Here is a 72,089-nt window from a genome sequence, read left to right as displayed (position 1 = left end):
TGGCAAGAGATTTACCAGCAGTTCCAGAGTCACATCCTTTAAACTCCAAGTCCAGCAGGAGGAGGAAAAACCACCACTTCCCAATAATGCCTTCAAACGTGCTTGTTCTGGAGGTCGGTCGCTAGGCCAACGTGGAGCCCATTGCTGTGTGTGGTGGTGACGGTGACGTTACCGGAACAAGGGGATGTGAATGCTGACGGGCAACACCAGCAGCCTCCACTGCAGACATTTAAAATTGTTTCCAACTATTTGCTTTCATCAACTGCACCCCAGGGACTATCCTTGAATACAAATCTTTGGAAACATGATTGATTATTTCCTTGGGATACACACTTAATAGAGAATTATTGGATCTAAGAGCATGGCACGTTTTAAATGAATTTGGTGCCTTTTGCCAAATTGCTCCGTCAATTAACCTGTGCTTTGGAAAACAGAAAGCTGTGGAAAGTTTTTTCTCACTTTTTTTTTAAGCTTAAGGCATATATTGAAGGCTTAAAAAGGAAAGATTGCTAAATTCAATTATATAAAATGAAAATCTGTACATTTAAAAACAACTCAAACAAATAAAATTTCCTCCTGTTCTTACCATTACCAATGAGCAAGAATTCGTTCTGTTTTGCTTTGTATTCATGTAATATGAATTACTCTTGAAACAAAACATTTTTATATGCCTATAACTATTGGTATTTTTATTTTGTGAATTTTCTACTAATGTGCTTTAGCTATTATCTGTTAGAATATTGTCTTATTTCTTTATAAAAGTTGCCATGTATTAACCCAAATGCTTTACCAGTTTGTCACTTGCCTCTTAACTTGGTTGGGAATTAATGAAGTATAGGATATATCATATACAGACTGGTTTATTTCCCACATTTCAAGCCTGATTCTGCCACTTTGTTCTGTATCTTTAGGCAAGTTCTTTACCCCCCCACACCATGCCTGATTTTCCTTTTCGGTAAATGAGGATTATAATATATTTCATAGAGTTGTCAGGATTAAATGAAATAATACTTCTGAATAACTGAGGAGTGTCTAACATAGTAATCAATTCTAGATGTGATTATTTTTATTTGTCTATGTTTTTCAATGTACAAAAGATTTTTACTTTAAATAGGTGAATCTAGCAATCTTTCTCTTGAGCCTTCAATATGATTCTAAGCTTCTTAAAAAAAGGAAAAAGAGAACTTCCCACAGCTTTCTATTTTCCAAAGCACAGATTAACTGGTGAGAATTTACAGCTACGTTGTTTAATTGCTAATTCATACAGATTTAAAAGAATAAAAGACAATCTATCTGATAATTAATGCCACTAAATTGTACACTGAAAAATGGTTAAAATGACAAATTTTACACTATATGTTATACCAGAGTTTTTAAAAAATTTATAGTGTAATATACTAAAAACCATTGCATTGTGCACATTAAGTGGGTGATTCGTATATGAATTTATATCTCAATAAAGCTTTTTTCTTTAAAAAAAAAAACCTTTCTGAAAAAAGTAATGTCTGCTTAGAATAAGTAATTTTGCTATTTCCAAATGAAAGAGCTATTAAAATAAGAATTGCTCTGCATTGTGATTCATTCATTTAACAGGTATTTACTGAGCACCCACTGAGAGCTAAGCACTGTTCTGGGCGCTGGAGATTCCCTGGTCTCCGAAACAGTGGTGGAGCATATGGTAAAGGTGTGAGGGACAGATGTTAAACAAACTAATCCCAAATGAACGTTTAGTTACAAATCTGAGACGTGCTCTTATGGAAAACTGAAGATGACTATATAATGGGAAAATAATTTCGACAAGGGGTCAGGAAAGGCCTCTTTGAGGAAGTGAAGCTGTGACTTACAGGAAGAGTGAGATTTGTCCAGGAAAATGTTTCAGTGCATTCCGTGAACATTTTATAATAAATAATGAACAGCTTAAAGTGGCAGTGAATTTTATGGAAATAGCAATAACAAAAACAAATATGCTACTAATTTTCTTAAGAAGACATTTATATGAACTACTCTGATAAACATTATTCCTATTAATTCATTTATATGAATCTCACTCTGATAAATGATGCTGTGTGTGGTAAATGTTCTATGTCAGTACTTCATAGACTTTAATGTGCCTATAAGTTTGCCCGGGCATCTTACAAGGTGCACACTCTGATTCAGGGTCTGCACTGGGGCTGAGATTCAGAGATACTCATGCCGATTGTCGGAGGACTGCACTTAACTAAGGAACCACAGGCACCTGAATTAAGCAGATACGTCAGGATTTCTTGAATTATTTTGCAAACTCTCTTTGTTTATTTTCAGTTCAAGCAAGTTTGCTGCTGTTGGATTTCATAAAGCGTTGACTGATGAACTGGCTGCCTTAAAAAGAACTGGAGTCAAAACAACATGTCTCTGTCCTAATTTCATAAACACTGGCTTCATCAAAAATCCCAGCACCAGGTAAATTGAGATAGAAATTGAGACAGAAGGGCTGGAGGTGGCTATGAATATCAGCTATTTTGTGGCTTTTCCTAAGTATTTTAATCCCTGAAACACCTGATATCCGATGCCCATCTCAATTTCAGCTTCCGCAGGTTGTGGGAAAACAGGTGGAGAGACAGAGAGAGAAAGAGGGGGAGAGAATGACTATAAATATAAATATGAATGACACAGGTGCACTTGCTAACCCATCCTTTCTTTCTTCCCCTAAGCAGTGTTTCTCAGACTTAAATATACATACATGTCACCAGGAGTGCTTGGGAACCATGTAGGGGCCCCAGCCCCAGATATGTTGGTTTCCTGCGTTTGATTGGGGAAGGGTGGTGGGGAAGGGGCCTGGAACTCTGTGCTTAAAAAGCATCACAGGTGATTCTGGTGGAGATAACCCAGGACTACGAGTGAAAAACATTTCCCTTTGGTAATCCAGAGATTATTCTCCAAAATGAATACCAGACCATACTCTTTCCTTGGTTAAAAAAATAAAATTCTAAACGATTGGTTTGCAGATAATATTGAATGTTTCCTCTCTTTGGGAATAGCTTTCACGTCTTTGTAAACATGATGCATACTTTTCTTTTAAATTCCAACATTATAGAAAAATACAAATCGGAAAGTTTCTTTTTAAATTTCCTTAAATCCCTCTATCCAATGGAAACCACTCTTAACATTTTAGTGAATATCCTTCTAGACATCGCTCTACATGTAGGTACAATGTCTAAATCTTGTATAACTGGTGTATATTACACATAAAGTTGTGGGGCAGGAAGTATACTGCTTACTTCCCTTAGCATTATGTTGTAGACATCTTTTCACGTCGATCAAGTACAGACCTTCTCATAAATTGTATTGATCTTTGGGAACAATAGTGTCTCCTAGTAATGCTTGGAGGGTTGTTTTCAATTTTCTAGATGTATAACATAGCAAAGCTGTAATAAACATCCTTGTGCACACACAGTTTCACATTTGGGTAATGATCTCCTTCAGTGAGATCCATGAATGGGGACTGCTGGGTCAAAGGATATGCAAATTGTGAATATTCCTACATATTGCCAAATCCCCCTCCAGAAATGTTGTCCCAACTTGCCCTCCTGCCCACAGTGAAGGGAGAGCACCTCACTGTACTTCACCAGTCTGCCTTCTGCTAATCTTTTAATCACTGCCAATTCAATACATGAAGAATAATTTTTATTTTTATCCCTATGACTAGCTACATGAAAGTGTCTGCATGTGGTTTTTGGTCTTTTATGAATTGCCTATTTTGTGGCCTTTGTTCACTTTTTTCTATTGAGGTATGGTGGTTAAATTGATACAGAAGAAAGAGCTCCTTGTACATTCCAAATATCCCTTTATATGTCACTTCTGTTGCTATTTGCCTTTAAGCCTATTTTCATTTAGTTTTTCATTAAAATGTCTCAGAGATTTTTTTTCCTTCATGGCCTAATACCTTCTGTGAGGTATTTAGAAAGGTCATTCTTGTCCCAAGTTTATGGAAATATCTATCTATATTTTATTCTAGTACATATTTTATGATTGCATTTTTCACATTTAAATCTTTGCTCCACCCGAATTTACTTTGATTTAAGCAGTGAGGCTGGGAGCGGTGGCTCACGCCTATAATCCTAGCATTCTGGGAGGCTGAGACGGGAAGATTGCTTGAGCTCAGGAGTTCAAGAACAGCCTGAACAAGAGCGAGACCTCATCTCTACAAAAAATAGAAAAATTAGCCAGGCGTGGTGGCGCACGCTGTAGTCCCAGCTACTCGGGAGGCTGAGGCAGGAGGATTGCGTGAGCCAGGAGTTGAAGGTTGCACTGAGCTATGATTGCACTGCACTCTAGCCAGGGTGACCAAGCGAGACTCTGTCTCCAAAAAATAAAAAACAAAAATAAATGAGATCGCAGTACAGTTTCATTGTTTTTCCCAAATAGTTAGGGTCGTTCTGCACTATTTATTAAATTAATGCATCATTTCCCTCATTAATTTGAAATTTATATTAAGTTCACATATTTACTTGGATCTAGTTTTGGATTCTGTATTCTGTTGCATTGATGAGATTCAGTCTTTAAGTTCTATTTTGCCCCCTTAACCTTTCTTCTTCCTTCTCCTAATTCAGCTGCCTTTGGTGAAAATGTATTTGAAATTAATGAGGAGTATTCAGTGTGGCCACTCGAGAGGACAGCAGCTTCTATTTTAAATACACTTTGTCCACAGGTAGGCAGAACGGAAAACCAACATTAGGCAGTAATTTTGGAGCTGTCCAAAGACCTCAAGCCCCAATATTCTATCAAATAGTCCTAAAAATCTATTTTAAATAATAATTTTGTTAGAAAATAAAAGTCAGGATATTTACTTCAAGAAGGTCAATGCTTAAATTCATCTATTAATATATCAATCAAGAAAACCCATTAGTGGAGCATGGTGGTGCGCACCTGTATTCCCAACTACTCGGGAGGCTGAGGTGGGAGGATCCTTGAGCCCAGGAGTTCAAGGCTGCACTCTCCCCAGCCTGGGTGACAGAACGAGACCCAGTTTTTAAAAAAAAAAGAAAGAAAGAAAAAGGAAAAGAGAAAGGAAGGAAGGAAGAGAAGGAAAAAGAAGGAAGGGAAAGAGAGAAAGAAAGAAAGAAAACCCTGATTGGACCCTGAAAAGAGAAGATGAGGGACAAGTATTTTGGGTTGGGAAGGGGAGCTGTGGAGAAGAAAGGGTAAGAGTTCACTAAGACTGAAAGCAGGTGTGGAAGATAAAGCTTGCCAATTTATATATTTGAGTCAAGTTTTTAACACAGACTGTCTTTCAGTAGTTACAAACACACATCATATTTTTAGAAGTTATAATTGAATTTTTTAACCTCGCCCCAGGACAAGGCTACACAGAGCTAGCCCTAATGTGGGCAAGAGTGCCCTCTCATGGTGAAACGCTGCTAGTACAGTTACAAAAGGATGGTGACGCTTGCTGTGGGGGGAACTGTGAATAAAAGGGCACGCTTGTAGCTCTGACGCGGGCAGTGCAAAGGCCATGTATGTAACCTCAATGTTTGTGCCCCTGCAATATTCCGAAATTTAAAAAAAAGCTAATGTGATTCTAGCCTAACCACAGAATATAAACTGGCAAAGTGCAGCCACGTGAACCCCTTTGAGGCTAAGCTGGTACTAGAGTGGGCCACAAAGGTGAAGTTTGTTTTGAAATGGAAACTTAGTGCTTCCATTTAGGAGAAAGAAAGAGCGTACCCTAATTGACCACCTGTTTATATTTTAGACTAAATACAATGTCATTTTCTTAAACCTTGCAACAGTTCTTTGAGGCAGATGTTATTAGTTCTCTTCAGTAGATGAGAGTTACCTGAGGCTTGGAGAGATTAAGTTACTTGCCCGTAAGTGAAACTGAGGTCAGATCAAGCTACACAAGCCTTTTTGAATGAAGAAAATTGAACCGACCTGTAAATGGCTGAATTCAAAATAATGTTTAATATTAATGTTGGAACTTAAGTTCTCTGTTATAGCACATCTAAAATGTACTTTATTGGTTCTTGTGTTTACACATCTAACACACTGCAAGGAAACTGGTTTACTGTAAAGGCATAATACAGCCCAATCTGAGTTTATTGGGATTAAATGTAATCAGGTATTCTGATTAAATTTTTGAAAGCTGAATTATTTTTGCTAAATAAACTTGGATATCAATAAATAGTTTTATTAAAAACATTTATCGAAGGCAGCTGTAAATTTCCCTCTAAGAACTACTTTCACTGCACCCCCGTAACTCTTTCTTTTTTTTCTTTCCTTGTGCTGTTAAAGGGGATACCCCCATAACTCTTGATATGTTGCGTTCTCATTTCCATTCATCTCAAGGTATTTTCTAATTTCCTGTGACTTCTTCTTTGTCCCATTGGTTATTTAGGGGTACACTGTTTAATTGCCATAGAGTTGTGAATTTTCCAGTTTTCCTTCTCTTATTGATTTCTAATTTCATTCCATTGTGATCAGAGAACATACTTGATATAATTGCAGTCTTTTTAAATTTGATGTTTAATTTTGGATCTAACATATGGTCTCTCCTGGAGAAAATTTCCCAGGTGTTCCTGAGAAAAATATGTATTCTGTGTCATTGGATGGAGTGTTTTACAGGTATCTGTTAGTACTAATTCACTTATAGTATTGTTCTTGCTGAACAATAGTATTGTTCTTGCTATTTCTTGCTGATCTTCTGTCTAGTTGTTCTTTTTTCCCCCCCAATACTTGCAGTATCAGAATGTATAGTTGTTCAGTACATTGTTGAAAATGGGAATTAACGTCTCCAGCTATTATTGTTGAAACTGTGTATGTCTCACTTCAATTCTGACAGTTTTTGCTTACTATATTTTGGGGCTCTGTTGTTAGGTACATAAGCAATTTTTAATTAAATGTTCTTTCCTGAAATAAGTTATCTCTTTTTTCCAATTAATGATATAAACAATACAGCCTAATCTGAATTTATTAGATTTAAGTATGATTGGATATTCTCATTTTTTTTTTTCTTTGAGATATGGTCTCACTCTGCTGCCTTGGCTAGAGTGCAGAGGCACAATCATAGCTCACTGCAACCTCAAACTCCTGGGCTCAAGCAATCCTCCTGCCTCAGCCTCCCCAGTAGCTGGAACTACAGACATGCACCACCATGCCCGGCTAATTTTTTCTGTATATATTTTTAGTTGTCCAGTTAATTTCTTTCTATTTTTAGTAGAGATGGGGTCTTGCTCTTGCTCAGGCTGGTCTCGAACTCCTGAGCTCAAACGATCCACCCGCCTCGGCCTCCCAGAGTGCTAGGATTACAGGCGTGAGCCACCGCGCCCGGCCCTATCATTCTCACTTTTAAGTACAATACTATATTCAGTTGTCCCAATTTCACTTTACAATATATTTTTTTCTTTCCAAATGAACTATTCTGTATTTATTTCTAAAAAACTTCAGTACTTTTTGTCTTACTTGTTTTAACTAGTTATACCCATTAAAAATCTGCCTCCCCAAAATGTTAGCCACCCCAATAGTTTGGTGGCATTGGCAAAATTCATGAGTGTGTTTAATTATGTACTGTTTTTTTCCTAAGTCATTAACAAAATGTTAAAAAACTGAGGACCAACGCTTGTGCAACTCCTCCCTAAGTGCACTTCTCTAACACACAGATTTTTAAAAAGACACTTTTTATAGACCACCTGTTAGTCTGTGGTGCGTATACCTGGGTGATTACCCAGTGAAGATGTAACAAAGCAAAAAGTAAATCAAGACCTAATAAATATAAGTGTTCCTTGATCCGTAAGATCAAGGACCTAGAGCTGGGCACATACCTATCATATTTTAATGTCCCTGACACTCTAGAAATTGTTCACTAAAGAGACTTAGTGTATAATAAAACTTTTATAATGGTATCTGATTTCTTTCCCAAGACTGCTGAAAGTTTAAAAGTGAGCTTGTCAGTCCTAATCTTGCTAAATTATTTCTGAGTCCTAGTTGCTTCTATAATTCTCATTTGTAAAATAGAGAATATAATATTGCCTTTATAAAGTTGTTGTAAAACTTCAATGGGATAACCTACGTAGAATATCTAGTACAGTGTGCAGTACCTGGTAAGCACTGAATATAGGGTTCTTCTTATTATTATTAAAGGTAAAGTAGTTGCCGTTTCTCTGCACCTCTGAAAAGCACTGTAAGTCGCTTATGTTATGGTTCCTGTGTTAATTTAACTTATTTGTTTAGCACCACGCTAAAGCCAAAGCCGCAGTGAAATGTTTTGTTTCTGAAGATTGCCTCTGATTTCAGTTTGGGACCCACTCTGGAACCCGAGCAAGTGGTGAACAGCCTGATGGATGGGATCTTGACTGAGCAGAAAATGATTTTTGTTCCATCTTTTGCAAGCTTTTTAATGGTATTGGAAAGGTAAGCAACAGTTACGTTTGTCAACAGTAAAAATGAAATATGAAATAGAAATTATCTATTACATAATTTTTACTCAGATTTAAAGTCAGACAGTTGATTAAGTGCAATTACATGGAAGTAAATTAATAAAAATAATAGGCTTAAAGACTACGTCAATTTTAAAACCACATTATGTTCATCATTGAAGAAAGATTGATATAGCTGTTGGGTAAATGAACTGAATAATGTCCACATGTTTTTAAGTTGTTATTTTTTTTTAAGAAAGAAATTTGTATATTTCTGGAAGTCTTATCTAATAAATGAATGACTACAAAGAAGCATAGTTTTTAAGCATTTTACATAATAGAACTATAGGATAATGATGTTAAGCACAGTTAGGGTTTAGGTATCATTTATATACAACAGATAATCATTGAGCTTGTATTTTGCGCAAAATCATACTGAAGCATAGGAATTGCTAAATGATCTTTTTCATTTTTAGAGATTTTTGAGCCTTGCTACATCTAGTATGTTCCACAGACTAGCAGCATCAGTACCACCTGGGAATTTATTAGAAATACAGAATCTCCTGATCTCCTGAATCAGAATCTATAATAAGATCCCCAGATGATTCATATGCATATTAAAATTTGAGAAGCACTTCTTTGGAGCAGTAGCTCTCGACTTTGGTACACATTGGAATTCACCTGGGATGTTTAAAAAATGCTGGTGCCTGAGACCTCCTCTCCAAGATTCTGACCCACTTGGTTTGGAGTGTGGCCTGGGCTTAGAGAGACATAACAACTTTCCCGGTAACTAATGTATAACCAAGATGGGAAACCACTGGTTTAAAGAACGTCTCATCATAACACACTCCCTTTTACACAGCTGGGAAAGCTGGGTGGCAATGAGACTGATCACGTGGGACAAAAAGAGAAAAGGGTCCTTGGTCAACTGGGAGAAAAAGCCTCTCACTACCTGTCCCGAGACTCAGGCTTCTCCAAGTTGGTGAGATGTCAGGATCTCTTGGGAAGTATATTTAAAAAATAGATTCCTGGGCCAGTCACGGTGGCTCATGCCTGTAATCCTAGCACTCTGGGAGGCCAAGTAGGGAGGATCACTTGAGCTCAGGAGTTCAAGACCAGCCTGAGCAAGAGTGGACATGTCTCTACAAAAAACAGAAAAATTAGCTAAGCATGGTGGTGCACACCTGTAGTCCCAGCTACTCGGGAGGCTGAGGCAGGAGGACCGCTGGAGCCCAGGCATTTGAGGTTGCGGTGAGCTATGATCGCGCCACTGCACTCTAGCTGGGGGGACAGAGCAAGACTTCTGTCTCAAAAAAAAAAGAAGATTCCTGGATCTCACTTCTAGAGACTTTAATATAGGATGTTTGAGTTGGAACCCAGAAATCAGTATTTTAACAGTTGCCATAGGCAGTTGGTCCAGAGATCATATTTTGAGACTTACTGACTTGAAGACGATAAAACTTAAAGAAATCAAAAGCGTGACATGTGTTAGGCTTTCTAACCCCTTCTGCTAGAAACTGTGGCTGAACATGCCTTGGAGGTTTGTGTAGTAAAGCTCAAGGATCTGACTGGAGAGTAAATGAGTGAAAACCTGTGACGTGTTTAACATTGTGCTTGTCACATTCCCCAAGTAAAGGGCTCAGTGATTACAGCCCTTTAGAATGTAACCCTCTGAGAGAAGGCGTTTTGCCTGGTTTTCATCACTGTCTACCCTGCCCTTTGAAGAGTGACTGACACATAGAAGGCACCAAAATGTTTGCTGATTGAATAAATTAATTCTAGTTTCTAGATCTTGAACATACAGACCCAAAAGCTTGTGCTTTGGAGTTGAATGCTATGTTTATGTGACTTGCTTGAAACATGAATATAGATGAGTTATTTAACTTCTTTAAGTTCTGTTCCTTCATCCATAACATGGAGACAGCAATAAGACTTTGTAGGGCTGAGAGACATAAATGAAATAATGCATTTAAAGGACTCAGTACGTTGTAAGTACTCAGTAAGTGTTATATACCACTATCACTACCATCATTATTAACTACTACTATGATTATCATTGCCCTAATTTCCTCTGACTGTGAGTGTTTGGTGTTCAATTTCCAAACTCTATTTTAATGCCATCTAGGCAGATCTCTGTATCATCACACTGACTTACACATTTCTGTTGGAATGTGACAAGTTTCTAAATATTCTTAAGTGGAGAGTTAGGAGAAAAAAGATGAGACCTACTAGTGTCCCTCACTGTTCAAGGCATTTTACATTAACACATTGATTCCCCGTAAGAACACTACTGGATAGGTGTTAATTTTTCCATTTAGATATGAGGAATTTAAACTCAAAGGTGAAATAACTTGTTCAGCATTGTGCCCAAAACCAAATGTGATGTCTGCATTTTCATTTAGCAATTCTACTTCCTTGCTCTCTTTGTGGAATGTTTTAAGAATATTATATTCTGGATTATAAAGTGTAAAATTAGCTCCTATTCTCACTGCCTTTTCAACATCAGGTTTCTTTTTTTAAAAAAAACCCTTTAGTATCTCAACTGTTCAGTTCTGTACACCCTCCTCTCTTAGATCTTTTGAAAAAATGTAAGAATATATTTATTTTAAAAACTAAGTATTTCAGGTCACTCCTACCCTAAACAAAGTGACACCTCCTTTCTTTTCCTTTTGAAAAGGAAATGGAATTCATCGTAAAGAATGCATAGTAGCAACTTAGTGTTAAAGTTCTTAATCTTGTTTAAGATGAGCATGACATGATACGTGAAAAATTAAATACAAATATTTTTAAAGAAGGTATTTTACAAATGCACTTAATATTAATTTCCTAATTATTTTCATGTATCTTTCTTTTAGGGTTCTTCCTGAACGTTTCCTGGCAGTTTTAAAACAAAAGATCAATGTTAGGTTTGATGCAGTCATTGGATATAAAAGTAAAGGGCAGTAAGTCTTCTGAAAACCGACTTACCAGGTTTAAGTTGATTTTATCTAGCATTAATCAGAATTTGAATGTTTGGACTTTTGTTTTTACTAATTATCCTTTTTCTTTCAATATCACTTTTTGAGGCTCTGTCGATCCTTATTTATTATTACTTGTTTGTTCTTTAGCTAAAAGCTGATGACATATAATACAAACAGAAATATCTTGATGTTGACTTGAAGGAAAATGAGGAAAAAGAACAAAAACAATTTTATTAAGATCATTTCCAGGACTTTGTGGTTCATATGAAGGCTTTGCAAAATTTGTACTATGAATGTTTCTTTAAGATATATTTTTATTTTTAATTGTACTTAAATTTTATATAATTCACATTTTCTTTTCTATTCTACATAAAATAAGAAACTTCAAGCTCTCTAAATATAATGAAGGACTGTGTCTAGGGGCATTTCACAATGAATTTCATGATCTCTCGAACATTTCATCCTATACGTTACCACTCTGTTTCCTGGGAGATACCTCACGTTCCAATGCCAAACACTGCAGCACAAGGAAACTAGACATGGACACGTGTTACAAGAATAAAAGCATCACTGGGATTTAAGGCGGAGAATTGGGAGAATGTACCCATAAATGGCAATAATAATAAATGGATCAAACTTTAACACTTGGTGTTTCCATCTTTGTATCTTAAACAGAACATGGCTTAACCTTCCAATTAAAGGAAAGTGGATTATGTAATCAAAGGTGTTTTTATTTTTAAGTGTCTGGAAATTTCTTGGATGTGAAGCTCAGTAAGACGAGACTATAAAATCAGATCTATAAATTGAAAATATAAGTAGGTTTCTTGGATTTCTATTAAAGAAAAATATTTTCAAGACTATTTCGGACATAAATATAAAGTGAAACTTTAATCTTTATCTTAGAAAGTTCATACTCAGAAAACACACAAGGCAGAGTCGCTGGTCCCTATGAAATGTAGCAAATGAGATGCATTTAGATTCAGAAGCTTTCATGGGGAAAGATTTTGATCCAGATTCTAAGCAAAAACTAATATTTATTCAACATGTGTCACCTGTCGTCCTAAACACTTGACTTACATTAATTCGCTCATTCAGCAAGTAGTCTCATCAGTGCCACTGCAGATTATAAGGATTATATGATAATCTCTTTAAGGAAGGTCACGCTATCGATTCTGTAACAGATCAGACAATTTCTCAGAAGGCATGGTTCCTACGATAAATTCTCCCTCTTTCCCATCCATTACCTTCTTCTAATACAGAGAATCAAAATACAATTGCTGTTGGACTATATTCTGCAACTAGTTGATGCAAATACATATCTGAGTCCAAAATTCTTGCTTTCCAAAACATTATATTTGAATAATGTAACAGATTCTTCTCCATACATCAGCCATACTATAGTAGCACTCTAAGGTTAAATAGCCACAGAATTTATAGATTTCCTTAAACACTCACCCTGATAGCAGAGAATGGCGCTAGAAAGTGGAGAGCCTGTTCTCATCAGCTTCTCACTCACTTTAAAATATATTTAATTGTTTATTCTTCTGATTAAGTTATACCTGTTCCAGCTTGCCGGCCACCTGCCAGTGAAGTAGACTTGGAGAAAGCCTTTAAGGAATTTCAGTAAGTGAATTGAAACCCACCAAAGTATACTGATAACTTTTCCCTTTTCCCAAAGACCATATTTTGGCTCCTAAAATGCTTGTCAGAAATTAAAACTTGAATGAACTTTGGCATTAACCATTATGAGAAATAAGCATCCCTTCTTTGGAGATGATGCTGGCAGAATGGTGGTCCGTCCCATGTATTGAATGTCAATCATGTGCCGGGAACAGTTGACCATTTAATCCCACAGGGATCCTATGCAGCAGGCATCGTTCGCAGGCCTTGAAGCAGCTGTGAGCACAGCAGCAGTAGCAGGAACCCAGAAGAAGAACCTTTGAGCCTGGAGCCCTCACTCTGCAGGAAAGGTGAATGAATATAGTACCGTGGGGATTTTGAATTTTGTTCTCTGCATTTTTTTTTTTTAAAAACTCACTCTAATTCACCGACATCAGGCAATTACTCCTGAGACTCAAAGTCTGAAAACTTGTAAATGTCATTTGAATGAAGTTAATCCTGACTCTGAACTCACTTCTCAACAGATTGGTGGGAAAATCCATCTCAGTCGTGAATAGGGCTACTTCTGAAGGACCCGCCAGAATCAAAGAGCCTTAGGTTGTCTTCAGGTAAATGGGGAAAGAATCCTGTCGACGATCAGGATACTCTGTGGTCCTAAACCAGGGGATCCCTTGATGACAAATGGATCTCTGCAATGTACAGAAATCCTGACTGCGGCAGGGAACCAGCCTCCCTGGACAAACCCCAGAGCCTTCCTCTGAGACCTCACTGTCACCCTGGGGCCCTGCCATGGGACTGCTCAGACTCAGCTGGGACTCCCTGGCCTCTCTTCTATTCCCTTGAGAACATTCCCATGCCTGCCTTCAAAAATACTCTTCCTCACCTCCGTCTATGCCACCATTGTCATTTGCCAGAAATCTGGTCTTTTTATTGGGAATGAGGATTAAAAAGAGTGGGGAATTAGGCGGGTAAAAGGGTTGAAATTGACCCCCAGTACATCTTCAACACTGACTTGGCTAAAGGCTAAAGGGATTTTATTGTGGAGAGGGAACAATTAAGAGCATTACTCCTGTGGACAATTCTGTGCGGTAGACATCATTATTCCCATTTTATCGATGAGATAATGATAGCCCAGAAAGGCTAAACAACTTACCTAAAATCCCACAGCTAAAGATCAAACTGAAAACTTGACCTCCGGCTTACTGACCTTACCATCATACAGCCTCATGGAATTCTAAGAGAGTTGAATTATTGCCCTAAACACCCTCTAATTTTTTTTGCCCAAGTTTTCCTTGGAATTCAAACAATATTCCAAAATCAGCCAATAGAAACCTCTGATGGCAATTGAAACTATTCAACCTAGGAATTATTTTAAAGTAGAATACAATGCTACAATGTAGATGCCCAGTTATTCCTCCTGAAAAAGGTCCAGCCTGGCCTGGCCCTATGTCACCACAGTCTAAAGTTTCCTGAAATTAAAATGCTGAAGTGTGAAAATATAGGTCAGCGTCGGGAGAGTTTTAATCCACAGTGGACACCAAATTCTTCCCCAAGGAAGAATAGATAGGAATAGATAGGAATTCCCCCTTGAGCTTAGAGCCAAAATGATCACTCAAAACTTTTTGTGTCTGGGGAGGACAGGGCCAAGCCCGGAATTAGGGAACTGTGTCTGTTAGTTTCATGCCTTCCCCGTAATTACAGGTGCCTTAGTACTGTGGAAAGAGCACTGGGCAATCCAGGAGAGCTAGCTGTTCTGGAACTTCAGTTTCCTCACCTATAAAAGGATTAAATTAGACTGTATAATCTCCTAGATTATCTCCAGTTCCAGTTGCATAAATGTCTTAAGGACACCATATGCAAAATATAGCTTCTTCTCTAGGCCATCTGTGTTCCCCAACAGAAAATGGCACTTCCAACAAGTGCCAAGTGCCCAAGTGCCCAGACCAAAAACTTGGAGTTACTCCGGCCTGTTTCCTTTCCCTCACCTCACCAAAATCCTCTAATCCCCACCATGCACATTCAGTATCAATCGCCATTCCCACATTTATATTTCCAGCCTGGATCTCTCCTCTGACCTCCAGACATATGTAAATGCCTTCTTGATATCTCCACCTGTATGGCCAACAGGCATTTCAAGGTTAATATCACCAAAACTGAGCCTCTGACGTTATCCCAAACCTATCCCAAACCCTATTATTCCAGTTGCTCTGGCCAAAAAATCCAGTGTTATCCTTGATTCCTCTCTCCCCTTCCCCACATTCATTACAAAAATAATTCTGTTTGCTCTACCTTGAAAATATATCCAGAATTCTATCAACTACCCCCGCTGCTATGACTGTGATCCAAGCCACCAACACCTCTGTTCCCCTTTGTGTTATTCTCAACACAGTAGCCAGAATGATTCTTTAAAATACGACATCCTGTCATGCTTCCACTCAAAATCCTCTGTTAGCTTCTTATCTAAAACTTAAAGCTAAAGTCCTTACCATGACTTACAAGGCCATATGTAATCCAGCCTTTTGTTCCCACAATTACCCACAATACCCGGCCACCCCCATCCTCAGGACTTGACGACTTGCCCTCCCCGTGAGCTCCTGCTGTCCATCATTCTTAGCTCTGTCCAAGCCTCTGCACAAGCTAGACAGTGCAGGGACAAGAGAATTCTGCCCTCCCTGGGAGACAGGTTGCCAGAAAATAGAGATAATCACCATAGGTTAATTTGACAGTAAAATATGGAAGACAGGATGGTTTCTTTTCATCTTTTTTTACAATGGGAAAGATCTAAAAATATGTGAAGGTGAAAGAGACAGCTTCTCCAGGCAGGAAGAGATTGGAATTAATAGAGAAAGAAGAAGAATTAGGGTAACAAGGAAAGAAAGGTTGAGAACCATACTGCAGAGATCATGACTCTGTTACTACAGGGAAAGAAGTGGGGTTGGTATGTAGTGATGAATCAAGGGGTTATAAACCAATACATGCTGAAGCTCTCCATGAAATGTGAGTTTGGGTTTTGTATGTTTGGATAGGGGTTTTGGAGCCTCAAGGAGAGGTTTATATGTCCTTTAAGAATACCTAATACTACTTTATCAGTTTGGCAGTACATAGAACCCTTGACAGTGAACTAATGAGCATCCCCCATAGAAAGGAAAAGAAAAAGAGTATTTATTTGAAGAGATTATATTCCTAATCCTCTACTCGTCAGATTACTATTATATAATTAGCCTAAACACACAGTGTATTAAAGTAATGTGCACAGATGCCATAACTTCCTCATTTTATGGTCTCCAAAGAAATGATGGCTTAGTGTTGACCTTTTTTTCACCACAAATATCTCCCACCCTCCATAAATTACAATATTGTAACAGAGGTAAAGATCTGAAAAAGGGCAACAAAATGTTTTACAAGTTGTCTCTTTAAAAAAAAAACCCACTCTTTTGGGGAATTAAAACCTGCAGGCCAGTAAGCAAAGGGGCAGGAAAATGTTCTTTGCTGTTTGTTTTATTAAACAACAGATAGGAGATAGCGCAACAGAATTGTCCAAGGGTCACAAGATCATGTCACAGGAGATAAGATCGATGGAAACCAACTGTAGTTAAACAACAATAGCCCAAAACCAAGACATTTGACACCCTCAGTCACATAGAGCCCAACTGCTGAAAAACCACCCTGTTTTTCTGCTTACAGGCAGGACGGAGGTCTTTTTTTTTTTTTTTATAGTTTAATGTATTTTAATAGCAAACTTACAGGAACAGCACAGAAGACAGACAACATTAAAAACATGTACTTGCATGTAGGACAACTCAGTTAGAAAAGTATAGTGAATGGATGGAATCTACTGTATGGTAAAAATGCTACAAACACCATTTAGTTGCCGTCAATAAGAAATTTACTTGTTTTAAAAAAATCCAAATGCTGGCATTGTCCAGAAAAATTTAGCAGGTTTATTTATAATTGTTATAAAGTTGAACTGCTGAAACTTGTTCACTGAAACATTTGACTTGCATTAATGCTTCACATCCCCGCATTTATATTAAAAATTCACACACAAATGAAAATGGAAAAACTGCCAATACCTGATTTCTGACCCCTATTTTTCCACTTGAAATCATATACTTAGGTACCTTTTGACCCCATGGGAAAAAAAAAAATATCTAACGTTCAGAACTACCAATAACAGGAAGAAGAGAATTTTTTTTTTTTTGAGAATGAAATATTTTCCCATCGTAGTGGATTCTTAAGCACGTTCTCCACGTATGCGGCGTGCTAGCTGGATGTCTTTTGGCATAACTGTTACACGTTTGGCATGGATAGCACACACATTGGTGTCTTCAAAAAGGCCAACCAGATAGGCCTCACTTGCCTCCTGCAAAGCACCAATAGCTGCGCTCTGGAAGCACAGATCTGTTTTGAAGTCCTGAGCAATTTCTCGCACCAGACGCTGGAAAGGAAGTTTGCGAATCAGAAGTTCAGTGGACTTCTGATAACGTCTAATTTCACGGAGTGCCACTGTACCAGGCCTGTAGCGATGAGGTTTCTTCACCCCTCCAGTAGAGGGCGCACTCTTGCGAGCGGCTTTTGTAGCCAGTTGCTTCCTGGGTGCTTTACCACCGGTCGATTTGCGGGCAGTCTGCTTTGTACGAGCCATGGTATAAAGACCTCCTTACTTACTCCCTTCTCCTTCGGCTGGAGCTCGGCGAGCGAGAGGCGGCGCTGGCGTTTGAGAGCGACCAGGATGGAGGTCTCTTGAGACGCTATTCTACCACCCTCCTCATTTGTTGGCAAATTAATAAACTTCTCTTTCCTTTTCTTCAAAGCACTTGTCTTCATTCTTCGTTCTCACCGACTCGGCCTTGGGGACAAGTACCAAACTTTCGGTAACAATATCATACCATATCAACTCCTCTGAACTCTATAGTGTGCAAGTGACCCAGGAATGGCTCTATTCTGAAGGTAAAATCCACTTGAATGATACTCCTGCCGGTGTTCTCTCACGCGTTCCCTTTTTCCTTCACTTTTCTTTGCTATATACATGCTATTATTAATGTTAATATCATTATCACCTACGCTCCAAATTACAAATCTTCTAGTTACCCTGTTCCACCTTTTTCCTGGTTATTACCTATACAAAGATAATTATTCTTACCTTTGTAAAGATAATTACATTTCTAAAACTGATAGGCAGATGGCTCTCAAGAGGGAAATTAATGAAAGCTAAAAGAAAAACAAAGTTAAGAAAGTATTTCAGTTTAACAAGAGTCTAAATGCTATGAATTGTTTTAGCTTAGTTGAGAAAATTTTACTGGAAGAATCTCATCCTAAACTGTGAGATGAAGACAAATTAATGATTAATTCAGAGTGCTTCATTCATATCAGTAGGAAACAACAGATCTAAAATGTGATCAGAGTAAACTAAATGTTTTTGTTACGAAAATATGTTGAAATGAAGCCAGTGAAGTCATAAAGACATACGAACAAAAAATCTCTAAAGTTTAGAGGGAAAAAATCAAGCGGCAGATTGTATGTTTCTAGCATTGTTGAGGCAAATAGAATCCTGTATTTGAGGAACATGAACATTCTGGCCCCTAGAAAACAAGCAAAAAAACAAAAAGAGAATTCACCAGGTTATCCCATAGGCTGAATAAAATTTCTCAGCACCCAAACTATTTGAGAACAATGTTAAATAAGCATTTTTCACTTTCTCAAAGTTTGTTAATTCTTGGATAATACAAATAGCCCTGTAAGTAAAATAATCTAGATCCCACTGTAAATTTGAAAACTGCCTTTCAGAAGTATATCAGTAACGTATGGATTTAACTGGTGTGAGTCCTCTTATCTGGCCCACTCTAAGCAAGCTGAATATTGAAGTTATAGACGTTCAACCTGAAAACAGATTCCTGCATTGCAGCCCAACATGAGATCTGATCTAAACCACCTATGTTAATATCTAACGGTTCCATGTAAACGTCGCCGACAGTTTGCATGCAGAATGATATAGTCAAGTGCTCTTTCATAAATACACTCAAGGTTCAAACTTAAAGAACCAGTTATGCTCTCTCCAATGCAATATAGTATAGCCCAGGTCAAAGTGTCTCAACCTCAGCACTACTAACATTTTTGGCTGGAAAATTCTTTGTTTTAATGCACAGGGCTGTTCTACGTATTTTAAGATGTTTAGCAGCATCCCTGGCCTCTACCCACTAGATGCCAGTAACATGCACGAATTTTGACAACCAAAAATGTCTCCAGACATGCCCAAATGTAGCCGGTGGGACAAAAGTTATTCTAGTTGAGAGCCACTGGCCTAAGTTAAAAGTCGGGGCTCCAGAATCAGACTTCTTGGGTTTATTTTTGGCTTTTGTTTTTTGTTGTTTTGTTTTGTTAGAGATGGGGTCTCACTATGTCGCTCAGGCTGGTCTTGAACTTCTGGCCTCAAGCGACCTTCCCATTTCAGCCTCCCAAAGTGCTGGGATTATATATGTGAAACTTCCTGGGTTTAAATCCTCAGTCCACCTCTTATCAGCTATGTGACTTTACTCTTACAGCTAAGTTACTTAAGTTGCCTATATGTCAGTTTCCTCATCTGCACAATGAAGATTTTAATAGTACCTACTTCACATGTTCTTGTGAGGATTAAATAAGTGTATATGCAAAGTCCTTAAATCAGTCCATGACATATAGTAAAAGACTAATAAATTCAAACTACTATTATTTGATTTATATAACCATTTACTACTTGCAAAGCCATTTCATAAACATGCTGTCTCATTTGATGTTCATAACCACTTTGTGTTTGAATGGGTGAGGGAAGGTTGAGGTCGTTATGTGTTATGTGTTGGATGATGCAAGCTTTATTTTTATTTCTGTTTTTCAGATAAGGAAACTTTAGCACAGAGAAAATAAATAGGATTGCCTGAAGTCATACATATGTAACATAAAATTTACCATTTTAACTATTTTTAAATGTGCAGTTCAGCAGTATTAAGTATATTCACATTGTTGTGCAACTATCACCACCATCCATCTCCAGAACCTTCATCATCCCAAACTGAAATTCTGTACCCATTAAACAATAACTCCCCATTCTCCTTCCCCCCACTCATTAGCAACCACAATACTGCATTCTGTCGCTATGCATTTGACTACTCTAGGCACTTCATATAAATGGAAGCAATACAATATTTGTATTTTTGTGTCTGGTTTATTTCACTTAGCATAATGTCTTTGAGGTTCATCCACGCTGTAGCGTGTGTGAGAATTTCCTTCCTTTCTAAGGCTGGATAATATTTCATTGTGTGTGTATATATCATATTTGCTTATTCAGTCATCTGTTGATGAACGCTTGGGTCGTTTCCACTTTTTGACTACTGGAATTTGCTATAGACTGAATGTGTTCCTCCAAAATTCATATTATAAAATCCTAACCCCCCCATGTGATAGATAGTTCAGGGAGTGATGTCTTCGAAGGGTGATTGGGCATGAGGGCTCTGGCGTGCCTTCCTCCTTCAGCTGCGTGAGGTTATAGTGAAAAGCCAGTCATCTATAAACCAGGAAGCCAATTTTTACCAGGCAAGAAATCTGCCAGCGCCTTGATCTTGGACTTCATAGCCTCCATAACTGTAAGAAATAAATTCCTGTAGTCTATAAACCACTTGGTCTGTGGTAATTTGTTATAGCAGCCTGAATTGACTAAGACGGAAGATGTATCACTTTTAAGTTGAGACTTCCGACTTCTGGTCTAATGCTTTTCCAATCTTATCAGAAAGGGAACTGATTGTTTTATAACTGAAAATCTCCCTCAAATTCAAGAGATTTTCAGGGAAATTGGCATCATCTGTAAAATGATTAGCCAGCTGAATATTGATGTTGAGCTTTCGTGAATAAATGAATCCAAGATCTAAGCTCGGTTGACCTATATTTTATTCAAGTTTCTCTGAGATAATACCTCTACTTTCTCCTTTTCCCTATTTTAAAAAAACACCAAAAAGAAACAGTTTATAGAAGATACCAACATATCATTAGCTAATTCAACATCTCCAGAATTATTTCTCGAGGTGAAACTTCAAGGTGAAATATAACACACAATAGCTTTTCAGATAAGCAAGTTCAGAGGGCACCTTCTCTTGGGCTCTTTTGACCTGAGCTAAGCTACTGCTGGCAGCTGGCATCACTTCAAAACCAAGGTGTTTCAACTCATTAGGGCACGTGGACAAGGTCTGCCTCCGCAACCAGCTTCTGTTTGAGAATCCCACTAACTCCTGAGCACAGCTCTCCCCTGGCGCTCTGTGCAGAGGGTGTCTCTGGCCCAGGACTATACGAGGATTGAGCCAGAAGGAAGGGACAGCACAGAGCCATGAACGTTGTCTTGGATCTCCTCCTGCTTCTGATCACCATCATCTACTCCTACTTGGAGTCACTGGTGAAGTTTTTCATTCCCCAGAGGAGAAAATCTGTGGCTGGGGAGATCGTCCTCGTTACCGGAGCTGGGCACGGAATAGGCAGGCTGACTGCCTACGAATTTGCAAAACGGCGGAGCAGACTGGTTCTGTGGGATATTAATAAGGTAATATATACATCTGACAACCTTTTAAAGTCACAATGTAAGAAATGTCTTTTAAAAATTATTTGATTTAGAATCTGCTTATCTTTGTATTTTCCTTTTTTCAAAGTTTGATCAGTTCCATGGAGCTGCCTTCCAGATATGCATCAAGTTGGTAAATGAAGGGAACTTAACTGAGACCTAAGCAGTGATTTTTATGCCATGGTGTGCAGGTTGATAACAAAGACTCGGGGGGCCGAGCATGGTGGCTCACGCCTGTAATCCTAGCACTCTGGGGGAGGCCGAGGCAGGAGAATCACTTGAGGTCAGGGGTTCGAGACAGCCTGAGCAAGAGCGAGACCCCGTCTCTACTAAAACTAGAAAAAAAATTAGCCAGGCATGGTGGCGCATGCCTGTAGTCCCAGCTACTCGGGAGGCAGAGGCAGGAGGATCGCTTGAGCCCAGGAGTTTGAGGTTGCTGTGAGCTAGGCTGACGCCACGGCACTCTAGCCTGGGCAACAGAGTGAGACTCTGTCTCAAAAAAAAAAAAAGATTCTACCTGAGAGATGGGCAACCCAACCTTCCAAGTTCTCTTTGAATCCTTGAATTTTACGGTTAAACATTAGCAGTTTGGCCCTCATTCAATCTAAACCGTTGCTTTAGGAACACAGAGATAAATGGAGTAAACAACGCACACTGCAGCTGAAGCTAAAGCAAGCATCTCACTTATGAAAAGACAAGGCGTTACATTTTCCGCTCCGTTACAAGACAGAAGCTTTTGTAATTCTTCAGTGAAAGTATCTGATGAAAGCTCTGGTTACTAATACTCTCCACAGACCTTGAATCTAGAGACTAAAGAGATAGTATGCAGTGGTTTGTGTAATCTGGGAGAGAGCAAGCTACCAGCAGAAGCCTAAATCCGTAAAAGACTCTTCCATCTTTTTGTTTCTCAGCAATCCCCTAAAAGGGTAATTGAAGGGACACTGGCTTTGCGACTGGGTCCTGATGTCTGTCAAAGTCTGTTGTTTGGGATTTCAGGCTGCTGCTCCAGGGTTTAGCCCACAGTAGTGAACTACAAAGGGCCCAGGGAAGGCACCACCTGACCACTCACTCAGGGATTGCCCCAAGGAACAGCAACACCACCATCATCCCAATATGCAAAGAAAATCGCTCTTCAGATATCCTTGTCTCTTAATCACAGAGAAGAGTTTACAGATCATGGGAGGAAAAAGCATAATTTTTAAAACTTTATAATCTTCTCTAAAAGTCAACAGATGTCAAAACTTGAAAATAATTCTAATTTTCCAGAAATGCAGGTCAAGAAATATCAGGGCAATTTTATCTTAGGAAAGAGGTCTTTGAATTCAGGCTGAAAGTAACTTGCTCTGTAGAGTTCTGTGCAAAGTTGTCACATAAATGCAAATCCATCCAGTGGCCCTTGCCCATTTTCACTCCCAAACACCTGCAGAATATAATATTGTATCCCCTGGAGTAGTAGCCTGGTCTCCCTGTGAAAGTCTTTCTCAAATAAGAATCCTTCTTTCTCCTTCTCTCCTAGAGAGATAAAGCAGAATCATCAAGAAAGGTTGATGGGCAGCGACATGTAGTTTAAAAATATCACTGGTAGGCTGGGTGCGGTGGCTCATGCCTATAATCCTGGCACTCTGGGAGGCCAAGGCCAGAGGATCACTTAAGGTCAGGAGTTTGAGACCACCCTGAGCAAGAGTGAGACTCTGTCTTTTTTTAAAAAATAAAATAAAATAAAATTGCCACTAATTTAGAGTTGCTACTTAACCCTTTCCTGCCTATCACATAGTTGGTGCTCAATAAATGTGTGTGAAATTATAATAATTGTTGAGTTTGCCTTTCTTCTCCATACTCAAATATCTTCCATGACACCACAAAGAGCAACACCTTTCAAGAATGTTCTTTAAGCTACAAAAGTAGCCTGCTTTAGAGAAAATGCCTACTGGAGAACCTCCAAAACCAAGATGAAAAGCTGGAAAAACATGAAGGGATTTTTTTTTTGTTATTTCTGTTTTGTTACTTTGGTACTCATATGAGCATTGCCTGGCAGAAAAGCCAGGTATAATCTCACTGCAAATTAGGCAAGCGGTCTCTCTCATGCAATTTTCTTACAAATAAGGAGGGATATAGGACATGAATGTTAACCTTTTAAAAATTTTCTTCTCCAATGCTTTCTCCGCCACTCTTTTCTGAATTTGTTTTCTCCAATTACAGCATGGTGTTGAGGAAACTGCAGCTGAATGCCGAAAACTAGGGGCCACGGCGCATGTGTTTGTCGTAGACTGCAGTAACAGAGAAGAGATTTACAGCTCTGTAAATCAGGTGAGACTTCAGGTCACAAATTTCTTCAGATGATTTTGTATCCACTAGCACTGACATGGAAAATGAAAAGGTTCTTCATGACTGCCTGATTTAAATTAGATTTTAGCCGCTGCTAACCAAAGTCATTTTGTGACCGAGACAGGATATGTACTTTTTTTCTTATATACAGTCCACTCAGCTCTGCTCATTATTATTGTTTCATGTTATTAATCAGTTTGATTCTGATCAGAATTTTGAGCAGTGGCAGAGTGACTGACAGAACATTTATCACCAGGGAAAACAGATCACTTTCTAGTTTTGTTTCAGTCCTATTAGTTTTGCAGTAATTCCTTTTTTTATTTCCTTTGTGAGATTTTATTTATTTTGGTGCTAATCTAGTCTTCTGTAGAAAATATAACATTAATAATTATTATAACAATTTTTTAAAAGAGTAAAAACAAATGCTCACAATCAATCAAGCACTCCAACAAACTATTGCATTTTTAAATTTAATCCCTACAATAACCCTATAAACCTCATTTTACAGATAAACAAATTAAGGCTTAGAGAGATTAAGCCATACCAAGGTCATGTACCTGATAGGTGGTTGAACCAGGATTACTCAATCAGCACTTTAAAAATATCTGGTCAGAATTTACGTATCAATTTATCAAAACAAATATTAATTTCACTTTACTGATAAACTTTAAAAATCTATGATGTACTGGGGACTGAAATTTAGACATTAACAAAAAACCAGCTGAGCCCACCTTTTGACAGTGTTCCCTTGGCATTCGCTATTGGAGCTAGAAGTTCTTCGTGCCTGAACTCTGAGAGACCTTCCCAGGAGAAAAAAGACTATAATCCCTGGATGATATCGGCCCTAAAACTTTGAGTTTGTATAATACACCCAATGAATGTGTTCTTTCAATTTCAAAAGGTGAAGAAAGAAGTGGGTGATGTAACCATCGTGGTTAATAATGCTGGGGCAATATATCCAGCCGATCTTCTGAGTACCAAGGATGAAGAGATTGCCAAAACGTTTGAGGTCAACATCCTAGGACATTTTTGGGTGAGTGTATATTCGGGTGAGAGAAATATTTCTAGATTTGTGCACGTTTGACACCTTCTCTTAAGGTACATGAGATTTATAATTGAGTTCACATACTTCTGGGCGGGAAACTGGCCAGATCTTTGCCTTAAATCAAGAATCATCTGCCAGGCGCAGTGGCTCATGCCTATAATCCTAACACTCTGGGAGGCCGAGGCGGGAGGATCCCTCGAGGTCAGGAGTTTGAGACCAGCCTGAACAAGAGTGAGACCCCGTCTCTATTAAAAATAGAAAGAAATTAGCTGGACAACTAAAAATATATATAGAAAAAATTAAGCAGCATGCCTGTAGTCCCAGCTACTCGGGAGGCTGAGGCAGAAGGATTGCTTAAGCCCAGGAGTTTGAGGTTGCTGTGAGCTAGGCTGATGCCACAGCACTCTAGCCAGGGCCACAGAGCGAGACTCTGTCTCAAAAAAAAAAAAAAAAATAATCATCATCAAATTTGTAGAAAAGCCACAGAGTCTACGAGAGAAGGGTGCAGAGTTCAAGTGGACACAACACTCCAGAACGGAAGCCACTTGATCTGTCTTATCAACCAGTATCTAACACAAAGCCTGGCCTGTACCAGGCACTCAACAAATTGTGGAGGTTCATTGGGGGTTGTAAGTATATATTTTTTCAATGCTTTGGAGGAAATATATATGACACGCATTCACTTGTGACCTCATTTCATGGAATTTTAGAACTGAAAGGACATCAGAACTAATTGGATACATGCAGGGTTGGGGACATTTCTGGATCGGACTCTGAGACAAGTTCTAGATCCATGGGGTACTAGAACTGAGCAGTGTGGCTCTACAGACTTCATATAATTGGTTAGTTTTGTGAGAGACTGAAATATTAATAATAATTTCAACTGCCTCTGTAAAGAGAATTTTATGAATTAAACTTCCAGTGCTCCGATATTAATGTGGAACCAGAGGCAAATCTAGATTCTGGAAGAAATGTGCCCCCCTACCTTCACCAGCCCCTCACACACGCTAATGTGAATTCATTATCATGCCCACCAAACTATGTGAAGACCTCTTGTATTAGTATACTAATATATGCCTTATCTATAGCTGCGTAACAAATTAGACCAAAACTTAGTGGTTTAAAGCAATGATAAATGTTCATTATCCTTGCACAATTTTTGTGGATTAGGACTTTGAAGGTGTCTTGAATTGGCAATTCTGGCCCTATGAATTTGCATAGGGTCTATAAGGATGAGTTTATAAAATTCTCATAAAATTTTATTGAGCTTTTTGGAGGAAAAGAAAGACTTTTGTTTCCTGTAACATCATATAATACACAATATTACAAATAGAGAGATACTGAATCTAATGGTGCTTAAGGATTGTGGATCAGTAAAGAACTCTTAGTTTACACTATTCAACTACTCAACTGTTTTGACACAGGTACACAAGATTTCACTCTTCTAATTAGAATGATAAAGCCCCAAACCAAAAAAATTACATGACACTAGATTATCATAGGGAATTATTTTCAGCAATGAAAATTCTGAATTTTTTCCTTAATATTGTTTAGATGACATATATTTGATTCCTTCTGAAGAGAGAATACTAAGATGGGTGTTGGCATATGAAATACAGTGCACAGCACTCAATGCCAGCTCAAATCAACAACATTTTGTCTTTTTTCTTTCTATCATTTGTATCACATAATCAGAGAATTTTGGCAAGTGTTTAATTTCAGTGTACAAGTTCTCTCGAATGCCATTCTATCTTAACAAGAATAAAACAACCTGATTTGGAGAACTAACGCCTATGTCCTTGTTTCTCTTCCTTCTGCAATGATCCTTAAGATCACAAAAGCACTTCTTCCATCAATGATGAGGAGAAATCATGGCCACATTGTCACAGTGGCTTCCGTGTGCGGCCACGGAGTAATCCCTTATCTCATCCCATATTGGTAAGTATCACTTGCTTGCAATGTTACGTATTTGTCTTTATATTTGTATATATTTAAGGGAATTAGATTTTTAGATCCCTATGCTTATAGCAGGATAATTTGGATTTGCAGAAGTTATATATATAGTTCGGAATAAAAATTATAAATGACTTTTTCTGAAACAATGATACTAGTTGTAATTACATTTAAAATATTTTTAGATTTCCGAAAACTCCCCTGTAGAGCAATGAAAGAAAACAGTAATGTCAAGCATATTTCCACTGTATCCTGGAATGAGTAGATGCTGGTAAAAGAAACAGAAAATCCACAGACTAAGGAGCAAAACATACAGAAGCTAGAATGAACACAAATCTATGTCATGGCCTGGGCGCCTAAGCCAACCAGAGTGACCCCTGGATCAAAACATTTCCCAGTGTGCTCGTGCTATGAAGGTTCACGTGTGTGTATCTGCATGCCTGTGTGTGTGTGTGTGTGTGTGTGTGTGTGTAAGAGAGAGAGAGAAATAGAAAGAAAGAGAGAACCTCTCTCCGATTAAAAGATGCAGATACCACACTCCATGCCCCCATCAAAGACATTAAGGGAAGAATGTGGGAGGCCTCAAAGATATACCACTGTATTTGCAAAATAGCCTTTCCTTGTAAATGCTTCTCCAATCCTCATAATGAAATTTAGAAGCCAAAGTGGCAACCATTGTCAAGAGAGAAACTATCCACTCAGTTATCAAGAGAGGAGAAATGTGCAGAATCCCACAGAAGTTTGTCAATACAGATACTAGTTTTATAGTTTTTATAAATATGATTTTCCTGATTCATATTTTTCAAAATAAAAGCAGCAATAAAAACTGATTAGAGGGCTGGGTGCGGTGGCTCACACCTGTAATCCTAGCACTCTGGGAGGCTGAGGCGGGTGGATCGCTCAAGGTCAGGAGTTCGAGACCAGCCTGAAAAAATAGAAAGAAATGATCTGGACAGCTAAAAATATATACATACAGAAAAAATTAGGCAGGCATGGTGGCACGTGCCTGTAGTCCCAGCTACTCGGGAGGCTGAGGCAGGAGGAGGATTGCTGGAGCCCAGGAGTTTGAGGTTGCTGTGAGCTAGGCTGACGCCACGGCACTCACTCTAGCCCGGGCAACAGAGTGAGACCCTGTCTCAAAAAAAAAAAAAAAAAAAAACTGATTAGAAAATAGTTTGAAGATTGAATGGAAAACCTTACATGTAGGGTGGAAAAGTAAACATTGAGCCAGTCATTAGACTGTTCTTTTCATATCATTGCTAGTTAAAAAATTGGGTACATTCACAATTCTGTTAATCATATAAGAAAATGAAAATGAATGACCATTTTGTCTCTCAGAAAAATTGCAAGTGGTTGATTTGAGGGATTTGGCTTCTACTGGTTTTCAAGCCAAATGCTACTGCCTTGTCACAGAAAGCTGAGCTCTGTGTTTCACTGTCCCAGAGGTAACGATGGTTGATAATTCTCTTACAGTTCCAGCAAATTTGCTGCTGTTGGCTTTCACAGAGCTCTGACATCGGAACTTCAAGCCTTGGGAAAAACTGGTATCAAAACCTCATGTCTCTGCCCAGTTTTTGTCAATACTGGGTTCACCAAAAACCCAAGCACAAGGTGAGTTCAAAATCAAGGTAGGATGGGAATCTGGCATGAGAAATTGATATGGAAACTATATAAGAAATTTTTAGGCAGGCCAACTAAGAAAACAGAATGAAAGGAAAAAGGAAAAAAAAATTCTTATTAATGTTATTGTATTGGGTTTTAGTTTTCACTTTGAAATTAAATGAATAAAGAGAAGAAAACACACTAAGGACTGGCAGGAACAATCAGCTACCAATGAGTTAGGCAACTGGTTATTTGTGTCCGAAAAAGGCTCAACACACACACTCAAGTGCCAAGAGTGAGTGGGAACGGGGTGGGTGGGCTGGAGAGATGTGCTTAAGGGAATAGTGAGAGTTTCCTCTCCTGAAAACCGCACCCCTAGAATGAATGAAACTTAACATCTCCGTCTCCCATTAGTGGTTCACCCTCTTCATATTGAGTGTGCAAAGGTACGGGAGATGCCCCTTTCATATCTTCCACAGCACTGGCCACAATGCAGACATAAAGTACTCCAACATTTTTCAAAGTTGCCTGATCCTAAGAATTACCACTTGTGCTTACATGAAAAATACATGTTCATAGACCCTTCATTAAAGATTCTAATTCATAGGCTGGGATGAGCTGCAAGAATGAGATGTTTTTTTAGTTTTGTTTTGTTCTGCAAGCATACCAGCTGAGGCTGGAGGCAAGTTTGGAAAACATTGATATGTTAAATATAACCAGAACGAGGTGTGGTGGCCCATGCCTGTAGTCCCAGCTACTGGGGAGGCTGAGGCAGAGGCATCTCTTGAGCCCAGGAGTTTGAGGTTGCTGTGAGCTAGGCTGACGCCACGGCACTCTAGCCTGGGCAACAGAGCAAGTCTCTGTCTCAAAACAAAAAAAAGAAAAAAAAAAAAAGAATACATGTACACAGTCTTCAGTATAAGGAAGGCAATGCCTCCAGCTATAATGTAATGCTCTTTGTGCACATCTTTTCTCATTAAACTGAGGAGTAGGCAAATCAGAGGTGAATCTCAAGTACTACATGGCCTCAAAACGACCCAGCTTTACAGAATACCTTCGCAAGAAAGAAAATATACTTAGCTATAGAATTTTCTCCTTGCATCCAACAGGGCTTGAGATGGCAGGTGTTTCCCTCCTGTCCCCTGACTAATCCTACCCGCTCCTCTTTCTTGACTGGCTCCTCTACTCTTTCCCATCTAGTGACTCTCCGCGGTTTTGATATTTTGACTGAGTGAGCTATGAAACCCATGAAACACACCTACTGGACATGAAAGTATACGACTGTGATAACAAAACATCAACATGGGATGTGAAGAAAGTGGGGGAGGGTGGCATTCATGCAGTGAGCCCTGGACCATTTTAAATCTTAATTCTAAATTTAGTGAAAAGATATGTTAGTTGTCCTGTCTTCGTTAAAAAAATTGAAATTTCAAAAAATAAAAATAAACTTTTTTTTAAATTTTTAATCACAGATTATGGCCTGTATTGGAGACCGAGGAAGTTGCAAGAAGCCTGATAGATGGAATACTTACCAATAAGAAAATGATTTTTGTTCCATCATATATCAATATCTCTCTAATACTAGAGAAGTAAGTACAGCACAGAATGCCTCAAATACTAAGACACCAATAGAGCTATAATTATGGAGAGTCTTTCAGTTGTGAAAGTTGCCATGGAAACTCTCCATCCCTGGGGAGAACAGTTCAGTTTCATCTGTGATTGCCTTACCCAATCTATAAAAAGAGAATGATTCATTTTCTCTACCATATCTAACATCTCTGCCCAATCTTTGCTGGACTATTCTAACTGAAGGCAAGACAGTTTAAAAAGAATGCGATATATTGGAGTAGTTAATCGTAAAGGGTCTATTTTTTAAAAGCCTGCTGGGAATTTAATTGGGATTGCATTGAATCTATAGATCAATTGGGGGAGAATTGACATATTAAAAATATTGAGTCTTTCAATCCAGGAATCATTATATCTTTCCTTTCTTTTATCTTCTTCAAAATCTTTAAGCAATATTTTGGAATTTGTGGTGTTCAAGTCTTGCACATCTTTTATCAGATTATCCCAAAGTAGTTCATGGTTTGCTGCTATTGCAAATGGCATTTTTAAAACATTTCTATTTTCCATTGTTCGTTGCTAGTTTATGTTTGATTTTTGCATTTTGATCTTGTATTCTGTAGTCTTTCTAAACTTGCTAAACTTTTAATCTGCTAAACTTGCTAAGCTTTTTTGTCGATTCCATCAGATTTTTTACATAGACAATTATACTATCTGCGGATAATGACAGTTTTACTTTTCCTTTACAATCTGCATGGTTTTATTTATTTATCTTTTCTTGCTTTATTGCCCTGGCTAGAACCTCCAATTCAATGTTGAATAGGGTTGGTGTGAGTGTACATCCAAGTGTTCTACCTGCTCTTAAGAGGAAAGTATTCAGACTGGGTGCGGTGGCTCACGCCTGTAATCCTAGCTCTCTGGGAGGCCGAGGCGGGCGGATTGTTTGAGCTCAGCAGTTCGAAACCAGCCTGAGCAAGAGCGAGACCCTGTCTCTACTAAAAATAGAAAGAAATTAATTGGACAACTAAAAATATATAGAAAAAACTAGCCGGGCATGGTGGCGCATGCCTGTAGTCCCAGCTACTCAGGAGGCTGAGGCAGGAGGATCACTTGAGCCCAGGAGTTTGAGGTTGCTGTGAGCTAGGATGACGCCACGGCACTCTAGCCCGGGCAACACAGTGAGACTCTGTCTCAAAAAAAAAAAAAAAAAGAGGAAAGTATTCAGTCTTTCATAATTAAGTATGATGTTAGCTGCAGACTTTTTTTCAAAGATGCCCTTTATCAGGTTGAGAAATTTCTCTTCTACTACTGCTTTGATTAGAGTTTTTACTGAGAGTGGATATGGATTTTGTCAAATGCTTTTTCTTAATATATTGAGATCTTATGGTCTTTTTGTTTTAGTTTGTTAATATCATGAATTACAGGTTGAATATCCCTTATCTGAAATGTTTGGGACCAGAAGTGTTTTAGATTTCAGGTTTTTTGGTATTTTTGAATATTTGCATTATATTTACCAATTGAGCATCCCAAATCCAAAAATGTGAAATTCAAAATACTGCAATGAGCATTCTTTTTGAGCAGTATGTGAGTGCTCAGAAAGTTTCAGGTTTTGGAGCATTTCAGATTTGGGATGCTCAACCTGAGCATTGATTCATTTTAAAGGAAAAACCAATCCTGTCTTTGTCTGATTTTGTATCAGAGTAATACTGATTTCATAGAATGAATTGGAAAATACTCCTTCCTCTTCTGTTTTCTGGAATAACTTATGTGGGATTGGTATTATTTCTTCCTTAAACATTTGATAGAATTCACCAGTGAGGCCACTGGGCCTCTAATTTTCTTTATGGGAAAGTTTTTAATTACAAATTTAATTTCTTAAATAGGTATAGGGCTAGTCAGGCTACTTATTTATTCTTGGTAATATGTATCTTTCAAGGAATTTGTCCATTTTGTCTAAGTTATCAAATTTCTTGGCATAAATTTATACATAACATTCCCTTGTCCTTTTAATATCTTTAGAATTTTCCATTCCTGATATTGGTAATTTATGTTTTCTGTCTTTTTTTTTCTCATCATTCTAACTAGAGGTTTATCCATTTTATTGATCTTTTCAAAAAACCAGTGTTTGATTTTTTCTCTTTTTTGTATTATATTTAATTAATATCTTCTCTGATCTATATTATTTTCTTCTGCTTATTTTGTATTTACTTTAATCTTCTTTTTCTAGTTTATTAATGTGGAAGTTGAGTTCATTGATTTGATACTGTTTTATTTCAATTCATTTCATTGTGGTAAGAACACTTAACATGAAATCTACCAACTTAACAAATTTTTAAGTGTACATTACCTTATTGTTGACTATAGGTACTGTTGTATATCAGATCTATAGGACTTATTCATCTTGCTTGACTGAAACTTTATGCCCACTGATTAGTAATTCTTATTCTCCTCTTAGCCCCTGGCAACCATTATTCCACTCTTTGATTCATGAGTTTAACTACTTTATATACCTTATACAGTGGGATCATTCAGTGTTTGTCTTTCTGTGATGGCTCATGTCACTTGGCGTAATGTCTTCAAGGTTCATCCATGTTGTCACGTATTACAGAATTTCCTTAAGGCTGAATAGTATTCCATTGTATGTATATCAATTTTTTTCTAATACAGGCATTTAGTTCTATTAATTGCCCCCCATGTACTTCTTTAGTTCTATCGCACAAAGTTGGACATATTGTGTTTTCATTTACATTCTGTTCAAAACACTTTCTAAATTCCCTTTTGTATTGTGGGAAATTAGAAGTATGTTTTCTAATATCTAAATAATTTGGAGATTTTCTAAAGATCTTTGTGTTATTCCTTTCTAATTTAATTCCATTGTGTGCCTTGAATATTTTAAATGTATTGAAGCATGTTTAATGGCCCAGAACACAGTGTATCTTAGTGAGTATTCTATGTGCACCTTAAAAAACATGAGTACTCTGCTGTTTAATACTCATGTCTGTACAGTCATACATTTTACTTTTACATTTGTTAAAAATCCCAAACTGCAGTTATTATTCTTGTTTAAACAGTTATCTTTTTAAAGAGATTTAAATAACAAGGAAAATTCTCATGTTTACCCATGTAGTGAACATTTCTGGTGTTCTTTGTTCATTTGTGTAGGTCTAGTTTTCTTTTTTCTTTTTTTTTTTTTTTTTTGAGACAAAGTCTCACTGTGTTTCCCGGGCTAGAGTGCCGTGGCGTCAGCCTAGCTCACAGCAACCTCAAACTCCTGGGCTCAAGCGATCCTCCTGCCTCAGCCTCCCGAGTAGCTGGGACTACAGGCATGCGCTACCATGCCCGGCTAGTTTTTTCTATATATTTTTAGTTGTCCAATTAATTTCTTTCTATTTTTAGTAGAGATGGGGTCTCGCTCTTGCTCAGGCTGGTTTCGAACTCCTGAGCTCAAACAATCCGCCCACCTCGGCCTCCCAGAGAGCTAGGATTACAGGCGTGAGCCACCGTGCCCGGCCAGGTCTAGTTTTCTATCTGGTATCATTTCTCTCTGCCTGAAGGACATCCTTTCACATTTTCTTAGGGCAAGTTGTGAATTCTTTCATCTTTTATATGTCTCAAAAATTCTTTATTTTGTCTTAGTTTTGGAAAGACATTTTCAAATGAATTCTAGGTTGATAGTTTTTTGTCTTTTCATACTTTCATTAGGTAGAGAACCACCTCCACCCCTCTCCACCTCATCTCCCTGGAGGCTGCTCTAGTTGAAGGAAAGACAGTTTTAAAAAGAACACAATATAATAAAGTGGTTAAGAATGAAGGCTCCACCTGGGATTAAAAAACCACTCTAGCACTTATTAGCTCTGTGACCATAAACAAGTTATGTACTGTCTGCAAAACTTGTAGTCTCAACCCATACATAAAATGGAGATGGTGATTATACTTCCTTTCTAAGGATGCTATAAGAGTAGACTAACATAATACAATTTAAAACCCCTGACATTGAAAAGGTACAGAAGTCAGATAGCAAAGGCCGAGGGAACAGAATTTATATGGACTAGCAACAGGATTATTTACCCCAAAGGAAATAATCTCTCAACTTTCTTCTGAGGGACAGTTTATAATAAATTGAAATTGTATCAAAAAGCAGATAACTATCCTAACTTTCTAAGCCCTTGAGCCTTTTTGAAACAAATCCAAACAAATCCATCTAAACGTGGAATAGAACAATTTGAGAACAGGGGACAAACTGCCTTGCCACATCAATTTCAATCTTTCATTTTAGCTTTAACAGACTAATTTAAGGTAGCATGAGGAGACCCTCCACCTCAAAGCAACAGCATGTCAAATGCTGACTAGAGTCTCGGTGCTGAGCACTGCAGAAAATGAGTTTCATGGAACTCCCACCCTCTTGGGGCTCAAAACAGGTCATATCAATGTTGAAAAATTCTAAAATCATGGTAGACCTGCATATGACTGAGACAATAAATATAATTACTCTGCCAGAGTTGGGGAATAATATCTCTGTAAACTAAACAAGAGTCTCAAGTCTTTTGTGTTATGTGGCGCTGTCATGGTGGTTACTCGGCAACAGGGACATTTTGTTAACCTTCTTTGTGTTTAATTCGTTTTACAGAGAGAGACGATTTTGTAAGCAGATGCAGTTATTGGCATGAAGGTTTCTTTGTGAGGATAGTTATTAATAAAAGGCCCACAAAGCTCTCTTCTAATCCCATCCTCCTCCCAGCCACATCTCCCTGCCCCTTTGTTCATTCCCCCAACTTTCACTTACGCCCTGGCCCACCCAAGACAGGGCAGTAAATCTTGCATTAGCCAACAATACCAAAGCGATATTCAATATGACTTTCTTTGTAAAATTTGTTATTCCTGCCACCTTACATTCACTCACACTCTCTTCCTTTCATCGGTGTACTTGAATCTTACCCATCCTTGAACATCTAGTTGTCCTTTTGAAACTTTTCTCCACTATTCCAGCCCATATTAATCACCCTTACCGTTATAGTCCTTAATTTCGGATGGCTGATATTTTTTCAGTAATTGTTTTAAGACAGTGATCTTGGCCTCTCAGCTAAACAATAAGTTCCTCAAAGGCAGTAGCTATTTTTTTTAAGTACTTTAATTTACCTTTTTATAGAGTGCATAGTAGATATTCAGTTAATAGTTAAGGAGAGGCGGAGGCATGGATTCTGGTGGTGTCTATCTGTGAGCTTTTAGCGTTGGGATTAATCGACAATTTCAGCAATGAGGTCAGTTTTAGATATATAAAATCTCCTATAAGATTTTACTAATATAGGATGAGAGGGTGAGAAGAGTGATATATATCAGTGTTTTCTTTATATTTGTATGCACTTTGAACTATGAATATTAAAAAGACACACACACAAAAAGGAGAGGTAGTTGCAAAGGAAGAAAGGAAAACAGAGGAAAATTAACTGCAAGCCAGGTAACACCTAGAATATTCTACCTAACCCAAAAAGGGACTCTGGTGTCAAAGATTTTAAACTGAAACTATTTCATCTCTTTTTTCCATACAGGTTTCTTCCCGAACGTGCTTTGGCAGCCATAAATCGTGTACAGGATATTCAATTTGAAGCTGTTGTTGGCCACAAAATCAAAATGAAATGAATAAAATAAGCTGCAGCCAGAGATAGATGCACGTTAATGATATACCTCTAAGTTTAGAGTCAATGATTTAAAGCTCTATTTCACATTTTCTGGTCGTGTTGATATTAAAAACATTGGTTTGGCACTAGCAGCAGTAGAATGAACAAGACTAATTACCTGTCTTTCTGTTTTGCAAGAATATTAACGTACTTTTTAATAGTCGGATCCGTTTTTCATCCATATCTCTTAAAAATTTCTGTGCTTACATAAACATACTTAAAAGGTCATTTTTCTTTAAGATATATTATTTTGTTTCTTTCCATTTAAAGGTGGACAAAAACTACCTTCCTGAGAGTAAATACAAAGAGAACTGATTTACACAGGGAAGGTTTAAGACTATTCTCAAGTAGCCTTCCAACCTGTAGCCAAGCCACAGAACGTCAACAAAAACACGGAGTTCTCGGTTGGAGATAAGCTTACGCAGGAAGCTGGGCTCCAAAGGACCAACAGGTTACTCTCTAAGACTTTGCATTTGGAGGATTTTAACCTCTTCCTTTTTCATCAGCTCAAAACACTGCAACCATATTCTGGAATTTATTACTTAATTCTTTGTTTAACTCTCATGTCTACCAAAAGTGGAACCTCTATACTTTCTGTCCTCTTCATAATCTCTTAAAATACTACCCTATATTACACTACAGAAGACCACTGACTCTATTTTGAATTTGAATATCTGAAGTTCTAAGTCCATGATAAACTCTTTCCTTGTAGTTTATGTTTTCACGTATCACTGATCCCAGAGATGTTTAGACAGTTTTGAGGTTCGAAAGTTTGATTTCGATTTGAGGTATGTATTAGTCTGGAAAGGCAGTATATGTGCATTTACATACATATTGGCACATTTGTGCAAACATTTTACAAAATAAATTGCTAAAAATAGAAATGTTAGGCCAATGGGTAAGATCATCAAAATTTTGGACAAATACGGTCGTCTTCCAAAAAATATTTATAATGTACTCTGGTGGGGAATTTTAATATTGCTCTGAGTTTTTTCTTTGTGTACAAAATGAAAATTTTGTCTTGTTTCCTTCGCATGTGAATTAGAAAGGAGTTTTTTTCCCCTTCATAATTTTTCCTCATGGCATGGTTGCAAATAATGAAACCATTTTTTTAATTTGACAACCCAAATATTTACACAGATTTGCGACTGTGAAATCTCAATGCCTTCTTCTTTACTTTAAAAAGTTCTTGAAGATATTTGATTTTAGTTTTACTTTATTGGGCAATTACCATAGACAGGCAACTAAAAATATTCTGTTATACACATATTAACAGCAACAACAAAAACATCTCAAAATAAATTCCGGTTATGTTAAGTGCAAAGAAGAAAACTTTCCATTTTAATTCCATTTTGGTTTTAATCCTTTATGAGTGAAGCTCAGAGAAAGCAGAAGCACAATATTGAGCTCCCTTTGTACATTTTTCTTGCATTGTTTAAGTATAGACCTCTTTCTTCCTTGTAAGTTCCCGCTGAGTTTCTAAATGTTTTACTGTGACAATCTTCCACCTTGTAATTCTCCCTAAGGGTCCTCTTTCCCACCAAAGCCCCACTTCCAGGGCTACTACTAGGCTGTGCAGGTTTCCAGGCAAGTATTTTTTGCAGGGCTCCTATCAATATAAATAATGTTATTAAAATTCCATTATAAAATTCGTAAGTGTATGCAGTATAGTGATTTACTGATAAAGATTTAGAATAATAGGAAGATTTCTTTCTTTATTGTTCAATCAGTGCATGTGAAGATGCTTCTTGTTACCCTGGTCCCAGCTCTTTTTGTTTGGTCCAGGAATCATTTCTTTGTTTTCTTTATTATCAGATGAGCCATTCCTTACTAATTTCATATCTTTCACCACAAGAAAGGGTAGCAATGCTATCATTACTCATAATGCCATGGCTGTGTGTAACATAGTTGCACTGAGCTAATATAAATCTTTAATCCTATGCAATACCCTCCTACCATTTATTTAATGTTGGTTTTATCGTTACTTCTGACATTGCATCATCCACTGTGCTACCATGAATACTGGCTTCCAGTCCCTCAAAGATTGTTACTGGCACTTCTTTGATGATAACCACAAATTTAAAGTCTTAACCAGGCTATACATACAGGAAAACATGAATGATAATTTGTTTACTGGTCATGTTAAATTTATCATTTAGAATGTTATAGTATAATATAGAACAACACATCTTTCAACTACATCTTCTCTTGAACCTTTTAGGCCATAATCATTGCATTCCTAGAACTGATCTATTTCGTGTTGACTGCACCCTGCCTCCCATACACCAACCACGAGTGGAAAGGAGATCGTAAGCAGAGCAAAATGAGAAGTCCCATTTGCCCAAGGAATGTCTGTTCCTCATCCAGGAGAGTTTAACACCAACCGGGGAGAATAGAGCATCACAACATCAATCAGAAGGGCCCATTGCTGTGGGGGGAGCAATAGTCTTAAAAGCCTTCAGAAGAGGTAGGTGCAGCCATCCCCAAAGGACTGCCTGACTCATGACATAGAACTTGCAGAGGGGATGGGGTGACTGCCCTGAATATCAGTGGTGGGAGGAGAGGGGATATAAGGACAGCTGATGCCAGCCCTGCAGCCCTTGGATGTTCTATATCAGAGGTGGCACCATGCTCAGAACACAGATAGTGAGAGGGGATACATGGGCCCACACATGTGGTTTGGGCAGCGAACCTTAGATAGCCCAGAGCCCTAAATTAGGCCTGTGTCCAATGTGAGTGAGAATTATCCAAAATCGGCATCATTTTGGCTGCCAAATTTCATGCAATTCTGCAAAAGAAATATCTTGCCAAACAGCAGGCGCAATCTGCTCACCAGGCCACCCTACTGAAAGTGGAGCCTGGACACAAGGCCCCAGGATGACCCCCTAGGGACAAGTCCCGGAGCTCCCCAGGACATCTGGTCAACCTTATACACAGGGAAAGCGACAGAGAGCACCACAAAGGAGAGAAACAAGGCGGGCACCAGAAGGGCACTTAGCAAATTTCAAAGAAGGCACTCCAAAGAACAAGGCTCCCTGAGGAGCAGGACTGGGACAAGGTCCCCACTTGCCCGGCTCTGAGAGTGGTATAGGTACTGCCAATCTCCTCCTGAGTTACGCATAGCTTAAAGGAGTGACAAAGTAAATGTACGCTGAAGAGAAAATGTCCGGTTAGTCTCAAGTCTAAATCTTATATGATGTATTTGATCACATTTCCAAAGACGAGGCTAACATCTAACATAAAAGTTACCCAAAAGACCCTTCCCAGGCCTTCTCTGTGCCCTTGCAGCATGGCTATCACACGAGAGCGTATTGGAAATGCAAGTGCTTGGGACCCACCCCAAACTTACAAAATCGGAATCTGCATTTTTAAAAGACCCCTAGATAATTCATATGTTTGAGAGGCATTGTTTGTGATAACATTAACTTTGAATTTAGTGCAGCATCTTGTGAACTGGGCGCTTCTGAAAATACAACAATTATAACAAATTTGACATGTACCTTTGTACTGATTTCTTCATAAATTACAGGAGAAACTCTAAGGAGAGAATGCCAATCCCTGTCCCGAGAGTCCTCTCATGCTTTCTGCTTCTTGCTTCCTCTTATAGCCAAAGGTTGTCAGATAGCACATGACCTTTTTAATTCACTTCTTCAAATATGCCAGGTGTTCTGCTGATAACCCCCGTCTTTATCTGATTGGGTATATTATAGCTGATCAATTTGCCTGTCAGCTGCTTGCAGCAAGGATGGGATTGTAGAAAGGTTAAGTGGCATGTATTCGATGGGAATCTTTTATAGTAACAGTAATCACAGTTAAATTGCAAGTAAGAATATTCTGACTTGCCCAAGATGCAATCATTTCCCATTCAAACTAGCTTTACAAATCCAGTGTACAGTTCGAAAATGTTCATAAATTCACAGCAAAACTCTTGTAAAAAGCAAAATCATTTATCCATTGGACTCCAATAATGATCCGTTATCTCAATAGGGATTTTGTTACTCTTAAATGTGAGGCTAATTTGAGTAAATGAAGATTTAAATATTCCCAAACATCAGCTGAAAGCCAAGTTGCCCGTTCCCGTATCTAATTCCAGTAACTAGGATTTTTTTTCCTTTCCTTTTCCTTAATACTTCTTCCCTTCTGTTGGCTCTTTCCTCATTAGTTCATACTTTGTCCAATTATTTTGATGTATTTACTCTTCTACTTCTCTCCATTGAACTCTTTCTCTTTCCAGCCTTCCCCTCCCAAGCCCCTACCCTCACCCCAATCCAGCCTATTTTTCAGTCACCAAATCCATCCTCTACTATTAATATAATCGGTTGATTTCTACAAACCTTTACTAAATCCCTGCTATGTCTCCAGGACAATGCTAGGTAGAAACTGGTGATTATAAAATGAATTTTTAAATTTCCAGTGAGAATAGAAATCATATTCTCCACTGGGCAGTGTGATAGAAAAGGGATTTAATCTTTTCAAACGTTGGCAAACACATACACGGGGATTTTTGTTCTCTGAGACACTTTCCTACAAGCGTCACATGCATTTATTCATCTAATCTTCACAACAACCCCTGAGGTAGGTGTTGCTACTGGCTACAGTTCACAGGTAAGCCACTGTAAGTGTCAAGAGCTTGCCCAAGGCCACACAGCTGGTGAGCCACTCGCAGAGTTGTCAGTGCAGCTCCAGACTCCATGCTCTTAGTCCTCTGGCTAGAAGGCCTTTCATTGAGAAGATTGCACTTTTCAGTTTTTCTCTGACTTGTTTGGCTGATTTTCTTTGTTGGGGCCCTCTTCTTGCTGCTGCTCTAGATACTGCTGTTCCTCTAGTGACAGTGTAGTGAGAGGACACGCGGCCGGCAGAATCCTAAGATGGCGCCCAAGACTTCCCTCCCCTGGCACACACCCCTGTGTGATCCCAATGACAGGGAATATGGTGGATTTGACCCTACAGTGAAGTTCTGTCATACGACATCGTTGACCTTAAGAAAGAGATTGTGCTGGTGAGCCAAACCAAGTCACATGAGGTTTTTGAAAGCAGAAAACTTTTCCCAGGAGAAGTCAGGGCAATGGACCGTGGTGGGTGGAAGAAAGCAAACGTTCATTCAGTTTATGAACTGCACACAGAGAGGGCGTAGCCTCCAGGAGTTGAAAACAGTCCTCAGCGCACAGCTAGCAGGAAAATGGGATCTCAGTCCTTCAACTACAAGGAAATCAATTCTGCCAATTTCCAGGGAGCTTGGGAGAGGCCCACAGACCTCTACGACCCTGAGCAGAGAACTGAGCCATGCCTTGCCTACGCTTCCGACTCAGAACTGTGAGCTAATAAATGCTGTTGTTTTAATCCCCTAAATGTGTGGTATTTCGTTACACAGCAATAGAAAACTGATACAGGAAGTCACAGCTGTAGCGTCTATCTCCCTGACTAAATAAACACTATGGAACTTTCACTTTCTCTTTCCAATGTGTATAAAATACAGTTATGTGTCCCTGAACCGTGGGGATATGTTCTGAGAAATGCATCTTTAGGTGACTCCATTGTGCAAACATCGCAGAGTGTACTTACACAGACCTAGATGATACGGCCTAATACGCTCCTAGCCTACAAACCTACACAGCGTGTTACTGTACTGAGTACTGTAGGCATTTGTAACACAATGGTAAGTATCTGTATATCTAAACAAGTCTAAACAGAGAAAAGGTACAGTAAAAATACAATATAAAAGAGAAAAAAGGTGCATGGGTATAGGGCACTTACAATGAATGGAGCTTGCAGGACATTGCTGTACACCTAGGCTACACTAAAGTTATAAAAGTATTTTTTTTCTTTATTTAATAATAAATTAACTCACTGTAACCTTTTTACTTCAGTATTCCCCAGCCTTTTTGGCACAAGGGACCGGTTTCATGGAAGACAATTTTTCCACGGGACAGGGAGCAGTTGTAAACACAGATGAAGCTCAGTAAGTACCCCTCAGGGACACTGGTCTGAGAAAGGCACCAGACCATCTCATCCCATCTAAGAATAGAGGGAGCGCCACTGAGCATGGCAGAACAGTTGTTTTTTGTAAAAAGTAGCTTGAGCGGAAACAAAACAGTATAATCCAAAAAAAAAAAGTGGCATGGTTACTTCAGATTACTTTCAGTGTAAGAGTTGAAACAAGGAACTTTCTCGTCATGCTAAGGTTGATTGAGCCCTTTCTGACTGGTTGCTGTGAATCTCCTGTTTTTAAGAAAATTGGTCTGTTTGAAGATTTTTCTGCTTCCTTAAAGTTTCAGTTTGATTACATGGCACTTAGCGTAAGTGACTCCATTTTGGTTTGGTCTAGGTTTGGGGCCTAGAGCTCAGTCAAAAATAATGGCCTCCCATAAGTTGTATTTAGCAACTTACTCAGAATGTGAATTTTGAGTTACTTGTTCCTATGTCAGTAACATTAGGGATTAACCCAAAGGAGTCTATTCCTTCTCACCAAGTTCATTGAACTCCATCTCCTAAATATAAATCTTCTTTGTGCCCAACAACTTCATTCACTCTAAAGGAGGCAGACTGCTGGTTTTCACCGGGTTGGTCAAGTTGCAGAGAGCTTTCTGGCCTTTATGCTGGGGGAGCTTCAGGGTCAAGGTAACCTTTGCTGAATGTGAGTGAGGTACGTTTTTGACATTTCTCATGATTTGAAGGGAAGAGCCAAGAGGCAGTTCAGCCTAGTAAGCTCCCTCCCTGTCCTGTCCTCAACTCTCCACTTATCACTCCTAAGTCCTGGTTCTCGTACTCTCTGGTCCCTTTTCTTCTGGTGTTGGCAGTTGACCTTGGGGGCATGAAGGCAGTGGATTCCGAAATAGGTTGCAGAGAAAAGAACACGGTAGGCCATCGGACTTGTTTTGACTTGAGGCTCTGTAGGTTTTATTAGCATTTGAAAAAAAAGCTGCCCCATGGAGCCTTAGCCTATTGGCATTCCTACTTTGAGGTTTTAAGCAAAGCCTCAGCCAGTAATAAATATTTTTGCCTGTTTTGTGATCTTTGCTTTGGTGAGTGAATAGGTAAGTGAATGAAAGAAATGATAATAATTTTAAATAAATCATCAAAATTTATTACTATAGTTCTACGCAATAACAAACCATTTTTATAATGGGGTTACATTTTATTTACTGAGAAGGTCAATCTGAAATTTGTTGCTGGATTAAGTAATTCAAGAAAAATACAACCCTCTAATTGGACTCATTTTATTCAATTTCACCTAATGCAATGTTTTATGAAAATATTAGGATAACTGCTAAAATAAGCAAATGAACACAATAAAACTTTAGTTATTTGAAAAATACAAAAGTAAACTTATATAAAATATGTATCAACATTAATAACATTTTTAACCAAATTTTTTTTTTTTTTTGAGACAGAGTCTTACTCTGTTGCCCGGCCAGAGTGTAGTGGCGTCAGCCTAGCTCACAGCAACCTCCAACTCCTGGGCTCAAGTAATCCTTCTGCCTCAGCCTCCCGAGTAGCTGGGACTACAGGTGTGCACCACCATGCCCAGCTGATTTTTCTATTTTTAATAGAGACAGAGTCTCTCAAACTCCTGAGTTCAAGCAATCCTCCTGCCTCGGCCCCACAGAGTGCTAGGATTACAGGTATGAACCACCTCCAACCCCACCGGCCTCAAATTTCTCACTTTTGTGTCTGCCTCATGGCAGACCCGGACTGACACAGAAGTCAATCGATAATATATAAAATCGACAAATCACAAGATGGCTGCATATGTCCTTCTTCCTTGAGTTATGCTTGTAAGTATCAGAAGACATGGCCAAGAGAGGTGAACGGGGTGGAGGGCACACATATATTTTAAAGTCTTTAGCACTACTGGACTTTTTCTAAATATATGTGCATATGTTAACTATTTTAAAATAAATTGTTTAAAAAGTGAAAGACCATTGCCTTAGGCATTGGCCACTTTGTATTCCTGAGGGAAATCAAGTTTTATATAAATTGCATCATTTGTACTTCTAGGAGACAATCAGTCTATACAATGACTCTTTTTGGTTTCTTTTTGGGTCTCAGCGGTGACAGACGGATTGATTAAATGCCTTGCAGACAGCTCCTCCCAGAGGGAGCAAAATGATCTGCCATCTAAGTGCCCCATCTGAAATGAAAGCACTGTTTACAATGCCTTTGAGTTACTGTTTCTATGTTCCATATACATGGAAGAAGAATTTTTAGAGATGTTACTTTTTTCCCACCCTCTCCTCCTCATTTCAGGTAGACGAGCCCTTAGTATTACTTTGCCTTGGGGATTTTTTGCAAATGCTGGTACTAAACGTGGTCTAAATCCTCAAAAATTCCACCAGAACTTTTTAACAAAACCAGGAGGGTACCTTTTCACACTTATAACCAATGTTTCATATGCTAGGACAGTTTACTGAGATGTTATGTTTTATTATCTAAAAATAAAAATAACATTATTCACTTAATGCATGTTGTTGCATGGGACGGAGATGTCCACATATTGCAGGGGAGACTGTTGCACAGAGCGGTGGGAGCAGGTTAACATAAGCCGCCTCTGTGAGAGGCTGGTGGGCAGCCCCAGGATCGGAGACCACCAGAAGATGCAGCTCCCACTACGCTGCCTGGATCTGGTTAGTGAAGGTTCCAGGAGTGAAGCGACCAGCAGTAGGACTGGCTCCGGTGGCAGCCGCGAATTCATCGCAGCTTGCTGGCCAGCATTCCCCGAGGATACGACGCTGACATCAGCAGGGTTTGCAATGGCAACAGTGGCACGAGCTGCCCGCAGAAGCTTCTCCCAGGCCCTCTACGGATTTACAACGTGGATGCCATTACTTTTCCTTTTGTAGATGTCCTGCACTGTTCCAGTTGGAAGTCAAGGTTGGCGCCACCTAAGCGGATTCCTGCTGCAAGGAATTTGAGGACATCCTCCTCCCTCATTTGCCGGAGGTCAACGGCTCCAGACATTATGAAATTTTCCCTTTAAGTTACGACGGGACTCCGGAACAGTGCTGCATGGACCCCTCTCTGGGTAGCGCAGAGAGGAATAAAAATTAAATTATAAAAGATAGATGGTTTGAAATTGATGCACTTAGAGCATTTGTTGAACAGTGTATAATAAAATATTTAAAAAAATGCTCACCATAACTCTTTTATTTAACAAAGGAGAAGGGAGAGGAGAGGACGATTCGGGCTAGTTCGGGCCTCGTCTGAATCTGAAGGAAGAACAGAGAAGTGAGTCATCCAGGAAGAAAAGTACTAGTCCATGACCCTGGGAAGAAAGAAATCGGGAAAGGCCTAAAGCAGTTTGGTCGGTGAGTCCACAGTAAAGCATTACACAGGGCTGAGGTTCCGATCTGCCTTCTGCTCACCATTTCTCATCTTCAGGCACGTCATGTTGGCAAGGGAACGCTGAGTCACTTTGCAGCGGGATTCATAATCATATTCTCCTTCCTTCCTAAATGGGAAGTGCTATAGAATTCAATGTCGGAGGAAGTGGAAGGTAACAATGTTAAATATTTGTCAAGTATCGAAAACAGAGAGTGGAGGGAGAGGGAGACAGAGACAAACTAAACAGAATGTTTTTGATGTGGTAATTTTTGTTATATTACTATAAAACCTTGGGCAAATGACTCTATGTCTTCCCACCTCGGTCTCCCAAAGTGCTGGGATTACAGGCACGAGCCACTGCGCCTGGCCAATTGCCATTATTTTATGGGCGCTGGACAAAGGGGTACAAGAGCTGCCTATGTAGTTTTCCCCCACAGAGTCATGGGTCAAATCTACACTGGAAGTAGAGAAAGAAATAAGATTTATGTTGAACTTGAGAATGAAGCATTAAACTGGCCTGAGATTTATTAACTCAGACAGTTATGGTGAGGATTAGATGAGGTAACGTGGAGCATCTTTGCCTTCAACTGTTACTCCACGGTCTATAGGAAAATCTCCCTCGCCGTTCGATTATACAAAGAAATCCCTCTCCCCTGCATATCCTCTAGTTTTCTCTTCACCAGCCCAAGATGTCTTAGTCAGGGGGTTTTTACTTGCGTAAAATAAAACTTGAGTAAAAGGTTGAAGAATTCTTTCATACGTCACTAAAAAGCGCCCACAGTGTGGCATCTTCTCTCTCGGAGCTCCTTCCTGTGGTTAAACATCTGCCTACAAGCAGAAAATCAGGGCAGCGGCCCACTTTCGAGGCAGCACCAAAGAGAAAGCATTTTGCCCTTCTCAGCACAGGCACCGTCTGTCTTCATACATCACCCCCTAAAGATCCAGCATCACAGGGAGTTACAGCGAATGCTAGATTCAAGTATTTAATGAGTGGAAAAATTAAACAAAAACAAAAACAAAAGAGCCATCACAAACCGCAAATTAAGGGATCAGCAAAAATCCCTGCTGGTTTAAAAATCCCATTCGACCTTGCCAATACACTAATTAATATAATAAAAAAACACAAAGATCTTGCTGGAAATTAAATGAGCAGGCTGCCCACGGCTTGCGGCCCACTCTCTGCGCAAGCATCTGCTTAGAATGTAACCAATTGTCTCCTTGGGAGGTTAAAGGCAGGGAGGGAAAATCACTTTGGCAGAGAGTCCAACAGTTAACTATGCCCCTTTTGAAAAGAGAATCCTTATCCTGCTTTTAATGCCAAGCACACACGACGTCAAGTAAATTGCTCGTAATACAAAACATGGCAGCCCTGCAGCAAAGGGATGAGAGTGCTACTATTTCCATTAACAAAAACAATCGAGAAAACATACATACAATCCATTTCACAGGGTTAACCAGTTTCTGAAAATTTTCTCCTTTCCAACTTACAGTACCCTCTTGTGCCTAGAACAGGGCTTGTCACATATTGGACACTCAACAAGTATGTCTACTAACTCTAGTAAAAAACAAAAAAATACGTACCCGTTGATGTTCACAGGCGTTGTTAATGTTAGAGATTCAATAGTTCTTGATGCCTAAACTTAGAGGCCAAACATACTGTTTTGCTAATTCAATCTATTACTGTAATCACTTATTATGTCCATCAGTATTATAGACCAATAAACAATATTAAAAAAATTAAAGCTTCCTTGAATAGCTTACATTCTGGTCTGCAAGAAAAAATGCGAAGATATGAAAAGTTAAATAAAACTATGGAGAAATAAAAACTGAATGACTGATAACAGTAAACTTTGATATTTCTATTACTGTTTCTTGATAAGTAGTAAGAAACCAGTTATTAAGCATCTTCTATATACTATCTACTACAGTAGTTGGTTTATGTATATTATTTCATTTAATTCTCCCAACTTTGCTTCAAATTAGGTTCTACAATCCCTAGTTTTACAGAAAAGAAAACAGATTCTCAGGTTGTCCATAGTGATGCCATTAGCAAAGGACAGAGTTAGAATGGCAGATGTCTAACTTCAAAGATTACACTTTTTCTAAGATACCATGCTATCTACTGCTTTTAAAACTTATAATGTATGTTTGTGCGTTTTCTCAGAGCTACGGAGGTGTTTAGGATACTGAAATTCTGGAACTAATAGGACATTTTAAGAATTTTGTAAGAGGAAAAATGGCTTAAGATACTTACAGAAATTTTTAGATATCCAACTGGAATAGAAACAGGATTGATAAATCAAAAATTAAACCAATACGCTAATAAATTAACAATAACGTTTAAATTCAAAGATCCTTTGTATTTAATCAGAACAAACTAATTTTGTTCTTTTATTGAGTTTTCTCAGATGCAATTTCCCAAATGCTTTCTTTTGGGATGAGAATTCTGTCAAGGACCCAAGGGAAAATAGAAAGAATAGTATTAAAAACTCCCAGTAAAAATAGTATAACAAGCTTGGCCAGACACAGTGGCTCACGCCTGTAATCCCAGCACTTTGGGAGGCCGAGGATGGAGGATCGCTTGAGGCCAGGAGTTTGAGACCCACCTGAACAACATAGAGAGACCCTGTCTTTACCAAAAATAAGAAAAATTAGCTGTGCATGGTGGTGCACACCTATAGTCCCAGTTACTCAGGAGGCTGAGGCAGGAGGATCCCTTGGGCCTAGGAGTTCAAGGCTGCAGTGAGCTATGATTAGGCCACTGCACTCCAGCCTCAGGGACAGAGCAAGACCTCATCTCTATAAATAAATACATGAATAATAAATATAATAAGCTTACCATCTATCTTCAATAATTTTCTCCTCATACCCAATTCTATTTGATTTATAATCCCCCATCCTCCCTCTATCAACTAGATTATTCTGAAGCAAATCCCGGACATTGTATTATTTCCCCTGTATTATAGTATGTGTCTCTAAAAGATAAAGACTCTAAAAAAAAAAAAGTCACAGTATGATTACAAATATCCAGTCCACGTTCAAGTGACTCCAATTGCTTCATATTTTTTTAGAGTTGTTTTGTTCAATTCAGACGCCAACCAAGATCCACACATTGCATGTAGTTTATAGGTCTCTTAAGTTTCTTTAAATCTGTAGTTCTCTTTCCAGCTCTTTCTTTCTTTGCAATGTGTTGTTGAAGAGACTAGAAGTAGGACACAGGGTCAGATATATAGCCAGGGGCCAGATTTTGTAGCACTGCGTAGGCCTTTGCAGGGGCTTTCAGTTTTAAGTGCAAGCGAAAGCCATTAGGAAAGTAAGATATTATGATCTCAATTGTTTCTAGTCTTGTAGGCGTTCTGGTCACTGTGTGGACAATAGATCATAGTGGGCAAGACTGGAAACAGCAGAGTTATTGCTGTCTCCAGCACATAGTCACCTCCCTGAATCTTGCATCCGTCAGTCATGCCTTCACACGAAGATGTTCCTATTCTCAAGATATTGAATAACTACACTGGAACTAGTCATTTCCTACTAAACAGCCCTTTTGGGGACAAGGAACAACCTTGTCTTCAGAATTCTAGAAAAACATGAGTGAGCATATAGCAAATTAATCTCAGCATGGCAGAGAATAGTCCTCACTTGCTCTGAAGTGCTCCCCTCTGCGCAGGGACAAAGCGGACCTTGGCGAGACTCGCCGGCGCGAACTGAGTCCCACTGTTAACCGCAGCTCGGAGCACAAGCGCGCTAAGTCTGCTCGAGTTGGCAGCGCTGAAAGAAACTCGGCCCTTGTTCGTTAACAGAGCCAAGTGCCTCATCCTGTTTTTTCCAGCTTCTACTTCAAAAAAAGTGAAGATTTCTAATTGTATTGAGCACTGCAAATAGGACCCAACGATTTAATAAAACCCACATTTGGAAGACAATTAATATTGAAGCTTTTGGGTTTGCATGCTGAAATGTAAGTGCCAGCAAAGACGTTTTTATTTATTTATTTTTTGATTTCAGCAGATTATGAGGGTACAGATGTTTAGGTTACGTATATTGCCCTTGCCCCCCTCTTCCCCAAGTCCGAGCTTCAAGCGTGTCCATCCCCCAGATGGTGTGCATCGCACTCTTTGTGTATGCATATACCCGTCCCCTCCTCCTCCTCCCCACTGCCCTACATCCAATAGATGTTATTCTTATATGTGCACTTATGTGTTTATCAGTTAATACCAATTTGATGGTGAGTACATGTGGTGCTTGTTTTTCCATTCTTGGGATACTTCACTTAGTAGAATGGGTTCCAGCTCTATCCAGGAGTATACAAGAGGTGCTATATCACCATTGTTTCTTAAAGCTGAATAGTACTCCATAGTATACATATAACACATTTTGTTAATCCACTCATGTATTGATGGACACTTGGGTTGTTTCCACATCTTTGCAATTGTGAATTGTGCTGCTATAAACATTCAGGTGCAGGTATCTTTTTTATAGAGTGTCTTTTGTTCTTTTGGGTAGATGCCCAGTAATGGGATTGCTGGATCAAACGGTAGTTCTACTTGTATCTCTTTAAGGTATCTCCATATTGCTTTCCACAGAGGTCAGCAAAGACCTTTTTAAACCTGGGATAATTAATAAATAAATTGTTTAATTCTCCCATTTAAAAGATCGGATTTTCCAATATCCTCTAGAAGGTACAATATTTTTTGTCACGATGAATTCATTTTTTTAAAAAGTTTCATTGATCATTTGTGCTGTTTTTTTAGTCTCCATTTCATGTATTTCTGCTCTGATTTTTGTTATTTCTTTCCTTCTGTTAATTTTGATTTGGTTCGGTTCTTTCTTTTCTAGTTACTTGAGATGCATTTTATGTTGTTCATTTAAAATCTTTCTAGTTTTTTTTTATGTAGGTGTTTAGCACTATAAACTTGTCTCTTAAGACTGCTTTCCCTGTGTCTCATAGGTTTTGGTATGTTATGTTTCTATTTTTATTTGTTTCAAGAAATCTTTGAATTTCATTCTTAATTTCCTCCTTCACCCATGGGCATTCAGGAGCATTTGTTGTTTCATTTCCATATATTTGTATAGTTTCAAAATGTTCCTCTTGTTATTGATTTCTAGTTTTATTCTATTGTGGTCAGATAAGATATTTGATGTGATTTTGATTTTTTAAAACTTTCTGAGACTTTTTTTTTTGTCCTAACAGATGGTCAATCCTAGAGAATTCTTCCATGTGCTGATGAAAAGAATTTGTATCCTGTAGCTGTTGGCTGAAGTGTTCTGCAAATGTCTGTTAGGTTCATCTGGTCAATGGTACAGTTTAAATCCAATGCTTCTTGGTTGATTTTTCTGTCTAGATGATACATCCAATGCTGAGAGTGGAGTATACCATATAGAACTATTATTGTATTGGGGTCTATCTCTCCTTTATATCAAATAATATTTGCTTTATATATCCGGGAGCTCCAGTGTTGGGTGCATCTATATTTACAATTGTTATATTCTCTTGCTGAATTGATCCCTTTATTAACTGTGATATTAAACAATTCCTGCTGGTTGTTTCCAAAAATTGCTTCAGGGAAAAGGCTGTTCACAGTAGGTGATCTCTGGGTCAGATCAAATAAACACAAGCCTTCCAAGTGGGGTTTCCAAATAAGTCAAATAATGGCAATTTTCTGGGGCTGGGACTTTTGTGGAGTTCCAAACCTGTTCTGCCCATCTCCAGAGGCTACTAGACTGATGGTTTTCCTGGCTACCATTATTGGAAGGCTGCTAATTTTCTTTTTATTTTTTTTTCTAAGAAACAGTGTCTTACTCTGTTGCCCAGGCTGGGGTGCAGTGGCATGATCACAGCTCACTGCAGCCTCGAACTCATGGGCTTAAGGGTCCTTCCAGCCTCAGCCTCCCAAGAGGCTGGGAGTACAGGCATGCGCCACCATGCCCAGCTAATTTTTTAATTTTTTGTAGAGATGGGGTCTTACTATGTTATCCAGGCCTATCTCAAACTCCTGGGCTCAAGTGATTCTCCCACCTCAGCCTCCCAAAGTGCTGGGATTACAGGCATGAGCCAACCAGGCTATTAATTTTCAAGGCTGTTGAGGAGCTCAGAGAAAGAAATGGGAATATGGCAAGTTAAAATGCCACAAAGCTCACTGTTATTAACAATATTTAGTCATTTTTTCTTAAATAAATGCTTCTTCGATTGTTGCAAGCCTTTGGTTAATTTCCAGAGTTCTGAAAACATTGATTTTGACCACTTCTGCCAATGTTCTTGTTGTTTTTATGGAGGTGCAGATTGTTATAGAGGAGGTCTTCACTCTACCATTTGGAAATGGCTAATATGAGTCATTTTTTGACCAGTAATTCTTGAATATCTCTCAAGCACAAGGACTATACCTAGGGAAAGAGTGACACAGGTTTACCTAAAAACTTACTACCACTGTATACACTGGCTATGGCAGAGGAAAGGGAAAAAATGTGAAGCTGTAATGAATAAATGTGTATATTATTGTCGTTTCGATTAATGAATTCAGAGAAATTTCTGGGGGCATTTTAAAAAAGATTAGCCATTTAAAAACAAGAAAAGGCTTTTCTTTTTTGAAAACAGTTATGGTTCATATCCATGTGTCTTATATAAGACTTCCTGTTTATGGGCTACTTCAGACTCGGAGAGGAAATAATGGGAGAAAAAATGGATATGAATTTTTGCCCTTAAATCACCTTTTATTTAATTATCTCAAAGAGCCTTATAAACCTTTAAACAATTTGGCTTTAGTGTACCCTGAAGAGATAGAGGATGCTGCCAGGGACACATGATCCAGAGGGTGTGTTTCTTTGATGATTTTGTTTCAGTTTATTTATTCCCAACAGAGAAGCAAGACAGAGTAAACAAAAAGATAACTCATCTCGTAATGAGGACCTTGTGAACCGACATGGCTGAAGCTACTAACGTGCCTAACCTCTAGACACATGAAGGAAAGATATAAGACTGCAAAGAGCAGCACATGGAAAAGGTCCTTCCTAAGTACCTCATGTGTGGCATTTCAAGGACAGAGCTGCTCCTGTTTTTCTGGCGATTCCTTTTGAGATGCTGTCACTTTAAGGAGAAGCAGAAGTAAATGACTCCACAACCTAAAACTCACATGAGTTATGTTGCCTTGCTCTGATTGTCTAACAGTTCCTTAATCTAGCATTGAAATGAGACTGTCTGTGGAGTAGAAGATGGAATCTCTGTTTGTTTATGGAATTAGAAGACAGAGTCCCTGGGCGCTGCTGGTAGGAGCAGGTATTCCCAAGTGCTATTGAATAGAACAAACAACTGTGATTCACTTATATAGAATATCAGATAGCAAATTACTAGAACTTTCACAAAACATTAAAAATTCCATCTGGGCCCGGCACGGTGGCTCACATCTGTAGTCCCAGCACTTTGGGAGGCCGAGGCAGGAGGATCACTTGAGGCCAGGAGTTCAAGACCAGCCTGGGCAACAGTGAGATCCTGTCTCTACGAAAAATAGAAACATTAGCCGGGCATGGTGGCACATGCCTGTAGTCCCAGCTACTCGGGAGGCTGAGGCAGGAGGGTCAGTTGAGCCCAGGAGTTTGAGGTTGCAGTGAGCTATGATGATGCCACTGCACTCTAGCCTGGGCAACAGAGTGAGACCTTGTCTCAATTAAAAAAAAATCCATCTGAATGTCTACAAGATGAGGGGGGTCAGATCATAGAAACTCGAAGGTTTGCTCTTGGAGAAAATTGCTATGAAGAAGGAATGGAAAGGAGAGGGAAGAATCTGGGGGCTGATGACTGAGAATTAGCACTTAACCTGATGGGATTTTCTCTCTTTTTTTTTTCTTAATTACTCAGAATGTAATTTTTTTTATTACTGAGAATAACAAACTAATTTTGCAAAAAGGTCTTGCTCTGTCACCCAGGCCGGAGTGATGTGGCATGATCACAGCTCACTGTAACCTCAAACTCCTGGGCTCAAGTGATCCTCCCACCTCAGCCTCCTGAGTAGCTGGGACCTCAGGTGTACGCCACTGTGCCTGGCAACAAGGAAGTTTTATAGACAGTGTTTCTCAAATAAAGCTTAACTTGCAGAAGCCTGTGGGTAATTTCAGCTCAAAGTTCTTACAAATTCACCATCTGAAGTAAAATGTTTGTGCTGCTGAGACACCTGCTGCCTCTTTGCTGTGTTCCGGGTTATTTGAAGGAGGATGAAAGGGAGGCTGAGAAAGAAGTACCGGGGTTAAAGCGTGGCCTTGCCCACATCATCTTTTCTCTTATCTATTATCAAACAGAGAGGTCCTCACAGACTTTCCGTTTTTTTTTTTGAGACAGAGTCTCACTGTGTTGCCCAGGCTAGAGTGCTGTGGTGTCATCCTCGTTCACAGCAACCTCAAACTCCTGGGCTCAAGCGATCCTCCTGCCTCAGCCTCCCGAGTAGCTGGGACTACAGGCATGCGCCACCATGCCCGGCTGATTTTTTCTATATATTTTTAGTTGTCCGATTAATTTCTTTCTATTTTTAGTAGAGACGGGGTCTCGCTCTTGCTCAGGCTGGTCTCGAACTCCTGAGCTCAAATAATCCGCCTGCCTCGGCCTCCCAGAGTGCTAGGACGACAGGCATGAGCCACCACGCCCGGACTTTCCATTTTATTAAAAGTGTACCCGCTTCTTGATTCATGTGATTCGGTAGACAGCTTGGAGAGAGGTACTGGGAAATCATGGAGCTTTGTTCCTCCCAAGTCTGTTCTACACCTCTGATGGAGTAGATTCTTTTTTAGAATTTCTTAATTTTTTTTAAGATAAGGTCTCACTCTGTGGCCCAGGCTGCAGTGCAGTGGTGCTACCATAGCTCACTGCAGCCTTAACTCCTGGCTCAAGTGAGCCCGGCGGAGTCCGATTCTTACACAAGCACCAGAGGTCTCCTTCCCAAGCCCCTTTCCTTAGGGGCTGGGCCTAGAAGAAAGGATGGACGGGTGGATGGATGGAAAGAACGTGAGCAAGGTGAATGAAGGGTCAGGTGAAAACACCTGCCCGAAGCTGCTTGTTTGCTGAGTGCAAAGGTCAGCTGAAAACAGTGGAAGTTGTTAAAGAAATTAGCAAACAGCCCTGACCCTCTGCACGCGTCCTTGGAAATAAATAGGGGGAGGAAGTTAGCCCAGGAGGCCATTTTCTCCTTCGGATTTTGGTCTCTCCTCTTCTCTCTAAACACTATGTGTTTTGAGTAATTATTCAGTCCTTTGCTACCCAGCTCAGGAGCGAAAAAGCAGCCGCAACACCTTTCCATTTCTCACTTGAATATCTTAAAAGAGTCTAAACGTTATTCGTTCCTCAAGCCAACAAATATTTACCAACTATATATTCCAGGCTTTTAAAGGAACACCATAGCCTTTGGGGGGGGACTTCCTCTATCTACTATACTCCTCGCTTACTTTAAATAACTTAAAATTCACATATTTAATCAAATATTTATTGAACACCTACTATGAGCCGATGTGCTAGGCAGTGAAGCTGGCAGTGAACACAGTCAATGTCCTCAAAGGTCCCTGGCTGGGGGGGTGATCAGAAAGAGAGGCCGGGCGCAGTGGCTCACGCTTGTAATCCTAGCTCTCTGGGAGGCCGAGGCGGGCGGATCGTTTGAGCTCAGGAGTTCGAAACCAGCCTGAGCAAGAGCGAGACCCCGTCTCTACTAAAATTAGAAAGAAATTAATTGGACAACTAAAAATATATAGAAAAAATTAGCCGGGCATGGTGGCGCATGCCTGTAGTCCCAGCTACTGGGAGGCTGAGGCAGGAGGATCGCTTGAGCCCAGGAGTTTGAGGTTGCTGTGAGCTAGGCTGACGCCACGGCACTCACTCTAGCCCGGGCAACAGAGTGAGACTCTGTCTCAAAAAAAAAAAAGAAAGAAAGAGAATGACAAGTAAAAAAACATGCACGTATAACAGACATAGTAAGAGCTGAGCTCTCCCCAGAGTGACTGTCTGTTAAATTACTGTCGTAAACAATGTCCACTTCTAGTAGGACTTCCCATCTTCTACTGGGACACATAGAACCTCAATATTTAGGGGCCAGGAGGAGCTGAATTCCCAATGATTGTCAAAGGGTGAATATGAGTCAGCTAGGGAAAAAGGTGAAGGCGGGGGAGAGGGGAGCAGGCAGCGAAGAACCTTATTGGATGAGAAAATATATATATTGTACTGAAGACAAGAAAATCCACAGTTCTGGGGAATCTGTGGAACATTCAGAATGCTCAGCTGAGAGACTCAAGTGGGGCCTGAAGATAAGACTAAAGAAATTAAGAAAGGGCTAATCCTATAAGTCCAATCAAGTAATTTAGGCTTTATCCTGTGAGAAATGGGAAACCATCAAAGATTTTAAACAAGGGATGAAAGAGTCAAATTTTGTGTTTAAGATGGATCCTTTTAGCTTCAATATGAAAGATGGAAGGAGGGCAGGATGAAGGCAGATGGACCTGAAGTTTATAGGATTCTTCCTAATCACTTTTGTATATATGCAAAATCACATTACAATGAACATCAAAAACAACATTTTTTTTTTTTTCCTTCACAGGGGTCTCGCTGTAATGGCCCAGGCTGATCTCAAACTCCTGGGCTCTAGTGATTTTCCTGCTTCAGCCTCCTGAGTAGCTGGGATTACAGGCACCGGCTACCGTGCCCGGCCAAAAACAACTTTGGAAAGGCTGTGTGACCGGCTACCGCAGGAAGCTCTCAAAGGATGAATGAGAAAGGTATATTCTCTGCTTGTTAAAAAAAAAGACAACAGTGAAATAAACATTGGTCCATAAGAAATCAATAAGTAGAACTTAAGGTGGGAAATGAGAGTGAAAAGGAAGAACCTTGAACAAACTTTAGAGAATATTTTTAGATGTGTCAAAATAGTGTGGGAGGTGTTTTCATTTTTTTTTAATAGATAGAACACTTTAAAATATTCTGATTGAATAGAAACAAGACCAATTTTGTTATATAATAGAATCTATTGAACTTAAAATAGATGTCTTGAAACAATATTTGCAAGAAAAAAAGAGTCACTAGAGAGACCCAATGGGATGGTAAACTTGATTTCTAAGTTAATTGTCACAGTTCACCACAATTTAGTGATAAAATACAGGCAGATAGCATGGAAAATTACATTATCCCATGAGCCAATATATTCAGAGCCGGATTAAAATTTTTGGAGGCGTAAGCACTGAAAATTTCATGATTCACCCTATCATATGTATTTCCAGATGAAAATATTAAATAACTGCTAAAATAAATATAAAGAAGCCTAATATCTTTCTGACTTTTCCAATGATAGCTTTACTTGTGTGCTGTCCATATGGTAGCTACTAGCCAGATAAATTCATTAAGATTAAGTAAAATTAACAATTCAGTTTCTCAGTGTTACACTAGCCTCATTTCAAGTACTCAATAATTACATGTGGCCAGTGACTACCTTATTAAAAAGAATAGGTAAAGAACATTTCCATCATCACAAAAAGTTACATTAGACAGTGCTGACTTAAATGCTTTATAAGTATATATAACAGTATTTTCAAAAACAATTTCTCTTTTTTTCCTTCCCTAAGAATATGCTTGTTGAGAAATCCAGAGAATATAAGAAATGCATGGAACATAAAAATGTAACATTTAGCATCCTGCTAAAAAGCATTAAGAGGGCACAGATCTGCTTTTCTGAATAGGGAACAAAACCAGAACTCATTAGAACTCATTATCATTATCAGTGTTAAATCTGTATTATTACCTTCAATATGCCAACTATAAGCTATCAAGCCTAATATTATTTTCAGAACTGGGATATAAATTATAAAAATACAACTTACAATCTGTTACTCCATTAATTTCCTCCTGTAGATCAATTGATATTTTACTTATGCTCATGCTGATATATCTATCTCAGTCTAATGATTTGTTTATTTAACCAATGATTGCATCAATATGTTGCTCTTAAACCTTCCAATGAAGTAAACTAGAACTGGGCTAACTTTCTGTTCTCTTAATTATTATTATTATTATTAAAGTTTTGGAAGAGAGTTTCTACTGATAACAGTTAAACAAACAATTTTAAGAAACAAATATGTACTGGCAATTATCTCATTATTTAAGACCCAGCTCAAATACAGCTTTTCAGTTGTGTCCTCATACCCTTCCAATACATTCTTCTTTTATAGGTTTGCATGTTTTATTGTTGCTATTTGTGTTATCACAGCATCTCCCCTAGTAGGCTGTTGGACTATGAGTTCTGGGAGGATGAAGAGCATGCTTTAAATTCACCTCTATGTTACCAGGCCCTGACACCACGCTTGAGACTCAAGACTGCGTTCATCTGGGAACATGGCTATTGGCCAGTTCTGGGATTTTAGCTATGACAAAGATGTGTGGCACTGGGAAGTTTGATTTCCTAACTGTTATCTTCTTGTTTACCTTCCCACTATGAAAGAGTTTGGGATTGTTACTGTCATCTTCACTTTTTTAAAAATTATTTTAATTTTTTTAGAGCCGGGATCTCGCTCTGTTGCCCAGGCTGGAGTGCAGCGGCGTCAACATAGCTCCCTGCAGCCTCAAACTCCTGGGCTCAAGTGATCCTCCTGCCTCAGCCTCCCGAGTAGCTAGAACTACAGGTACGTGCCCCCTGCCTGGCTAATTTTTAATTTTTATTTATTTATCTATTTTGAGATGGGGTCTCACTATATTGCCCAGGTTGGCCTCAAACTCCTGGGCTCAAGCCATCCTCGGCCTCTCAAAGTGCTGGGATTACAGTTGTGAGCCACCGCGCCTGGCCTGTCATCTTCACTTCAAAATAGGGCGCAGTACAGAGAAGTTACATGGCTTTACGAAAGTTGCACAATGAATGAAAGTCTGGGCTGCAATTGAATTTTCAGTCATCAGTGTTCTAAAGTGACGTCATGCCCTGCCTCCCTTGAGGTGTCTATTAAGAAAACACATTCATGCTTTTTCCTAGTATTAGGCAAATATTCCTAAAGTAGAAGGAAAAGCCACAAATCTTACATAAAAACCCTAGAATAAAGACTACTGTTGTTTAAAACTTTCCCTTTAACCTAGCGTCAAAGCTGATTTTGAGTCATTTCTTTCCTTTGTGTTCAACCACCTCTGAGGCGGAGGGCTCCCGTCACTACTGCGCCTTTGCCGGTATGTTCCAGCAGAGGGCGCTCCAAGCGTTTTACAACAATTCCGATGGCGCCTTCACTTCTTCCTGCTCCGCCTACACCAAAGACATGTTTTGGACTCATTGGCCCAAGTCTTTGACAGGTCCTCTTTTCCCCTGGGGGTACATTAGGAATTGGTAGGCTTTGAGCAACCTGAAGACAGAGACCCCGCATTTTATCACATCTCCCTATATTCAGCAAGTAAGGTGTTAAATATGCAATAGGAAATATCGAACATCATTTTCAATGCTTGTTTTGCTGTAGTTAGAGATCAAGATAAGTGATGGTTAAATAATAAAGACTGTGCTTTCCCCGCCCCCCCCAAGGTCTAGTTTATCCAGTTCATCTCAAATGATGACACAGGGACATTTTATACTTACTTCATTTGGCAGCTCAAATACAGTCATGCGTCTCTGAACAACGGGAATACGTTCTGAGCAATGCGTTGTTAGGTGATTTCATTGTTGTGTGAAAATCACAGCGTGTGTTTACACAAACCCAGATGGTGTGGGCGACTACATACCCAGGCTATAGGATGTACCCCAGCCTACAAACCTGTACAGTGTGTTACTCTACTGAATGCTGTCGGCAAGTGTAACACAATGGTAACTATTTGTGTATCTAAACATAAATGAACATTTAACAGGTACAGTAAAAATACAGCATAAAAGATAAAAACAGTGGTGTACCTGTGCGGGGTACTTACCGTGAACAGAGCTTGCAGGACTGGAAGTTGCTCTGGGTGAGTGAGAGGTGGGTGAAGGTGAAGGCCTAAGACATTGCTGTACACGACTGTAGATTTTATAAACACGGTACACTTAGGCTACACTAAAGTTATAAAAATATTCTTCAACAATAAGTTAACTTACTGTAACTTTTTTACTTTATAAACTTGTTAATTTTTCTAAGTTTTTAACTCTTTTATAGTAATATCTTAAAACACACATCGTACAGCTGTACAAAAATATTTTCTTTCTTTATATCCTTATTCTATACGTTTTTTTCTTCTCTCTTTTTTTTTTTTTTTTACTTTTTAAACTTTTTTGTTAAAAATGAAGAGACAAAGCACACGTTAGCCTAGGCCTGCAAAGCATCACGATCAATATCACTGGCTTCCACCTCCGCATCTAGTCCCCCTGGAAGGTCTTCAGGGCCACAACACCCAGGGAGCTGTCACCTCCTGTGATGACAATGCCTTCTTCTGGAATACCTTGTGAAGGACCCGCCTGAGGCTATTTTACAGTTAATTTTTTTTTTTTGTAAATAGAAGGAATACACTCTAAATAAAAATAAAAAGTATGGTATAGTAAATACATATACCAGTAACACAGTTGTTTATTGTCATTATCAGGCATTGTGTACCGTACATAATTGTATGTGCTATGCTTTCATTCAATTGGCAGCGAAGGTTTCTTTACACCGGCATCACCACAAACGTGAGTAATGTGTTGCGCTAGGACATTACGATGGCTGTAACATCACGGGGTGTTAGGGACTGTTCAGCTCCATTATAATCTATGGGACCTGCATCATGTAAATGGGCCTTCACTGACTAAAAGGTCATTATGCAGCTCATGATTGTACTTTAAAATGTCTCTACATCTAAGTATGGACCCAGAACTCATTCTACTCTACATACCGTGATTCACCCAAGAATCGAATGCTGATTGTGGCCAATTGTTGGCTTGCCTGTGTTTTTGGTAGTTGATGCGATATCTAAATAATGACAAAGAATGCATGGTAGATTGCTTCTAAAAGATACATTTAGCTTAAAATTAGTTTTTAAGAAATTATTGTTTAAAAGAAATCATCAAAGAATCAAAAAAGGAGATGGAAAAATATTTATTGAATATCTTCTATGGCTGGCCATTTTGTGGGCACAAATGGTAACATGATAAAAATGTCATTTATAAAAATCAATTCTAGGCAGACTAAAAATTTAAATATAAAATCAACCTAAGTGCCCATCAACTGATGAGCGGATGAGTGGATAAAGAAAATGTGGTGTATACACACACACGTGCACACACACACACACACACACACACACACACACACATGGTGGAGTACTACTCAGCCATAAAAAGGAATTCAATAATGTCTTTTGTAGCAACTTGGATGGAACTGGAGACCATTATCCCAAGTGAAGTATCTTAGGAACGGAAAAGCAAATACTACCTGCTCTCACTTACAAGTGGGAGCTAAACGAGGGCTATATATGGTCCTAAAGTGGCGTTATGGACACTGCAGACTAAGAAGGGGGAAACTGAGAGGGCAGCGAGGGATAAAAATGTACACTGTTCTGGTGATGGGTACACTGAAAGCCCAGACTTCAGCATGATACAATTCATCCATGTAACAAAAGAACAACAAAAGAAAAACTTGTACCCCCTAAATCTACCGAAATAAAAAAGTCTATTTAGATATCGTGATAGGAGAGAAAGGAAAATATGGGGACACAGAAATTATATGGAGCAAAGCACACCCTTGTACTTTCCTACCACAAGGAGGTTGAGTATCACTGGTGTTATCACCCCGTCCTTCCACACCGCCAGTCCTCCGTGAGTGGCACCCTGAGGAAAAGGCTGGCGTCAGCAACTGCCTGTCTTAGGTCGGGTTACCTTATAAGCGAACCCAAAGGTGAGGATTTAAGTCAGAATATTTTGTTTGGAAGAGGATCCTTTGTTTGGAAGAGGCACTAGTAGGGGAGAGGAGAAGCGGGAAGGAGAGGGAAGGAGGCCAATGAAGGGTGCATCGCCATGTAGATTATGCAGGGGCGACTGGGCGCCAGCCCCTGGGAACTCTGGGAAACGCTGTCAAATGTACCTCAAAGACACCCCCCCACAGGTAGGTCGGTGGGGTGGCTGTGATTTTTAGTCACCAGCTCTCTTCAGTCACTGGTTGAAAGCTGCTTTGGGGGAGGGGAGAGACAAGGAACTTCAGCCCTTCTAACTTCTGCTGCCTTTGAGCTAGCCAGGAAGTGAGAAAAAAAAAACAAAGGCTCAGGTGAAGAGTTGCAGATGGAAGGCTAGGTAGGTTCCCGGGGCACACTCCACTGCCTCAGCTTCGGGAACGCCTGAATTGACACACTGTGAAAATCCCAACATCTAGCCTTCTCATTCTTTCTAATACTGATTTTAAATTATTCTTTTTTTTTTTTCATAATAATACGGAAATCTAAGCCTCCCTGGAGCAGGTAGGGAGTGGGGATAAAAAGAGGGAGGGAATTAAGGCGATTACAATTTAATTCAACTGGGTCGTGCTGAACACTGTGTTAGATGCTGTGGAAACAGAAAAGAGATGTAACTCTTAAGCTGTGGTCCCCAGAGCTTATAACAGAATGGGACACTGACATACGCATGAGGCATTTAAGGGGCAATAAAGGGTGTATGGATTAGGTAAGCGTCAGTGTGAGTGATGCAGATACAAACGCTAAGTGAGGAGAGAGGCATTTCCATGTTTAAAAGTAGGTCGCAAGCCTAGACCAGACCGGAAGATTACATGACAGCTGGAAACAAGGTGGTCTAGGTGATAAGCCCAGCATGAGCAAAAATGTCATAGTCAGAGTTCTGTTTGTTTCTCCAGATCTCTCTTCACCCTTTTCTACCCTGATCGGTGCCAGAAGAGCTAGGCTTTATGGATGAAATTAACAGACCTTTTTGTCCTCTGGCTTTCGACAGCTGTATTTGGGGATGGAAATGTCACTTGCAGAGGTCGAAGGGAAGGAAGGGAGGGAGATTGGTGTATTTCTATCTCAGCTCCCTTCTTGCAGGGTTGACACAAGTTAGCTGCTTTCCTTTAGTTAAGGTTTTTCAGGAGGCCCTCTACAAACAGTTTCTCTCCGCTCCAGGTTCCGTTAACTGCTGTCGTACCAGCTCAGGGGTCCCATGCCACTCCTTGTAGCTTTCCCTAGACTCTGTCCACGTCACTATTACACTCTCCTCAAATTGCCAGAGTGCGCCATGGGCTCCCTGTCAGTGCCCTGACTGAGAGGGTGGGAATAGACTCGATGAGAGAAGAGTGAGATGTTTGGCAGAACTCGAGGAAAAGGTTCATGTTGCAAAGTGAGGGGCGGGGGAGGATGGACATTTCACTTTTACTTTTTCCTAAAGAAAAATGGTTTTCCAGATTTGAAGACAACACTGAGTGAAGTTTTAGAAGTCCTGACTGACGTGTAAATGTCCGCTTACCAACGACCGTGCAGCAAAGGTGATCAGAGCTCTCCTTGGCCTCATCTGTTCTCTACTCCACAGTTGTGAGCATAAAAGAAGAATCTTTGTGCAGTACCTCTACCAGGTAGGCATATATCCACTCACCCTCTGGGCTTTTACGATTGAAGTCTCAATGATGATAAAAGGAGCAACTGAAACCTTCCGAATAGGCCGAATGGAACAACATGCTATTTTATTCTAAATAATCCAGTTTTGCCTGTGAGAAAATAGGCTGAAAGTTTTTCTTCTGGTTCTGTTTCTTTGAAAAGGAAATACAACTTTAGCAATTTCCCTTTTTCAGTGTTGGCTTGTAAACTCCCAAGGGGAATCACTTAGAGAGAGGATCTGAGAATTGGAGCTGCTTTCTGTGCCATCCGTGTAAGGATTATGGGTGCGTGAGTTCTAGATTGTGGCTTCCTGACCTCTGGCAACCATTTAGGGGAAAGAATTACATCATTTACAAAAGATTGCAACACGATAACCTCAAAGTATTATCTTAAAACTTCTATGCAAAATGGTCAAGGTCTAGTGAAGTAAATTCACATACCCTGTCTGATTACTCAACCTTAGTGTCTCTGTGTATCAGTGGTTTTCATCAGCTAATCTCTTCATGGGTCACGACAATTGTACCTTTTGTCTCCACTGACCCAGTAAAAGAATAGTGTTAAATTGCTAATTAAAAAGGAAAGAAAGCCTGAAAGCCTGGACGGACCACTTAGCAATTTGGAAGCAGCCACATTTTATCAGATGCAAATATTATTCTTTTTGCAAGTGGAACTTCCAATGCCTCAAGGTCTTTAAGCGAGACTGTTTTGGTAGACACCATGACTCGGGTACCATACTGCAATGCAATCTAACACTAACCACCCAAAGTTAGCGCAGACTCCACAGGTTAAGGGCACAGTCCCCAGGAAAACTGCCTTCACTTCTGATACCAGCAGCAAGGTTGGGAGTCCCCAGGCCGCCTGCACTTCTGACCAACTGTCTACAAATTTAGATGATCCGATGGCCCCCACAGGTTCAATAATTCATTAGACTTACAGAACTCAGGAAAGCACTATATTTTTGATTACTGTTTTGTTATTATAGATAAAAATCAGGACCAGCTAAGTGAAGAGACACATAGGGTGAGGTCTGGGAGGGTCCCAAATGCAGAACTTCCATGCCCTTTCTTCATGGATTTAGGACGTGTCACCCTCCTGGTACACCAATGTGTCCGACAACCAGGAAGTTCCACTGAGCTTTGATGTCCAGAGGTTTTATTGAGGTTTCATTATGTAGGCGTGATTGATTGAATCATTGGTCCTGCAATTAAATTCAAACTCCGAATCTCTCCCCTCCCCAGAGATCAGGAGGTCAGGTTTATGTCATGTGGCAAAGAATATAGAGGGTGGCCTCATTTATCATAACTTAATATGCAATAGATGCTCCATTGCAAATATTATTACCTGTGCACCTCTGTATGCTCTTAAATCAGGGGTTAGGTCTAGTTGTAAAAAACAAAAAAGCCCTAAACACAATGGCTTAACCAAGATACACGTTTATTTTCATCGCACATAGGTCGACAATCCAGGGCTGAAATGATGGTTCAATGGTCATCAGGGACTCGGGTTCCTTCTATCATTCTTCCACCATCCTATACATAACTTCCAAAGTCAGATAACTTTATAGTCCAAGATGGCTACTAAAACTCAAGCTATCATTTTCAGGAAGAAAGAAGAAGGATAAGAGAGATACTCCCCAACTGGATAAATTCCCTTTAAGCAGCTATCCCCGAAGTCCCATGCAACACTTGCACTTATATCTCATGCCTAGAACTTAGTCTAACTGTGAAGAGAGGCTGAAAAAATATCTTTCAGCTGGGCACATAGTCATCCCTCCAAAAATACTGAAGTTCTCCTACTAAGGAAGAAGACAAAGAAGATGCTGTTTAAGCAGCTAGTGTTGTCTGCCATGTTGCATTTATTTTAATTTTAAAAAATAATTCAAAAACTAAACTTTTCAGAGGTAGATTCCATTATGAGAATGTGAACATTATATCAGAAAGTTAATGTAATATAGAGCTATAGCTTAATGAAAGAAGTATTTTTTCATAGAGATCATACATTTGGAATACATATCAGAATTGAAATGCAATTACATTTGCTTCACTGTGCCAGTTCCTACCGTACATATGGATACAATTTTGCTCAGAAGTATATTGCACATATTTCAAAAATAGTTATTGAAAAAAGTTTCTCTGAATGTGTTTTTCTGGTAACTAAATTCACAGTTCTTGAGTATGGTAGGGATGGAGGTAAAAATTTCTCTCATTTTGTCATTTCCCATATTGCTCCAGAGAGAAAGCCAGTTTCCAACATAGACAGCCTGAGAACTCAACCCTATCCAGGCAGGTTCATGGGAAACGGAAAGGGATTTGACTTGGGCAAGATGGAGTAACAACAGTGAAATGCTAAAGATGAAAAAAAAACCCGAGATTAATAACAAGTTTTTAAAACGTATCAATACTAGTAATCGAAAAAAAAAAAAGAATTTAGTGCACAAAACCAGAATTTAGTGCACAAAACCAGCAGTGTCCATACCAAGGATGCTTTCTGTTTTAGCTCCACCTACAGACCCACCCCCAAACTACCCAAAATAGTCGGTGGAAAAATAGCAGTGTGCCTGCTATGTAAATATATCTTCAAGTAATGTCTTCTAGTCCAGAGCTGCACCCCCAACTCTGCTCATTGAAATTTTTAACTCAAATTCTGTCTTATATAGATATACTGGGGCCACCAGTGAGAACTGGCTATTGTCCTTTAGGAAGCAGAGTTGAGTAGTTGCAACAGAGACCATGTGGCCCAAAATCCTAAAATATTTACTATCTGGCCCTTGACAGAAAATATTTGCTGAACCCTTCTTTATTGCACAAAGTTGATATGCATTCATTTATAACCCATGTATTTATTAAGCACCTATATATCAAGTACTGTGCTCTTATTTTCTATGTAAGGAGATTTCAGATGAATGAAACAGAGATATAACTAATTAAAATGTTCACTGAGTGCTACCTTAGGGGCAACAATAAGTTGCAATGTGAACATACATAGGAGGCATTAACCCAGAATTGAGGAAGGGGTCTGTAACCAAGAAAGGCTTCCCGATTAAAATGGTGTCTAAGCTGATACTGGATGGTGAGTAAGAGGTAGCCAGGCAAAGAGGTAGAAGGAACAGCAAGTACAAAAACCCAGAGAAAAATTAGAAAACTTCAAATATTTCAGAGAAGAGAGTGAAAAAAGGTCAGCAAAGGTTTCAGATATCAGTGTCAGATTGATCACATGGGTAGTGGATGGAAGAATTGTCATTAATTTACTAAAGTAGCACAAGATGGGCCACTGGCCCAAGGCCAGAAAACATCGCCATCCAGGGTGTCTTGGAGCAGAAGGTGGGAAGTGATTGTTAAGGGACACTGAAACACCAGAGGAAAAGTTGGCTGTGGAGGAAAGTGATAGGGTAGGAGTTGAGGGGGGATGAAATAGAACTGCAAGCCAGTAACCCCGACCTGGACAGGGAGGTGGTGGTCTTGCCGGTGGTGTTCAGGCTTTTTCAGGACAATTCACAAGCAAAGATTCTCAGCCGTTCTCTTTAAGGACCTACCTCTGGCTGTAAGCTTTGCTTCTCTAGCAAATGAAGATAAAATTGTCCTCTTCATTAATCTTTCCGAATCCCTCTGCAGTCCACATCTGATATTCTTTTGCAGATTATAAAGCCTTTTATTCCAGGATAAGAGATACAGACTTAAAATGCAAATGTTGAATGAGGTTAAAATATTGCAGTTTATTATGACTAAAGTACAATCAGGCAATGAGCCAACCAGATATTATCAGATCCTTTTCAGTTTTAATTTATGGCATGTTAGGGAAGGGAAAGAGTCTCTAAGATCCTTACTTGTTACGGGCTAGTCTTGTTTATCCTCAAATGGAGCTTAAGAAGGAATGAGTAAAAGCTAAGAAGATACTCTGTCAGATTCAGGAAATGTGTGTTCTTTTGTTTTAGTTGGCATATGTTCTGTTTTGTAAAATACTGTACATATTTTTAAAATAATTATTTGAGAGCATTGTTATGGATATACCACTTTTAAGTGGAAGATCTTTTTCCCCAGTTTATTGCTATTTGGTTTGAACATTTCATTTAATTTTTAGAATTTTTGCCAGACTCCTCTACCCTAGCAAAGAGCTCCAGATTGGGTGTATCTTAGGTGCCCCCCCCACAACCTTGGGCACACCACACATACCACACATACTTTTTCATCACCCGTTGTCTGTTTAGTCCTCTGTCTCCCCAGCTAGATGTTAAATCTCCATGAAGGCCGGGACCATTCAGTTTTGGTTGTTGTATATTTCTCAGTTCATAGCTCAGTGTCTGGCATATAGAGGTGCTCAACAAATATTCTTGAATGAATCAATGATAATAATATTGAAATATTGTGTATATTTCTTCAATTTGCTAGTAACTACAAGTAGTTTATTGTTTTGTATATGTCAATTAGCAGAGAAAAAAGTGTAATTCTGCTCTATAAGCATTTTTAGGAGATATTTCACACTTGAGTAAAAAGTTCAAACTATAAAAATTTTCTCTTAGAATATGGTCTTATTAAATATGTATTGCACTATGTAGAGGCAAAGGGAAAGCTTCCCCTTTGCCCTATGAAAGTTTGCTGAAAAAAATCACCTGACAGATGGCAGTTAATAGGAGAAAAGACATATACAATTTATCTTCACGTGCGTAACACGAGGGAATCACCAATCACAGAATGATTACCCAATAGGGTACAGATGTTTATATTTCCCTTCGCAGTGGAAGGGGAGATGGGGGAAATGTGGCAATTTAAGGGATAGGAAATGATTTTTAGGGGAAAATGAATGGGTTTGGAGAACATACAGTGGCCTGAGACAAAGTATGTTGGGCGCACAGCAGACAATGGTTGTGACAAAACTTTGTCCAGGTGTGTTAGCAGACTTCAGTCTTTCTTCCGGCAATATGAGTTAAGTTAATGAAAACTCAGGGAAGGCAATTGTGTTCTTCTTTGGCAGGTCTGGTTTCTAGGTGGATAAGGGACTTCAGAGAACAACTTCATCCTGTGCTTTGGAGAGACAGAGGATGAGAAATAGGAGTGGGGGTGGGAAAGGTCAGAGAGATTCTGAGGCTCTTCCTCAGTCCTGGATGTCTAAGCATCATATTTTGAGTTATCACTATTCTGAGCCCCAACAATTACATGTTCCAGACAAATTTTATGACTTTTCTTCAGTGCACACTTCTTTAAAACTGATCTTGCTCTATTTTTCCAAGGACATTTGCATTCAATGTGCAAAATACTAATGCTCTAAAGAAAAATATTTTGAAACATTAAAAATTATTTATTTCTATGTAAGAAAAGTGATTCTTTTTCTAGAAATGAAATCTCAAATTCAAATAGTCATTTTGGAGTTTTTACACGTTTCTTTGATCTCTCCCCCCCACATTCCACTTTATTGATATAGAAAAGTTGGTTTATTCCAGCATTTTTATTTGCAATGGCTTTTAGCAGCAATTGCTTCCTTAGGTTTACAGACTGTGAGTATGTATTTATAAACACAAGTTGTTTTGTATACTCTTTGTACAGCATGTGGTGAAAGTGACATGGGAATAAATTCAAGCTTTTCCCCCCTTCTTTTGTTAAAGACGTAAACCATGGGAACCCTGACAACCGCAGGAGGGGACTTGGTGGCCATATAAAGAAACTAAATTTTGTAGCGCCACGGAAGTGAAGTAATGGATAACTCCAGAGGTTTTTATGCGGTGTCCTACATAAAGATCTCCTTCAAGGACGCCCACTAGGCCCTCGTCTGCCTTCACCCGGCAAGGCAAGCACAGCCCAAGCCCCTGAAGACTCGGCCGCCCCCGCGGGAGCCGCCGTGGCGAGGACGTGGGCGGGACTCCGGGGGGAGGGACCGACAACTACGCTTCCCAGAGTGCTGTGCGCGCGTCCCGGCGCGCGCCCTCGCCCCGCCCTCCCCGCGGCCGCCGCTCGCGGGGCTGAGGTGAGAGGACGCCAAGAGGCGGCCAGGGCTCGGCGGGGCCGCGCGTCTGCGGGTCCTCGCGCGGGGCTGGTACGGCGCCGCCGGGGGCCGCGGGGAGGCGCCGGGGTTCGGGAGCCGGGCAGTGCGGCTGCGTTCTGGCGCCGTCGGGAAGCAGCGAGCGGAGGAACGAGTGTCGAGGTAAGCGGACGCCCGTCTGCCCTCACGCCCCTCTTCCTTTGTGCGGTGCGCTCTGCTCACGCCGCTGCCGCCCGAGCCGGCGCCTCCGGCGCGCGGAAACCCGAGCCCTCGTGCGGCCACGCAGACTCCACAGCTGAGAGGGCTTGGGGCCCGGACGGCCGGCGCTCCCGCCCCCGTTGCTCCCCGGCACAGCTTCTGTCGCCTCCGTGGGCACCGGGTCCCGTTTCCCGAGGGGAGCCCCGGCCTCGGGCTCTGTCAGCCTCGCGCGCGGCTCGTGGGTGCCCTCCTCCCAGCCTTTGGAGGAGGAGGAGGGAGGCAGGTGCCTCGCAGGGTCCGGGGAGGGAGCAGGCGCTGTGCGGCTGGCCGGGTTCGGGGCCGGGGAGGGCGGCCGACGGCCCCAGGCTCCCGGCCTGCGGGGGCGAGGCCAGGGGGCCACCTCCGGCCGCGCTCGCGGGGACTCGCAGCCCACCGGGGGCTACCCGCCTGCCTGTCCGGGGCTTGCCCGCCCGGGGTCGCTGCCTGCGCCAGGGCGAGGGAGGCTCTACCTCCGGGGCTTGCCCGCCCGGGCGCTGGGTGCCTGTGCCGGGGCGAGGGGAGCGCTGCCTGCCCGGGACTTGGCGTGCCGGCCGGGCTGGGGCTGCCTTCTCCGGCGCGGGGTCGCAGACCACATCCAAGAGTGCCTCCTGGTGTGACGCCAGAAACTGCAGCCTCTTTCAAAACACGCAGCCGCACGGTGGAGTTGTTTTTCTGCCACGGATGACAGCTCTCTTCTCCTTCCACTGAGTTCTGGGCTTAGCGCGCTTGGTTTCTCCAGGGAGGACGCTTGGTGACAGTTTGCATTTTCTAGCCCGTGCCTCGTCGCCTACCGGACTCGCCTTGTCCTAGCGTTTGGGCGCTCTGGCGTTTGCATTCTTCCCTCTTGGCAGTGTTCATCAGGTGACATTTTGTAGAAAACTTTTTTTTTTCCATTATTCCTTTTACTCTGTTTTAATTGCATAACTTCATTTTTGACTCTCTACCCTAAGCTAGTGTTGCCACTTTGGGAAAGGGATTCTTAGCACCTGCGTGGACACAAGTGTTTTTGGGTACTGTTGCACGTGTTTTTCTCCTGTATAAATTGATGATTGCTAGGCTCTTGGTGTTCTTCATTATCTCTCTGTGAGGGAATCCTCTGCACCTTCCTCGAGTCCTGGCCCTGCCAGAAGGTACGCTTGGGTAAGCAGAGCACTGCTGCTAATACTGCTGGCACCTGGCAAGCTGCTGGCAGGTGGCTTTCGCATTAGCTGCTGCTTTTTTCCTCCTGGCAGTTTGTCAGTGAAACTGACCCACTTCAAACTTTTAGTCATTCTATACGTTGCTTTTAACGCACCAAATTGCATATACATACATACAAAAAATGTCTCAAGGTACTGTATTCAGCTACTTATGTGCACTTCATCATTTTCGTATTTAAAGCTAACTTTTTAATCATTTGATTAGACTTCCGTTACTGTTTTTTAAGATGCTATATTCTGTAATAGTTACAAGTTCTGGGCCGGGCGCGGTGGCTCACGCCTGTAATCCTAGCTCTCTGGGAGGCCGAGGCGGGCGGATCGTTTGAGCTCAGGAGTTCGAGACCAGCCTGAGCAAGAGCAAGACCCCGTCTCTACTAAAAATAGAAAGAAATTATCTGGACAACTAAAAATATATAGAAAAAATTAGCCGGGCATGGTGGCGCATGCCTGTAGTCCCAGCTACTCGGGAGGCTGAGGCGGGAGGATCGCTTGAGCCCAGGAGTTTGAGGTTGCTGTGAGCTAGGCTGACGCCACGGCACTCTAGCCCGGGCAACAGAGTGAGACTCTGTCTCAAAAAAAAAAAAAAAAAGTTCTGCATCCTGACAGGAAACTCAATTCACAGTCAGTGAGAGTAATTTTTTTGTTTGTTTTGAGACAGTCTCACTCTCTTGCCTGGACTAGAGTGCCGTGGCGTCAGCCTAGCTCACAGCAACCTCAAACTCCTGCCTCAGCCTCCCGAGTAGCTGGGACTACAGGCATGCCCCACCATGCCTGGCTAATTTTTTCTATTTTTAGTTGTTTGGCCAATTTCTTTCTATTTTTAGTAGAGACGGGGTCTCGCTCTTGCTCAGGCTGGTCTTGAACTCCTGAGCTCAAATGATCCGCCTGCCTTGGCGTCTCAGAGTTGCTAGGATTACAGGCGTGGGCCGCCGAGCCCGGCCGGGAGTAATTTTTTTCAGAAAGTATTTTCACCTGGTGAGATGGCTCACACCTGTAATCTTAGCACTTTGGAAGGCTGAGGTGGGTCCGTTGCTTGAGGCCAGGAATTTGAGACCAGCCTGAGCAAGATCAAGACGTCTCTACAAAAAATAGAATAATTAGATGAGTGTGGTGGTGTGCACCTGTAGTCCCAGCCACTGGGACTGAGGCTGAGGCAGGAGGATAGTTGGAACCCAAGATTTGAGGTTGCTGTGAGCTATGATGCCCCACTGCACTCTAGCCCAGGAGACAGAGCAAGACCCTGTCTCAAAAACAAAAAAAACAATGTTTCCTCATTTATTAAGAAGAAAGTGAGGTAGACAAATTTTGATCCCTCCCACTTTAAAAAAACATAGAGTTTATTTTTTAGAGCAGTTTTAAGTTCACAGCAAAACTGAGGGAAGGTACAGAGATTTCTCACTACCCTCTGCCCCTGCGGAAATAAATACAGGCTTCCCCACCATCAAAATCCCTCACCAGAGTGGTACATTTGTTAGAATTGCTGAACCTGCATTGACATACCATTATTACCCGAAGTCCATCGTTTACCTTAGGGTTCACTCTTGTGTTGTGCAGTCTGCAGGTTTTGATAACTGACCTTTCTGTATCAAGACTTTTGAGACTAAAGACTGAAACAGGATCCACACTTTTCACCGTCCTCTTCAGAATCACTTGCTTCCTCAGCTCAGAATGGAGACAGGTTCTGGCAGACAAATCTATGTGTCGCCCCAGGAAACTGGATATTTCCAAGGAGTAGGTAAGAGAATTTTGAAATAAGCATGATTTTCAGAATTATTTCACCAGTATTTCACCACTTTTAAGGGACTGTAGCACTTTTCACCATCACTTAAACGTGATTTGTGTCCTCATCTCTTAGCAAGAAAGGGTTTTGTCAAGCAAGTCTATGCTGAGGCCCTGCTAACTGGATATTTCCCCATTATTGGACGAATCATTTGTTGGAACCGTTTTTCGTTAGAGGTGGAGACTGCAGGTCCTACGTCAGTCTTGTGTTTGAGTTGAGGACCCTCAGAGATGGGTGAGAGGTGAAAAGTGGGGATCCTGTTTCAGTCTAAAGACTGAGGGTCGAAAACTCCACCCTCAGATTATGCTAAGGCTGTGATTGTCTGCACATGGATCCCATGAAATAACGTGTAGCTCAATTGCGCTTGAGCATGTTTC

The 72,089-nt window shown here is 40.0% G+C and overlaps 4 protein-coding genes across 6 annotated transcripts in view; 3 read left to right on the top strand and 1 right to left on the bottom strand.

Moving 5' to 3' along the window:
- Window positions 1-11,989, top strand: part of HSD17B11 (hydroxysteroid (17-beta) dehydrogenase 11) — a 29,001-nt gene extending 17,012 nt beyond the window's left edge. Inside the window, exons 5-7 of the mRNA XM_012647216.1 lie at window positions 2,302-2,439; window positions 8,269-8,385; window positions 11,246-11,989. Coding sequence (XP_012502670.1) covers window positions 2,302-2,439; window positions 8,269-8,385; window positions 11,246-11,336 — 346 coding nt within the window. The 3' untranslated portion in view covers window positions 11,337-11,989. The remainder of the gene's footprint in view (window positions 1-2,301; window positions 2,440-8,268; window positions 8,386-11,245) is intronic.
- A 4,679-nt stretch (window positions 11,990-16,668) lies between these two features.
- On the bottom strand, window positions 16,669-17,718 carry LOC105812697 (histone H3.3-like). Its single transcript, XM_012647215.1, has one exon. It carries the CDS (start codon window positions 17,613-17,615, stop codon window positions 17,205-17,207), a length of 411 nt encoding a protein of 136 aa, XP_012502669.1. The 5' UTR covers window positions 17,616-17,718; the 3' UTR covers window positions 16,669-17,204.
- A 3,427-nt stretch (window positions 17,719-21,145) lies between these two features.
- On the top strand, window positions 21,146-36,643 carry HSD17B13 (hydroxysteroid (17-beta) dehydrogenase 13). Its single transcript, XM_012647214.1, has 7 exons — window positions 21,146-21,530; window positions 23,748-23,855; window positions 24,775-24,906; window positions 26,750-26,856; window positions 28,345-28,482; window positions 29,946-30,062; window positions 35,583-36,643. The coding sequence occupies exons 1-7, from the start codon at window positions 21,321-21,323 to the stop codon at window positions 35,671-35,673; spliced, it is 903 nt and encodes a 300-aa protein (XP_012502668.1). The 5' UTR covers window positions 21,146-21,320; the 3' UTR covers window positions 35,674-36,643.
- Window positions 36,644-62,339: 25,696 nt separating this feature from the next.
- KLHL8 (kelch-like family member 8) overlaps window positions 62,340-72,089 on the top strand; it is a 33,105-nt gene continuing 23,355 nt past the window's right edge. For 2 of the 3 annotated variants that reach the window (XM_012647259.1, XM_012647257.1), the window contains exon 1: window positions 68,590-68,658. The gene's annotated coding sequence lies outside the window, so the exon portion shown is untranslated. Of the gene's footprint in view, window positions 62,505-68,589; window positions 68,659-72,089 lie in introns of those variants that run through there. The other variant, XM_012647258.1, reaches the window with a different exon arrangement.

The sequence above is a fragment of the Propithecus coquereli genome, unplaced genomic scaffold, assembly GCF_000956105.1.
Source record: "Propithecus coquereli isolate 6110/MARCELLA unplaced genomic scaffold, Pcoq_1.0 Scaffold26, whole genome shotgun sequence".
In the NCBI taxonomy this organism is placed as follows: Eukaryota; Metazoa; Chordata; class Mammalia; order Primates; family Indriidae; genus Propithecus; species Propithecus coquereli.
The sequence above is the reverse complement of the archived record's forward strand: the minus strand, read 5'-3'. Positions and strand labels throughout refer to the sequence as shown.

Excerpts from the sequence above, each read along its gene's own strand:
- HSD17B13 (XM_012647214.1), top strand. The coding sequence starts at position 21,321 with ATGAACGTTGTCTTGGATCTCCTCCTGCTTCTGATCACCATCATCTAC. Across the intron at positions 21,531-23,747 it reads TTCTGTGGGATATTAATAAG|CATGGTGTTGAGGAAACTGC; the intron begins GTAATATATACA and ends CTCCAATTACAG. Across the intron at positions 24,907-26,749 it reads ACATCCTAGGACATTTTTGG|ATCACAAAAGCACTTCTTCC; the intron begins GTGAGTGTATAT and ends ATGATCCTTAAG.
- LOC105812697 (XM_012647215.1), bottom strand. The coding sequence starts at position 17,615 with ATGGCTCGTACAAAGCAGACTGCCCGCAAATCGACCGGTGGTAAAGCA.